This window comes from Trachypithecus francoisi, unplaced genomic scaffold, assembly GCF_009764315.1.
Source record: "Trachypithecus francoisi isolate TF-2019V2 unplaced genomic scaffold, Tfra_2.0 Lachesis_group8, whole genome shotgun sequence".
Lineage (NCBI taxonomy): Eukaryota > Metazoa > Chordata > Mammalia > Primates > Cercopithecidae > Trachypithecus > Trachypithecus francoisi.
In genome coordinates, this window is record NW_022681473.1 from 85,001,679 (window position 1) to 85,062,626 (window position 60,948).

Here is a 60,948-nt window from a genome sequence, read left to right on the forward strand (position 1 = left end):
GACCACACGGAGCCCAGGGCACCAGACAGCCAGCAGCTGGGCACCTAGAGGGAGGCCCAGTTGACTAGGAGAGCTGTGTTAGGCCTGAGGCATCTCCCTGTTCACTGAACTCAAAGCCCCAGTTTGCCTGTGGCTGTGGGTGCCCTTATGTGCTCTCCATGCCTACGTCCTTCAGCGGCCCTAGGGGCTGCTTCCCATAGCGAGGCCACCATGACCTGCAGCTCCCAGAAGCCCGGCTGGATCCCATTGCTGACCCTCATTCTGTCCACCCCAGATCTTCATCCCCAAACTGGCAGACATGGTCGTGGTCATGGTCGTTGTGCTCTGGAACTGGGGGCTCAGGAGCCAACCATTCTGGCTCAGGCCAGGAGGCCCCTCTCGGTGGGCACAGTGCACTCAGCTCCGGGCCCTGAGCCTCATCCACTGTATACAGATGAAGTTTTGATGGACAAAGTTGCACCTTTGAACTCTGGGCTTCAGCATCTTGCCAAGGCTTCTGGGTGCTGCTGTGCCCCGATCTTCAACCCTTGGGTCCCCACTGAATCCTGATGAACCCATGCACCCTGGCCCCTGTGCCTGCTATCCCTAAGTAGCACTACTCAGAGCACTACTCTCTGACATTGTTCCCCTGACTCTTCCCAGTGTCATTGTGCCTTTGAATAAGTTCTGCAGGGATGCTCCAGATTGCACAGGCCCTGTGAAGCTGGATGAGATTGAAGCAATGGACCACTCATGCCTCTAGGGTCCTGGCCCCTAGTGAGGTTGCCAGAATGTCCTAAGCCCCTGACTCATCTCCTGGCGCTAAAGCTAGACAGAGCTGCACCTCAGAATTTGGAGATATTTGCCTTCAACGCAAGATCTCAATCCTCTGAACCCATGACTGTTGAACATGTTGCCAAATGTGGCTGCCCCTCTAACCCCAACTACAGGAGCCACAGAAGGCTCCCAGCCAAGCAAAGTTCGGGTCTGGACCTGTATATTAGTCTCTTTGACTCAAGAACTAACACATTTTCAAGGTTACCAAATGCTGCCTCCTGTTTGTTAAATTTGATACTCCTAGTGTGTATCTGACATGTAAAAAGGGAAAATCCTGAAAACATCTTAAAATCACAATTTTAAGGAGCTATATCTAAAAGTAACTGATTCAGAAAAACTGAAAACTAAAAGAATGGGCAAAACTATACCAAGGAAAATGCAAGTGAAAGAAAACAGAGGTGGTAGATCTTAATATCAAACAAATGTAGACCAAAGGGACATAGAAGGACTCTTCATAATGCTAAAGGCTAAATTTCACAATGAAAATACAGCCTTTATAAGTAGCCATGCAACTTTTTCTTCCATTACATTTTTAATTATTTTTGTTTTGGTATAGTATACATGTATAAATTACAGTTTTCACCATTTTAAGTGTATAGTTTAGCTGCTTTAAGGACATTCCCATTGTTGTACAACTATCACCACCTTCTATCTCCAGAATGTTTTCATCATCACAAACTAGGACTCTATCCATTGAACAGTAATGCCTCATTATAGCCTGCCCCAGCTGCTGGTATCCCTTCTTTTATTTCTTGAATAATTTCACTATTTTAAGTACCTCATATAAGTGCAATGATACAAAATTTGTCCTTTCATATCTAACTTATTTTACTTAGCATGATGTCCTCAAGATTCATCCATGTTGTAGCATGTGTCAGACAGAGTTCCTTCCTTTTCAAGGCTGAATAATATTCCACTGTATTTATATACCACATTTTGTTTATCGATTTTTCCACTGATGAACACTTATGTGGTTTCCACCTTTTGGCTATGTTCATGGTGCTGTTTTGAACACTGACGTAAACATGTCTTCATGAGTCCCTGGTAAAACCGTTGCATCACCTTTTAGAGTAGGTTACACATTCTTCACTGAACATCATTAATATCCCTTTGCATCTGCCTTGATTGGAGATCTGATTAAATACCTTCTGTAAATCAGTTTTTATTGTCATCTTAAATTCAAAAATTGTTATTAAATTTAATTAAAATTTTAGATTAAAGCTTAATTGTGTCACTTCTCCTGAATTTTAGGAAACTACTGACAGCTGCATGCCTTGTACTTCTCTGCCAAATATATGCACACCAGCATCTATCACTATTTCAGGGAATTCATGGATCTCTCAGTTCTATCCTAAGTCCCAGGTTTAGAAGTCTAAAGTTTCTCTCAATATCCCCTTATCACGGATGTCTCCTTGGCTTTGAAACAGCATTTTCAGTCTTCACATAATCTGCAGAGCTGGGGGAGATTTGTGCTCCACATCTTTTTATTCCTGCTGGCGGTAACTCACTATGGGCACAACATGGCTCTGCGGGAAGCTGGGCATGGTGACCAGGTGGCTATATGGAGCCAGGAAGCTCTTGCCAAGCTCACAGCCAGCACTGTATGTGCACTGAGGCTCACAGGATCCCTTTACCTGGCATACGATGGGCAACACAAAGCTTGTGTGCTTCTCTCAGAGTGAGCGTGGGTGGGTAATGAGTGCTGCTTCTAGTGGGCTTCCTTCTTCCTGGCCTTCTGGTCTCAGAGGCTACCAAGTCCTGCCCGTATTCACATAGGGTGAGCGCTTGCCCAGACAATCCAGAGGCAGGTGTCCCAGGCCCCTGTGCTGGGCTCAGGCAGTGCTTGGTCAAAGGGTTACCCAGGGAGCTTTCTGTGCTGGGCTTGTGTTTCTAGGGGGAAAACAGGAGGGGTGGACATGGGCTGTAGGGTTCAAAGTGGATTTTACCACAGTTGGAAAAGAAAGTTCTGGTAAAGTACTATTTCTTTTCTCTTTTATGGAATAGGGCTCTCCTTTTTATGGTGCAGGTTTAGGCCAGAAATTTGAGATCCAGGCTAGCACTCATGTGAGTTTCATTAAGTATAAATTATAGTTTCTAGAAGACAAGTTTGAGTAGTACTTTTAAAACAGAAGAATTTAAGTAACTTTACTGTATCCAAGACAAAAAAAAAGGAAAAATATAGGGATATAGAAAACAAACAACATTAACAATAAGGTAGAATTATGTACCCAGTAATAGAAAATAACCCCTTATTTTCAAGTACCAATGGATAATTCACAAAATTTGACAATATATTAGGGTGAAAAGAAAACATGAATAACTTATAATTTCAAAAGAATGAGAAAGTATCTTCTTTTTTTGAGATAGGGTCTCGTTCTGTCACCCAGGCTGGAGTGCAGTGGTACGATCTCAGCTCACCGCAACCTCCGCCTACCGGTTCAAGCAGTTATCCTGCTTCAGCCTCCCAAGTGAGTAGCTGGGATTACAGGTGTGTGCCACCATGGCCAGCTAATTTTTTGCAGTTTTAGTAGAGACGGGGCTGGCCAGGCTGGTCTCGAACTCCTGACCTCAGGTGATCTGCCCATCTCGGCCTCCCAAAGTGCTGGAACTACAGGTGTGTACCACTATGCCCAGCTAATTTTTGTATTTTTAGAAGAGATGGAGTTTCGCCATGTTGCCCAGGCTGGTCTCGAACTCCTGACCTCAGGTGATCTGCCTGTCTTGAATCCCCAAAGTGCTGGGATTACGGGCATGAGCCACCGCACCTGGCCAAACATTATTTTTTTTAAAAAAAAAGAGGCCGGGCGCGGTGGCTCAAGCCTGTAATCTCAGCACTTTGGGAGGCTGAGACGGGCGGATCACGAGGTCAGGAGATCAAGACCATCCTGGCTAACCCGGTGAAACCCCGTCTCTACTAAAAAATACAAAAAACTAGCCAGGCGAGGTGGCGAGCACCTGTAGTCCCAGCTACTCGGGAGGCTGAGGCAAGAGAATGGCGTAAACCTGGGAGGCGGAGCTTGCAGTGAGCTGAGATCCGGCTACTGCACTCCAGGCTGGGCGACAGAGCGAGACTCTGTCTCAAAAAAAAAAAAACAAAAACTTTCATTTTAGGGTCAAGGGTATATGTGCTGCTTTTTTATATAGATAAATTTGTGTTATAGGGGTTTGTTGTACAGATTATTTAAACACCTAGGTACTAAGCTTAGTACTATCTATCTATCTATCTACTCCTCTCCCTCTTCCCACCCTCCACCCTCAAGTACACCCCAGTGTCTGTTGTTCCCTTCTTTGTGTCTATGAGTTCACAGAATTTAGCTCCCACTTATAAGTGAGAACATGCAGTATGATTACCATGAAATAAAACTAGAAATTGATTCTAAAACTCTGAAAATAAAAAGATGCACTTTCCCTGAAAGTTCAAAATTCTCTGTTGAGCAAGTTTAGGTAAGAGGGAAACATAAGCCAAAACAGCCAAACTCCACTAGCTCTTCAAAGCTATAGGTCTGTTTGACATTGCTAATTCATTGACTCAGCCCAATAAACAAGTCCCCAGTAAGGGAACAAGACAGTTTCAGTCAGGAACGTGTGCTGTGCAGAAACTAAAGCAGGGCTGGATGACAGAGCAGAATAGGCAGGGGCTGATGGAATTGCAGGTCCTGGAAAGCTTCACAAAGCAAGAGACCTTTTTGGGATCAAACACAAAATTGGAAGGTCCAGAGTAGATTTTCCCACCATCAGGGAACAGCAAGTGCAATAGATCTACCCTTGAACTTAGTGATTTTGTTTTTCCAGGAATACAAAGAAGCTCATTTGTGCCTGGTGCATAGACAGGGGCATAGACACAAAGAGGGAGAGAGGCAGGGGGCAAAGCATGTAGGGCCCTGGCTCTCATGTGAAGTACATTATTTGATGTGTGTTCAACTCGAAATGAGAAGGCACTGGAAGTTTTAAACAGCAGTTGACAAAATGTGATTTATACATTTAAATAATCAGCTTAGTTGCTCTGTGGAGAGTGTGTGGGCAGAAGAAGCGGTTAGACCATCTAAATAATACAAGTGAGAGTGACAGTTGCTTAGATTTATGTTAGCATTGAAAATGCACAGCAGTGGCCAGGCGTGGTGGCTCATGCCTTTAATCCCAGCACTTTGGGAGGCCAAAGTGGGCAGATCACTTGAGGTCAGGAGTTTGAGACCAGCCTGATCAACATGGTGAAACCCCATCTGCACTAAAAATACAAAAATTAGCTGGGCGTTGTGGTGCACGCTTGTAGTCCCAGCTACTTGGGAGGCTGAGGCAGAAGAATTGCTTGAACCTAGGGCGCAGAGGTTGCAGTGAGCTGAGATCATGCCACTGCACTCCAACCTGGGTGACAGAGCAAGACTCTGTCTCAGAAAAAACAAACAAACAAAATGCACAGAAATGGACAAACTCACATATATTTTGTAAATTAAAATTACAGCAAGCCACTTCTCCTCTTAATACTAGCCTTCCTTAATTGCCCCCACAGAATTTTAGTAAGGCTCTCAATTTTGAAGCATCTGTAAATTTCAAGGCCAAAGTAATAAAAAATTGGTGCTTGTCTAAAGTTTTTAATAAAGAACAGAAAAACCCACATCTTCCTGTCTCTCTCATTCAGTTAGGTGGCTTTGTCATTCCTACTGTAACAAGAGATGGAAGTTTATTCTTAGGAAAATTGAAGCTGAGAGTCTGAACTCAGGGACTCCAGGCACAAATGAGGATGACAGTGAGCAGCCTGGCTGAAAAGGGGAATAATACTCAGCTAATACTGAGATGGTGGAAACACAAGATGAGGGCACACTGCATTCCCTGGAAGGGAGTAGCCCTAGAGAGCTGCCCGACCCACAGTACATCTTGCATGACCAAGGAATAAACTTTTATGCGATAGGTAAAAGCCTCATTGGCTCTGTACTGCAGCAGGCAGACAGCCTACAGCTGCAGAGAGCTGCCTCACTTAAGGCCATGCCTCTTCCCAGTTTGGCCCACATCCAGTGACTGCTCAGGGCTGCAGCATAAAGCTTGGCCAACTCTGCTGAATTCAGGACACCCCAGAAGGGCCATTTGAGCTCCAGAGCTGCCTGCAGGATCTGCTGAGACTATCTTTGGCCCTGAGCCACAGATAAACTTTTCCCTGAGCTCAAAACTGCTTCCTTCCTCTTTCTTTCTCAGATATGGATCTTAAGGGCACTCTTTAAGAAAGATCTTTCTGCTGAAGTCTTAGAGTGTGCTCTGTAGTGAACCTGACTGCAACTGTAGTTTGTTTGTGTTTCAAATAGCATAATTTCCATGAGAGAATAAAGATCAATGCCCCCTGCTGAAATTATAGTTCTTCTTTGCATGGTTATTCAGTGATGTGAAGAGACAGAAATGGCCACATGAGAATCTCAACTTCCAATTTATAGAATTATTGCTGTGACCCTCCCCCGCTGCCAATGAAAATATGTCCCTTTGAACACCCGAAGTCACAAGGACAAAAAGCAAACATTTTGCCTTTGGCAGGCATGATGGATCATTCCCAGTTTTTCACCCAGATTTACTGGAACCATGCTCTCTGGCTGTGAGAGGAACAGTCCTATGTCCAGAGCAATGGGCTCTCACATGCATTGCAACTGGAAATGTGACATGGTACAGCTGCTTTGAAAACTGTGTGTCAGTCTTCCATAAACCTAAGCAGACATCTATGCCCAGAAGGTCTTCCCCTAATTATCTACCCAATTCATAAGAATCAAGAACTATGAAAAATGCATAGGTCTTTGAACAGGTAAATAGAAAAACTGTAGCGTATTAAAATATTATTCAGCAGTAAAAAGTAACGAACTCTGGCACATGCAACAGGATAGATGGATCTTACAAACATATGATTTGGGAAAAAGAAAAACCAGTTCAAATGGAAAACATACTGTGCAATTGCATTTATATTCATTTAAAAAATAAACCAAGCTAAGTTGTGGTCATAGAATTTAGAACATGATTACCTACGGTGGGAATTAACTGGAAAGTTCCAGGCTGTGGGAATGACCTACATCTTGTTTTGGGTGATGATTACATGGGTTTATATAATTGTTAAAACTCACCGATGTGGAGACCTAAGATCTATAGGTTTTATTGCATGTGTTTTAAACTGGAGAAAACTGAATAGGAGATAACATAGGGGAGTTGGAAAAGTGGGAACCATCTTAAGAAACTCTGGAAAGCTAAATTCTAGGTTGGCAGGGAAAAAAAGCTGGAGAGCAACACAATCCCCAGTGCAGAACCAAAAGGAATGAAGATTTTGTGACACCAGGTACTCCTGGAGTTGGGAATAAAAATGAGGCTAAACAGAGGTTGGGTTGGAAATCTGTTGGAGAAGTGTCAGTTTCTTGGGTCAGGTCCATCAAGTTAGCATCTGGATGCCTGCTTCCACCCACCCCAGTGGAAAGTGAGACTTTCTCACTCTTATATTGAGGCGAATAATTGGCAATTAAAATTAGGTGATAATGTTGGGTTGTGGCTAAGGAAATGGAGAGAAATAAAGAAGTTCTGAAAAATCTCAGATGATTGACAGCTTAGCTCACATTCTAATTGGAACGTTAGAATTGAACATCTGCTTGTTATCCTTCAGCGACATCTCAGTCTCTTTCCAGGCAGATAGATGCCCTGGGACACCTAAAATTAAAAATATATATATTGAGTTGTGAAGACAAGAAACATAGGCACATAGAGAATTTTTAGAAAATATTGCTCCTATTGCACTCCTGTTTCTACTCAGCTACTTTGTCAGTATTTTGCATTATTTTGCCAAACAAAAGCAAGCAATGGTACAGCTAAAGTAGTTTATAAATTAGCCTTTAGAAAATTCAGGAAGTTGCTTGTGGTTGTGGAGGGCTTCTTTAAGCAATTGTAGTTAGAATTCTATGTTACTTTATTTTGACACACTCAATTTGGACTGCTCTTCTTGACAGATGGTGCCCATATTCAGCTGTTTGCCCATGTTCAATATTAACCTTTTGCCATGCTGTATTCTACTTTGGAAAATCAAGAAACATTGATAATGAAAACTATCTAAAGGCAAGTGTAGAGCCATCTTTGCCCTCTCCCGTGACCTCCATTGCTAGGCTTCACTTCATTTCTGAGAAATAATAATCATGTGTTCTCTGCACATGCTTCACGTTTACACACATAATTTTACACAGCCAAGATAATATGTCAGGTGCGGCTTTACCAACTTCTCCTCCTGCCCGCCCCCCATTTAAAAACTTAATGTTACAAGTTCTGAATACATTGCTATATATATAGATCCTAGTGACTCCAGCTGAGTCAACCGATCTGTGTAATTTTTCATTTTATTTCCCTGCTGATGGATAAGTAGATTATTTCCACATCTTTCTTACCTTAGGTGTCAGGCCCTGAGCCTCAGCCCCTGCCCACAGATGGAGCATTGATGGACAGGCCTGCACTACTGAGCCCAGGATCCAGCATCCTGCCAAGGATTCCAGGAGCTGCTGAACCCTGCCCCTGAGCCCATGGCCAGCTTTTATATCTCACTGTTTTGCTCGGTGATGGCTTCTTGATATTGCTCAAATTTACATCTCACAACTTTGGGCAAATTTGCAGAGCATTACAGTTATAGAGCCTCCTGGTGCTGAGATAGCTCCTCTGGTGAGGATTCTGGGTGCTGCTGAGTCCAAGGTCGTTACCAAATTCACCATATATTCTTTATCCTCCCAGACCTTTCAATACCTTGACACTTCTACTTCTGTGTCACCAGCTGAGATTTCATCCATTGGACATGAGTGTCTCTGAGAACGAGGTCTTCTTGGGTTTACTGGGAACTCATCTATCCCAGCGTCCCAATTGCTGGAACAACTATGGAGGCTGCTGCACTTCTGAAGAGTTCACAATGTGGTTCCCCTTCAATCTTCTTCCCTTACCTACCCCTGCCCCAACTCTCCCTTTCTAGCAAAACTAGCCTCTTATGACCAATTAGGTCAATAGAGTTAGAAAAAAGGTATTATCTTTCTGAGTCATTGAGGTATTCAAAATGTGATGTCACCAGTATTTGTTCACAAATGAATTAAAAGTCACCAAAATGTAAGATCTGACTTTCTGCTAAGACTGTAGTTTCAAACAACTTGGAAAGGAGGTTATTCTCCATGCATTTTTCTTCATAATTAGTTGAAAACTTTTAAGGCAAAATGTATTTTATGGGCTGGTTACACTGTGTGGTGATGCCAAGCTCAGGGCATGGTTTTGGGGTTCTGGCTGTCTGGCCAGGTGGGAGCACTGGGTTGCAGTCATGCTTTGAGGCTGGCCTTAGGCCCAGCCTGGTTCTCAGCTAAATAGCAGGACCCAAATTGCTGGGAAAGATGAGCAGCCCTAGGCTTAAGGGGCCATCTGACTATCTTCTCTCTACTGCCTTTTCAAAGCTGTTTGTATACTTCACACTGGTAATTCACTCAACCCAATATTGTCCCTAAATAAATGAACAAGGTTTCAGTCAGGAATGTGTGCTGTATAGAAACTAAAGAAGGATTGGACAACAGAGCAGAATGAGCTGGGGCTGGTTGAGTGGCCGATCTCAGAAGGATTCACTGAGCAGGAGACTTTGGGGACCCAATTATAAAATGGGGAGGTCTGGAGAAGAATTCCCTGCTTGCAGGGACCAGCAAGTACAACAGACCAAACATAGAACTTGGTGAGTTTGTGTTTCCAGGAATACAAAAGAAGCTTATTTGTGTCTGGGACATAGAGAGGAAGGGAGAGAGGCAGGGGGCAGAGCATGGAGGGCCTTGTGTCTCATGTCAGGTGCATTATGTGGTGTTCCTTCAACTTGAGATGAGAAGGCATTAAAACAGCAGTGGAAAAGATGTGAATGACACATTTAAGTAATCAGCTTAGTTGTTCTGTGGAGAATGTGTGAGTAGGAGAAGCAATTAGACTATTTATAATACAAGTGAGAGTGACAGTTGCTTATACTTAATTGTTAGTATTGCAAATGCACAGAAATGGAAAAATTCAGAGTATATTTTTAACATTGAAAATGACAGTTTTGATGAAGAAGGAAACATTCAGAGAAGCAAACCACTGCCCACCTTAGTAGCACCCCTCCTTAACTTCCCCACTCCCATCCAGAATTTCAAGAAGGCTGTACATTTTGAAGCATGAGTAATCAAAACTTAGTGCTTGTCTAAAGTTCTCAATAAAGAGCAGAAAAACTCTTACTATCCTGTCTCTCCCATTCATTCAGGCAACTTTGTCTTTCTTAACATAACAAGAAGTTTATTCTTTGGAAAATTCAAGCTGAGAGACTGAATGCAGGGTCTCCAGGCACAGAGAAGAATCGAGCGAGATGCCTGGCTGGAAAGGGTTAAGTTAATGGAGACATGGTAGAACCAAAGATGAAAGCACACTGCATTAACTGGAAGAGAGTAGCCCTAGAGAACTGCTGGGCCCTCAGTACATCTTGCATGAGCAAGGAAGAAACTTTTATGTGATAAGTAAAAGCCTCATTGGCCCTGGAGTTCAGTAAGCAGACAGCCTTCAGTTGCAGAGAGCTGCCTCACCCAAGGCCATGCCTCTTCCCCAATTTGGTCCACATCCCATGATTGCTCGCTACTGGAGCATAAAGCTTGGCCATTTCTGCTCAACTTAGGACATGGCTGAAGGGCCATTTCAGCTCCAGATCTCCCTGCAGGATCCGCTGAAAGTACCTTCGGGCTAATCCACAGCTCCAATTTTCCCTATGCTCAAACATGCTTCCTTCCTCTCCTTTTCTCAGATATGGAACCCAAGCACACTTGTTAAGAAAGATCTTGATACTGAAGTCTCAGAGTCTGTTCCATAACAAGCCTGACCTGCAACTTTACTTCAGGTTTCATTGTGTTTTGAAAACATAATTTCCTTGAGACAATAAACACTGGTTTCCCCTGCTGAAATTATAGTTTTTCTTTGGTTATTTAGAGATGTGAGGAGATAGAAATGGCCACATGAGAATTTCAGCTTTTATTTTATGGAATTATTGTTGTGACCCCTGGTGAAAACATGTCCGTTTGAATACTGGAAGTCACAAGGGCAAGAAGCAAACATGTTGACATTGGCACGATGGACCATTCTGTTTTACTCCTGGACTTCTTAGGACCATGTACTCTGGTTCTGGTGAACTGTACCATGTTCAGAGCAAATTACTTTCACATACATTGCTTGTGGGAATGTAACATTATACAGCTCCTTTGAAAAACTTTGTCAATGTTCTGTAAACTTGAGCTCTCATCTATCCACAGCTATTTTTCTTCCTAGGTATTTACCCATTCAATAAAAAATCAGGAACTGTGAATAATCCACATGTCTGAACGGATGAGTGGAAAAACTATAGCTTATTAAAATAATATTCAGTTATAAAAAGGAATGAACTGGAAACGGAATGATTCATTTTATATTCACTCCAAAAAAAAAAAGGCCAAACTAAGCTGTGATCATAGAACTTAGATCGTGGTTGCCTCTAGTACGAGTGAGAATTGACTGGAAAGTTCCAGGCATGAGAGAATCTCAGGGCATATGGGAATGTTCTGCATCTCATTTAGAGTGATGATTACATGGGTGTATGTAATTGTTTAAACTGGAGGAATTGGCAGAGCAAGATAGTATAATAATAGAAGGTTCTACATCAGATTTAGTCTGCCTTATTACCAAATAGATATTAACAGGACATTTCAACCAACAGCTGTAAAATGCACATTCTTTTCCTCAGCATATGGATCATTCTCGAGACCAGACCATATATTAGGTCAGAAAATTCATCCTAAAACATACAAAAAATTCAAATAATACCAACCATCTTCTCTGGCCACAGTGGAACAAACTAGAAATCAATAACCAGAGGAATTTTGGAAATTATACAAACACATGGAAATGAACCAATATGCTCCTTAATGTCCAGTGGGTTAGTGAAGAAATTAAGAAGGAAACTGAAGAATTTCCTGAAACAAATCATAATGGAAACACCATATACTAAAACCTATAGGATACAGTAAAAGCAGTACTAAGATGGAAGTTTAGAGCTATAAATGCCCACATAAAAAAGAGAAAAAACTTCAAATAAACAACCTAATGATGCATTTTAAAGAAGTAAAAAGGCAAGAACAAATATAATCCAAAATTAGTAGAAGAATAGAAATAATAAAGATCAGAGAAGAAATTAATGAAATTGAAATGAGTAAAACAATGCAAAAGATCAATGAAACAAAAAGTTGTGGTATCAAAAGTTAAATGAAATGGACAAACCTTTAGTCAGACTAAGAAAAAAAAAAGACAGAAGATCCAAATTAAGAAAATCAGAAAAGGGAGACATTGCAACAGATACTGCAGAAATTCAAAGTATCATTAGTAATTACATGAGCAACTATGTGGCAATAAATTGGAAAAGCTAGAAGGAATGCATAGGTCACTAGACACACACAGACTATCAAGATTGAACCAGGAGGAAATCCAAAATCTGAGTAGACCAATAACAAATAATGAGATTGAAGCTGTAATAAAAGATCTCCCAGTAAAGTAAGGGTGAGGACTCGATGGCTTCACTGCTGAATTCCACCAAACATTTGAAGAAGTCATACTAATCCTACTAAAGCTATTCTGAAAAGCAGAGGAAGAGGAATTACTTCCAAACTCATTCTATGAGGACAGTATTAACTTGATACCAAAACCAGACAAAGACACATCAAAAAAGAAAACTGCAGCCCAATATCTCTGATGAATATTCATGCAAAAATCCTTAACAAAGTAGTAGGAAACAGAATTCAAGAATCCATTAGAAAGATCATTAATCATGACCAAGTAGGATTTATCCCTGGGATGCAAGGATGGTTCAACATATGTAAATCAATCAACGTGATACATCATATCAATAGAATGAAGAATAAAAACCTTTTTATCGTCTCAACTGATGATGAAAAAGCATTTAATAAAATTCAACATCCTTTCATGATAAAAACTATTCAAAACCTGGGTATAGAAAGAGCATACCTCAACATAGTGAAGGCCATAGATGACAGACCCTAAGCTAGTGTCATACTGAATGGAAAAAACTGAAAGGCTTTCCTGTAAGATCTGAAACGTGACAAGGATGCCCACTTTCACTACTCTTATGCAGCATAGTAGTGGAAGTCCTAGCTAGAGGAATCACCCAAGAGAAATAAAGGGCATCCAAACTGGAAAGAAGTCAAATTATCCTGGTTTGCAGATAACATAATCTTACACTTGGATAAAACTAAAGACTCCACCAAAAGACTATTGGAACTGATAAACAAATTAAGTAATGTTGCAGGATACAATACTCACATACAAAAATAAGTAGTAGCATTTTTATATGCCAACAGTGAACAATCTAAAAAAGAAATCACAAAAGTAATCCCACTCACAATAGCCACAAATAAAATTAAATACCTAGGAATTAACCAAAGAAGTGAAAGATCTCCATAATAAAAACCAGAAAATACCGGTGAAAGAAATTGAAGAGGACACACACATGCAAAACTGCAAAGATATTCCAAGTTCATGGATTGGAAGAAATCATTTTTGTTCAAATGTCTATATTATCCAATGAAATCTATAGATTCGATATAATTCCTATCAAAATACCAGTGACATTCTTCACAGAAATAGAAAAAAATAATACTTAAATTTATGTGGAATCACAAGAGACCCAGGATAGCTAAAGCTGTCTTAAGCAAAACAGCAATACTGGAGGAATCACGTTACCTGATTTCAAATTATACAACAGAGCTATTGTAACCAAAAGAGCAGGTACTAACATAAAAACAGATATATAGACCAATGGAACAGACTAGAGAACCCCAAAACAAATCCACACACCTACAGTGAACTCATTTTCAACAGAGGTGCCAAGAACACCTCTGTCTTTGGGAAAAGACAGTCTCTTCAATAAATGGTGCTGGGAAAACTGGATATCCATATGCAGAAGAATAAAACTCTACTATTCTCTCACCCCATATGAAAAAATAAAAATGGGTTAAAGACATAAATCTAAGACCTCAAACTATGAAAGCACTACAGGAAAACACTGAGGGAAACTCTCTAGGATATTGGTCTAGGCAAACATTTCTCGAGCAACACCCCACAACCACAGGCAACCAAAGTAAAAAAACAGACAGAATCACATCATATTAAAAAGCTTCTGTACAGCAAAGGGAATAATCAACAAAGTGAAGAGACAACCTACAAAATGGGAGAAAAGAGTTGCAAACTACCCTTCTGACAAGAGATTAATAACCAAAATACTTAAGGAGCTCAAATAATAATATAGAAATAAATCTCATAATCTGATCAAAATGGGCAAAAGATTTGAACAGACATTTCTCAGAGGAAGACATACAAATGGCAAACAGGCATATGAAGATGCTCAAGATCATCAGAGACAGTCAAATCAAACCTAAATGAGATATTATCTCAGCCCAATTAACATGGCTTATATTCAAAAGTCAGGTAACAAATGCTGGTGAAGATGTGGAGAAAGGGTGATCCGCCTGGCTTGGCCTCCCAAAGTGCTGGGATTACAGGCATGAGCCGCCACACCCAGCCAACATTGAGTTTTTAAATAGGCATCAAGGGGAGGAGGATAATTTGATAAAACCACACCTGACATATTATCTTGGCTGTGTAGAATTCTCAATCTAAACTTGCAGAATATACACTGAATCCATGATTCAGAGATTTCCAGAATTCTTTTATTTCTCTGCACTTCCACATCTGCAATCCAATCTCATCACTGAATTTTAGGAATTGCCAATTCTTACCTGGAAGATAAGAGTGAGCAAGTCTCACTGGGGTGGGTGAAAGCAGGCATCCCGATGCAAACTTGAAGGAGCTGACCCAAGGAACTAACACTTCTCCAACAGGTTTTCAACAAAACCTCTGAAGATTGATAGCTTGGCTCATATTCTAATTCAGAATGTGAGAACTGAATTTCTGCTTGCTATTCTTCAGCAACATGACAATCTCTTCCCAGGCAGATAGATACCCTCCTGAGATACCTAAAATTAAAAAAAAAAAAAAAAGAAATCTTGGGTAGTGAAAGACAAGAAACATAAGCACACAAATAATTTGCATAAAACAGTGCTCCCACTGCACTCCTTTTTCTACTCAGCTACTTTCATCAATATTTTGCATATTCTTGCTAAATCAGGACAAGCAATGGTCTGGCTAAGCTTCTTTCTAAATTAGTCTTTGGAATGTTCAGGGAGTTGCGTGTGGTGGTGGGAGGCTTCTTCAATTGTAATTTGAATTCTATGTTACTTCACTTGACACAGTCAATTTGGACCACTCTTCTATGTAAAAAGTGCCGATATCCAGCTGTTTTCCCACATCCAGTGAAAGCTTTTGGCACACTGTACTCTCTTTTGGAAAGTCAAGGAGCATTGATAATGACAATTCTCCAAAGTCAAATGTAGAGCTATCTTTGTGGTCTCCCATGACCTCTGTTGCTAGGCTTCTCTTCAATTCAAGAAATAACAATCATGGTTTTGGTGCATATTCTTCAAGTTTAGATTGAGAATTCTACACAGCCAAGATAATATGTCAGGTGTGGTTTTATCAAATTATCCTCCTCCCTTTGATGCCTATTTAAAAACTCAATGTTGGCCAGGTGTGGTGGCTCATGCCTGTAATCCCAGCACTTTGGGAGGCCAAGGCGGGCGGATCACCTGAGGCCAGAAGTTCAATATCAGCCTGGCCAACATGGTGAAACTTCCAGTCTCTACTAAAAATATAAAAATTAGCCAGGTGTGGTGGTGGATGCCTGTAATCCCAGCTACTTGGGAGGCTGAAGCAGGAGAATCAGTTTAACCCAAAAAGTGGAGGTTGCAGTAAGCCGAGATGGTGCCATTGCACTCCAGCCTGGGTGACAGAGCAAGACTCTGTCTCAATAAATGAATGAATAAATAAATAAATAAATAAACTAAATGTTATGAGATCTACACACATTGTTATGTATATAGATCCTAGCGGCTACAACAGTCAATAGATCTGTGTAATTTTTCATTTCATTCATTCCCCTGCTGATGGACAAGTAGATTATTTCCACATCTTTGTTACCTCAAACAACACTTTATTAAACAGCTGTGTAGATAGAACTAGAGTTCTTTGGTTATATCTATATTCATTTTCATTTTTTCTAGGAACAGTTAGATTGCCCTACAATTTCTATCTTCATTAACTGTATGACAGTTCTGGTTTCCCCATATTTGGTGCATGTTTATACTGAGACATTTTCACTTTGCCTAAATTTATAAAAAATGTCTTATTGTATTTTCTCTGTTACTAATGATCTTGCATGTCTCCTCATATTTATTAGCCACTTGGATATTCTTTTTTTGAGTTCCCTGTTCTAAGGTTTGGCCCACTTCTTTTGGGTTGACTAATTTTTGTATTGATCTGTACAAGTTTCCAGGATACTTATTCTTTATCTCTTTAAGTATGATTAAACTATTCTATGTTGTATCTTGTCTCTTTATTGTTTATGTCATTATTACATTGAAATCAGTTAAATATATCAGACATTTCCATCATTGTTTGTGCTTTGGTTCTTCTTTAAGACATTTTTTTCCTACCTTAAACTCATAAAGGCATTCTTTAATACATTCTCAAATAGTCTTAAAGTTCTCTTTTGTACACTCAGTCTTTAATTCATTGTTTACTTACACACATAAGTGGTGTGAGGTAGCGCTCTATTTTTACTTTTTTCTTCCAAGACTTTCACTATCAAAATCCCTTATTGAATAGTTACTTCCTTTTCATGGGATTGGTATGCCACGTTCACTATGTACAGATTCCCACATATACAGTTGAGCCTCGAACGACATAAGTTTGAACTACATGGATCCACTTATATATGGATTTTGTCCCAAAACTATATTGCTAAATTTTTTAAAGACTTAGAACCATTTGAAAAAACTCCCAGATGAATTTTTTTGGCTTAGAAATATAGAAAAATTAAGAAAAATTGGCCGGGCGCGGTGGCTCAAACCTGTAATCCCAGCACTTTGGGAGGCCGAGATGGGCGGATCACGAGGTCAGGAGATCGAGACCATCCTGGCTAACACGGTGAAACCCCATCTCTACTAAAAATACAAAAAAAACGAGCCGGGCGAGGTGGCGGGCGCCTGTAGTCCCAGCTACTCAGGAGGCTGAGGCAGGAGAATGGCGTAAACCCGGGAGGCGGAGCTTGCAGTGAGCTGAGACCTGGCCACTGCACTCCAGTCCGGGCGACAGAGCGAGACTCCGCCTCAAAAAAAAAAAAAAAAGAAAAATGAGGATATGTTATGAATGCATATGATAAATGTAGATACTCGTGTATTTTATCATTTACTACCATAAAATATACACAGCTCTGTTGTAAAAACTTAATCAGCACTTACACACACAGAGACCATACATGGTGCCATTCACAGTTAAGATAAATATTAAAAAAAGATTCGGTATTAAATCATAAGTACATAAATTAATGTTAGTACACATTGCACTATCTTAAGAATTTTGTAGCCACCTCATGCTGCTACTGCAGTGAGTTCAACTGTTGCCAGTGTCCACTTAAAACTCTCTTACACATAAGCAAGTTTTCTCTTCAGTATGTTGTGTATTGCAGTAAATAGTGATCTCTCCAGGTTCTTGAGTATTTTTCATCGTGTTTAGTGCAATATCATAAAGCTTAAATAACACCTTAGGACCCATAGGAAATGCCACTACTGGTGCTAGAAGTGTCCCCAAGAAGCAGAGAAATTGTCATGGCAGGATGAGAAAAACCTGAGTTGCTTGATGCATGTTGTAGATGGAGATCAATAGCATGCTTGCCTGCTATTTCAGACAGACTATTTATCTAGTGAATGCAGGAAGTAAACTTAAGGTATCCACAAGTACAGGACAGTACTGTAAATGCATTTTCTCTTTTTTATGATTTTCTAAAAACATTCTGTTTCCTCTGGCTTACTTTATTATAAGAATATGGTTATATGATACATGTAACATGTAAAATCTATGTTAATCAACTAGTTATGTTATTGGTAAGTCTCCCAGTCAACAGTGGGCTATTAGTTAAGTTTTGTGTGGATTCAAAAGTTATATGAGGAGCTTCAGCTGCAAAAGGGTTCAGCACCCCAAACACCTTTTTGTTCAAGGGTCAACTGTACCGGTATCTGTGTCTGGTCTCTGTATTCTGTACTTAGATGTATTGTTCATTTCAGCTCAAACATCATGGTTTGACAGGGGAGAAGTCATTTGTCTTTTTTTTTTTTTTTTTAAGAAATCACTTTGGAGATTCTTGTTTGAATATCTGACTCCAACACTCGCTGACTATCACCTTGATCACATGACTTAATGTCCTCATGACTCAGTTTTGTCATCTGAAAAGTAGAGTGAAGATTTCTCTTACTGGATATCGTGAAGATTAAATGAGTTATTCTAAACAGAGTAAATTGAGTAGTGTTTGTCATTTGATAGTCACCATGTATGTCAGCTATCTTGAATAATAGAATAATATTCTTACTGTTAGAAATAAAGACGGATTTCTGTTCATCAAAAAATATGAAGAAAGAAGGAAGCAAGAGACCAAGGATTGTGAGGAGATATTGTATTATTCATATGCAATAAACAGCTAATATGCAACATATATAAGGAGCTAGTATACAGACAGCAAACCCAGTAGAGAAATGGGTGAAAGACATAATAGGCACCTCATGAATGAGACAATTTGAATGGCCAAGAAACAAATGAAAAAATTGTCCACTCTCATTAGTAATCAGGGAAATGATTTTTTTTTTTTTAAGTTTTAAGTGACAAGGTCTCACTGTGTCACCCAGGCTGTTTTGTGGGGACAAAATCATAGGAAACGCAAATCTTTTTTTTTTTTTTTTTTTTTTTTTTGAGACGGAGTCTTGCTCTGCCGCCCAGGCTGGAGTGCAGTGGCCGGATCTCAGCTCACTGCAAGCTCCGCCTCCCGGGTTCACGCCATTCTCCTGCCTCAGCCTCCCGAGTAGCTGGACTACAGGCGCCCGCCTCGTCGCCCGGCTAGTTTTTTGTATTTTTTAGTAGAGACGGGGTTCACCGTGTTAGCCAGGATGGTCTCGATCTCCTGACCTCGTGATCCTCCCGTCTCGGCCTCCCAAAGTGCTGGGATTACAGGCTTGAGCCACCGCGCCCGGCCAGGAAACGCAAATCTTAATGAAACACCACAACTCCCTCACCTAACTGGCTAAAACTAAAAAGTCTGATATCACCAAAGATTTGCAAAAATGAAGAGCATTGAGCACTCTCATTACAGCTGTCCTGTGTGTAAGTTGGTAAAAACTGTTGAAAAGCAATCAGGCATGATAAAGTTTGAATTTACATACAGTTGTCCCTTGATATCCTGGCGGTAGAAGGTGTTTGTTTCTTAGAAACCCCTGAGGATTCTGAGGATTTTCAAATCCTGCATATAAAATGACTTGGTATGTGCATTTAACCTGTATATATCTTACCATATACTTTACATCATCTCTAGATTACATACTATACAATGTAAATAGTTGTTTGCTGTATTGTTTTTTGCTATTTTTGTTGTGTTTTTTTTCCTTTTCTTCTGAGTATTTTTGATCTACAGTTGGTTGAATTCACGGATGCTGAACCTAGAGGTTACAGAAGGCTGCCTGTATTCTATGACAAGGGATCCATTCATAGATAAGAGGACACATGAGTTCCAGTATACATGTCCAAGCATGTTCTGAGCAACACTGTAAGAGGCCAAAAGTTGAAACAACCCAAATGTCCATCAACAGCACAAACATTTATACCACTGATACCTTACAGCAGGCAACAGGACTAAGTACAGCTACATGGAACAACAGAGACGAGGGAAATTTAAAAAACCCATTAAGTTGCATAAAGCACAATTCTATTTATATAAGGTTATATAACATTTTCAAAATGAGCAACATTTTAGTAAATTTACTTAGAACTCTTCTGCAGAAGGGTTTTATCTCTTCTTTTCAATTTGTTAAATTTACTCATTTGTTTATAACAGCATGAACTCACAAGTATTTATTTTATACTTTGGATTATAATTCAATTGTACTTTAGTCATTTTGTTGTTCAAGATTTGGCCAATGGGAGCTGTTTTCATCGGTTTCTGTGCTCTTCTAATACAACCCCATCGGTGCTCTGATATAACCCTATCAATGCTTTTGTTTGTTTTGTACTTACCATATCTTTAATTTCCAGCACTCCAAGATGCTCTAGGCTCTTTGTGTATATTTCCTGTACAGGTCTAGAAACTTTATTTATCAGTATTGCCACTCCTTTACTTTCTTTAACAGTATCAGATTGCAGTTTTATTGAACATCTTAGTCTAGATTTCCTTTTGTTTGTTTACAATTCCACAATTCCATCATTGTATTAACATTTTATTACATTTTTTGTTTTTTGCTTTTTTTTTTTTTTTTTTACTAATTGCTGGATTTCAACACAAAAACAATAGATTTTTAGAAAGTGTGGATATTAATTTTCAAATAAATATGGTCAGATTCAGTTTTTAAATTTTTGACCTTCAATTTTATTTCAATGAGGTCAAGATTATGCTCAATTTATTAACTTACGGAATTTTAATTGATATTTATTTGTAGGCCTGCACTGGGAAATTTTTGCAATTGTGTTCCACATATTGAAAAGCGTTTTCCATTTAATTATTGGTTATTGCAGGTTATAATGATCACAGTTGTTAAGTTTATTTTGAAAATGATTCGCCTTAGTCCGCTTCCACGACCAGTGCGAAGCCCAAGACGCCAAGACCGCCAGGGATGGGGAGGTGCTGGACCGACGGGAGCTGCGGGTGCAGGTGGTGAGCTATGGCCTCTGGGACCTGCCCCGCAGCCGCCAGGGAGCGCCACGCAGCAGGTCCGGGGCGGCGTCTACGGACTGCAGAGCTGCAGCCCCAGGCGGCTACACTGCAGCCGATCCTGGGGTCCCAGCTGCTCCAGGTCCGGCAGCTGGTCTCAGTACAGGGGATCTCCCTACAGCCGCCCTCCCTACAGACGATCTCGCTATAGCCGATCTCCCTACTGGTAATCTCGCTACAGCTGATCTCGCTATATCCGATCTTCTTACAGCCCATTTCCCTACAGCTGGTCTCCATGCAACAGTTCTCCCTACAGTCAGCTTCACTCGAAGTCTGGGTCCCCTACTTGCTCTCGCTCTCCATCGACCTCAAAATCGAGATCTCGCGAAAATCCAAGTTCTCCAATGTCTCCAGATCTCACTCACGGTCCATGTCCCCGCCCACGTCCAAGGCTCCTCCCCCAGTATCCAAGAGAGAATCCAAGTACCGGTCGCGATCCAAGAGTCCTCCCAAGTCTCCTGAAGGGGAAGGACGAGTGTGCTCCTAGGAGAATGATCATCAGCTAACACGTGATGGAGGACTTGGAGAAAGGACCATATACTCAGTCCATGGAAGCAGAGTCCCTGGAAGTAGCGACTGCCTATGGAAAAGGTTCACACTTGTCTACCTTTTTATCAGTTTGAAGCTTTGCATCAGGTGGCAAAATTCATTTTGTGTGCTATTTTGTTGTTATTCAGATTTTCTTGTAATTTAATGAGGTGAAAGACTTTAGATTGGATTTGGATATTTGAGAGAAAATTTTATATGTGTTTTTGTTGTTGATTTTGAGATGAAGTCTCGCTCTGTTGCCCAGGCTGGACTGCAATGGCGCCATCTCCACTTCCTGCAACTTCCGCCTCCTGAGTTCAAGCTATTCTCCTGCCTTAGCCCCCAAAGTAGCTGGGATTACTGGCGTCCGCCACCACGCCGGGCTAAGTTTTGTATTTTTAGTACAGACAGGGTTTTGCCATGTTGGCCAGGCTGGTCTGGAACTCCTGGGCTCAAGTGATCTGCTCGCCGCGGCCTTCCAAAGTGCTGCGATTACAGGCGTGAACCCCTGCGCCGGCCTGTGTTTGATTCAATAGTGCTGCCATTTTTCATTTGAAATGAACAGGTTGGTAACCTAATTTGTGGCCACCTGACTCTTAAGAAATGTGTGCAGCCACTAAAAACAGCCCAACGCTGTCAAGACATTGCCTCGACATTGCCTTCATTCCTTCAAGTTAGAAGCTTACAAAAGGCGGTATAAATGTATATGTGTAATGTTATTACCTTTAAATCTAATTGGCAATATGATCCAAATATGTGTAAAGATTTTTCAGGTGAAAAGACTGGGTTTTTGGCAAACACAATTCTAATTTCTTCTGTTTTTGTGCACTAGGCCGGGCTGCATAGCAGCTGAGTGATGCCGGTTAGCTGTTAAGGTGGGCTGTTGCAACGCAGAGCGCTGAGCTGTTTCCTCTTTTCTTCTGATTGCTCCTAGGGAAAGACGCCCAGTCCTGAAGAACAAATGGCTGTCCAGTTAAATGCCTGACAACCTTGCAGGTAAACAATGGAGCATGCGGTGAGCACATCTAGCTGATGATAATCACACATTTTCCCCCTCCCTATTCTAATAAATGGCAAATCTAATCAATATGTAAGAACTTAAAATGTGGAGAATGTTATGGAAGAAATGGTTTTAACTTTGTAAAAACTTACGGTGCATCTTTTTGAGTATGATTTTTTTTTTATTGTAACCATGTTTTTATCATTGAATTAAAATGTTTTCTTGGTGTTACCTTTTCCCAAAATAAAATTAGAAATCTTTTTTGAAAAGTAGATTTTATTTTGCTGTTGGACTACTTTCTGATATTTATACTTTTGAGAAAATTATTATACCAAGTTTTTCATAAGATTCAATTACAGTTTTTAAAAAACCCCTCCAAGGTTTTTAGCTGCGTGCTTTATTATTTTATCACAATGTAGTTTATTTGCACTTTCTCTCTTTTGTGTTTCCATCTGTGATTTTTAACTTCTAAAGCCCTTTTCAAAGAATCAGATTTTTTATTTTTGTTATTACCCCTCTGGGTGTTTTATTTTGTAATTGTTTCTGCTTATATCTGTATTTTCTTTCCTTTTTAATTTATACAGTTTATTGATTTGAGTGCTAAATTCATTCATTTTTTCAACTTGCTGATTTTCTCTTTCAGTTCAGTTAGATACTCCTCTTTCTCTTATGTTATGATTTGACCTTAAATCCTGATATTAATGCACCATAGCAATTTGCCATAATCAGTCCATCTTAGATGGTGAAACTAATGGTCTTTGTGCAGTTGAAGCTGTGGTTGAAGCCTGCATGGCATAATGAAGCTACTAAGGTGGCTTAAAGCTACCTCAGTATTTTGTTTAATCACACATTTATTTTCCAATATTTTGAAGTATTTTGGACTCTACCACACCTGAAGTTTGAAGATTTGGGAAGAAAATACTGGAAGACCCTCAGGTCCCTATTTGATAAAAACAGTGAACAATGGAATCCTAGACACATGGGAAGAATTTAGGACTTTCTGGAGCACGATTGTGAGGTTGTCATCAAAGAAACTGTCAACACATCCTACTTGTACTTTGGCATGTGGCAGACCACCTCCCTTAGCTCACAGAAGACGTGGACCTTTATAACATCAACTACCATCACTTCAGGGAGACCCTATCTTGGTACACAGTGCCCCAAGACCAGGGCCAGCACCTGGAATGCCTAGCCAGGGAGCTTTTCCCAGGTAGTTCCCAGGGAACTGAGGCCTTCCTGTGGCACAAGGTGGCCCTCAACTCATACAGTTCTCAAGAAGAATGGAGTTTCTTTCAGTAGCATGACTCAGGACGCTGGAGAGTTCATTTTGACATTTGCCTATGGCTACCACACAGCCTTCAACCACGGCTTCAATTGCACAGAGACCATCAATTTCACCACCCAGGATGGATAGATTATGGCAATATGGCCTCTCAGTGTAGCTGTGGGAAGGACAGGGTGACCTTTTCCCTAGACACCTTCATGTACGTCATGCATCCTGATCACTATGAGCTATGGAAAAGTTAGCAAGATGGAGCCATTGTGGATCAAAGGGAGCCCAGGGTGCTGGCCAGCCAGGAGCTCATTACCTGGTAGGAGGACACTGCACCTGGCCTGAGGCTCCTCTTTCTCACCCTGGACCTGACCTCTTCTAGGCCTGTGGTCATGTGTGGTGGAACCCACTACTGAGCCCATATGTACCAGTTGCAGTTCCTCTGATGCCCCTTGGCAGCCCAGGAAACTGATGCCCATACAAGGATCACTGCCCCCAGAGGCTCCCAAGAACACACCATGGCCCACCATCTATCTTGGGTCTGTTTGTGCTGGTTCTCTGCCTGTCAACTGGCAGACGTGGTCATGGTGGTCCTTTTCAGGAACTAGGAGCTCAGGAGGGGATCTTTCAGTCTCCCACCAAGTAGCATAGCACATAGAGCTCTCGATCCCTGGGGTTAGCCCCTAGTTGGAATGGAGCTTTGATACACAAGCCTGTATCTCAGGACTGCATCTCAGTAGTCCATCAAGGCTTCCAGGTGCTGCAGTGCCCTCATCTTCAACCTTTGGAGGGACCTGGGATTGGATGCTTTGATTGTCTGGCCTGGCCTGTGTTTGATATACCCAGATGGCATAACACTAAATCACCCTGATTGTGTTCTACTGATTCTTCCCAATGTCATTGTGCCGCTCAGCATATTCTCCTGAGATGCTGCTGGGGACTGCATAGCCTCTTGAACCTGGCTGAGGTTGTAACAACGGACCACTCTTATACTTCCAGCGTCTTGGCCCCAACTGAGGTTGTCAGAATATACTAGGACCCTGACTCATCTCCTGGGGCTAAAGCCAGGCAGAGCTGCACCTTTGAATTTGGAGCTATGTGCCTCTGACACATGATCTTAATCCTTTGAACCCACGGCTACTGAATGTATTGCCAAATGTGGCTGTCCCTCTGACCATAACCTAACCCTAGAAGCCAAAGAAGGCCCCACCTAAGCACAATTTGAGCCTAGGCCTGTCTCAGTCCCTTTTACCTTGAATACATATCCAAGGCTGCCAGAGGCTGTCTCCTGTTTATTAAATGTGTTGTTCCTAGTGTGCATCTGCCAAGCAAAGAAAGGAAAGTCCTGAAAACATACTTTTAAAATCACAATAATAGAAGAGATATACCTAAAACTAAGTGATTTGAAAGACTGAAAAGTAAAAGAATCAGCAAAACGATATCAAGGAAAATACAAAAAAAAGAGAGAGAGAGAGAGAAGAGGGGTGGTACATGTTAATATTAAAAACAAACAAACAAACAAAAAAAACCAAAGAAATGCAGACCAAAGGGACATAGAAAAACTTTTTATACAGCCAAAGGCTAAATTTCACAATGAAAATACAGCCTTTATAAATAGCCATGCAATTTTTTCTTTATTGTAATTGTTACTTATTCTTGTTTTGGTATAGTGTGTACATACTATACTAGTATATATATAGTATATACATACTATACTTGTATATATATTATATATTATAGTATACATAGTATACTAGTATAGTGTGTGTGTATATATACTATATAGCATATGTATATAACCATTTTCACCATTTTAAGTATAGTTTAGCTTCTTTAAGTACAAAATTGTGGTACAATCATCACCACTTTCTATCTCCAGAACTTCTTTTATCATCACAGACTAGGACTCTCACCATTAAACAATAACACCTCATTATAGCCTCCCCAGCTGCTGGTATCCCTTTTTTATTTTTCTAGTAGTTTCACTATTTTAGGAACTTCATGTAAGTGCAATGATACAATATTTGTCCTATTATTTCTAGCTTATATCACTTAGCATGGTGTCCTCAAGGTTCATCCAGTGTGTTCATCTGACACATTACAGCATGTGTCAGATCTGCTTCCTTTTCAAGGCTGAATAATATTCTACCATATGTATACACCACATTTTGTTTAATCCAATCATCCATGGATGGACACTTAGGTTGTTTCCTCCTTTTGACTATGTGCATGGTGCTGTTATGAAAACTCGTGTAAAAGTGTCTTTGTGAGTCCCTGGTAAAACTGTTTGAATCACCTTTTAGAGATTCCACATTCTTCATTGAATATCATTAACATGCCTTTGCGTCTGCCTTGACTGGAGACCTGTTTAAACATCTGCCATAAATTTGTTTTTAATGTCATCTTAATTTCAATAACTATAATTCAATTTAAATTAAATTGAAAGGTTAGATTAAAAATTAATTGTGTCACTTCTCATGAATTTGAGGAAACTACTGACAGCAACATACTTTGTACTCCTTTACCAAATATATGCACACCAACATCTATTATTATTCTGGAGAATTCGTAGATCTCAGTTCTATCCTAGGTCCCAGGTTTAGCAGTCTCAATTTTCTTTCAATATTCCCCTATCATGGATGCCTCTTTGGTTTTGAAACAGCATTTTCATTCTTCACATAGTCAGTAGAGCTGGGGGAGAGTTGTGCTCCAGATCTTTTTATTCCTGCTGTCGGTAACTCACTGTGGGTACCACATGGCTCTGTGGGAAGCTGGGCGTGGTGACCAGGTGGCTGTGTGGAGCCAGGAAGCTCTTGCCAAACTCACAGCCAGCACTGTACATGCAAAAGCTCATAGGACCCCCTTAACTGGCACAGGACGGGTAGTGCAAAGTGTGCGAACTTCTCTGAGTGAGCGTGGCTCGGCAGGGGGTGCTGCTTCTAGCGCGCTTCCTTCTTCCTGGCCTTCTGCTCTCAGAGGCTGCCAAAGTCCTGACTGCATCCACGTAGGGTGAGCGCTTGCCCAGAGAATCCAGAGACGGGTGTCCCAGGCCCCTGTGCTGGGCTCAGGCAGTGCTTAGGAGAGGGTTATTCAGGGAGCTTTCCTTGCTGGGCTTGTATTTCTAGGAGGAAATCGGGAGGGGCGGGCATGGGCTGCAGGGTCCAGAGAGGATTGTACCACAGATGTAGGGAAGAAAGTTCTGGCAAAGTCTCATTTCCCTCCACTTTTCTGCCTCAGAACAAGCTCCATGAGGACATGGTGCAGGCTAAGGGCCGGAAGGTTGAGATCCAGCCTAGAACCCATGTGAGTTTGATTAAGGAAAATTATAGTTTGTAAGGAACAATTTAGAGTAGTGTTTGAAAAACTGGAAAATTTAAGTCACTTTATTATGTTGAAGACAGAAAAAAATGGACACATATAAGGATATAGAAAACAAACAAGCTTAATAATAAGGTCAATGTATGCACCTGGTAACAGAGAATACTCACTTTTTTTCAAATGCCAATGAATGTTTCAGAAAATTTGACAGTATATTAGGGTGAAAGTAAAACATCGATAACTTATCAAAAGAAAAAGAAAAAATCAATACCATGCAATAAAACTAGAAATTGATTTTAAAAATCAGAAAATGTAGAGATGCTTTTTCCTGAAAGGCAAATGTTCTTTATTGGGCAAGCTTTAGATAAAGAGGAAAACACAAGCCAAAACTGACAAATTCCACTGGCTTTTCAAAGCTGTGGGTTATTTGACATTGTTAATTCATTGACTCGATCCAACAAACAAGTCCCCACTAAGTGAGCAAGACAGTTTCAATCAGCAATGTGTGCTGTGCAGAAACTAAAGCAAGATTGGATGACAGAGTAGAATGGGCAGTGGCTGCCTGAGCTGTGGGTCCAGGACGGATTCACAGAGCAGGAGACCTTTATGAGACCCAGTTGACATAATGGAAAGTCCAGAGCAGAATTTTCCACTTGCAGGGAACAGCAAGTGCAATAGATCTACCATGGGAATCAGTGATTTTCTTTTTCCAGGAATACAAAAGAAGCTCATTTGTGTCTGGGGCAGAGAGGGGAAGGGAGAGAGGCTGGGGGCAGAGCATGTCAGGTCTTGTGTCTCATGTTAAGTGCATTATTTGATGTTACTTCAAGTGAGAAGACATAGAAGCTTGAAACAGCAGTGCAGAAGATGTGATTAACACATTTAAATTATCAGATTAGTGGCTCTGTGGAGAGTGTGGAAGTAGGACAAGCAGTTTGACCATTTATAATATGAATGAGAGTGACAGTTGCTTAGACTTGTTAGTTTTGAAATTGCATAGCCAGCCTCATCAACATAGTGAAACTCAGTTTCTGCAAAGAAACAGTTAAAAAATTACTTGGGTTTGATGGCACACACGTGTCGTCCCAGCTACTCAGGAAGCTGAAGGTGGAGGATCACTTAAGCCTGGGAGGTCAAAATTGCAGTCAGCCATGATTGTACCACTGAAGTCTAGCCTAGGTGACAGAGCCAGACTCTGTCTTTAAAAACAACAAAAAGAAAATGCACAGAAGTGGACAGATCATATTTTGGAAATTGAAAATGATAGTTTTCATACAGAAAGAAACATTCTGAGAAGAAAGCCACCTTTCTTGTTAAGTACTCTGCTTAGTACCACCCCTCCTTTCTTCCCCTATCAGAATTTCAGTAGGGCTCTAAATTTTCAAGTAGGAGTAATAAAAAATTGGTGCTTCTCTGAAGTTTTCAATAAATGGTAGAAAAACCCATATCTTCCTGCTTCTCCCATTCATTGGGGAAACTTTGTCTTTCTTAATGTCATAAGAGAAGGAAGTTTATTCTTTGGAAAATTCAACCTGAGAGATAACTCAGAGACTCCAGGCACAGAGGAGGATGGAGTGAGATGCCTGGCTGAAATGAGGTTAAAGCTAACACTGACATGATGGAATCACAAGATGAGAGCATGCTGTATTCACAGGAAGGGAGTAGCCCTAGAGAGCTGCTGGACCCACAGCACATCTTGCATGATCAAGGAATAAACTTTTATGTGATAGGTAAAAGCTTCATTGTGTCTGGACTGTAGTCGGCAGACGGCCTTCAGCGGCAGAGAGCTACCTCACCCAAGGCCATGCCTCTTCCTGGTTTGCCTGACATCCCATGACTTCTCAGTGCTGGAGGATAAGGCTTGGCCATCTCTGCTCAACTCAGGACAACCCTGCAAAGCCTATTTGAGCTCCAGAGCTCCCTGCAGGATTGGCTGCCTATCTTTGGCCCTAACCCGCAGATCAACATTTTCCTGTGCTCACACTTGCTTCTCCCTCCTCCCTTTCTCAGATATGGATCCCAAAGACCCTCTTAAAGACCTTGGTGCTGAAGTCTTAGAGTCTGCTCTGTAGTAAACCTGACCTGCAACTGTATTTTAGCTTTCTTTGCATTTCAAAGGCATAATTTCCTTGAGAGAATAAAGATCAATCACCCCTGCCAAAATTATCACCGTTCTTTGCATGGTTGTTCACTGATGTGAGGAGACTGAAATAGCCACATGGGAATCTCAGCTTCCTATATATGGCATTATTGTTGTGACTCCATTGAAAACATATTTCTTTGAACACCAGAAGTCATGAGGACAAGAAGCAAACATCTTAGCTTTGGCATGATGGATCAGTCCCAGTTTAGGCCTGGATTTACTAGAACCATGCACTGTGGCTCTGAGAGGAACAGTCCCATGTCCAGAGCAATGGGCTCTCACATGCATTGCTAGTGGGAATGTGACATCATATAGCTCCTCTGAGAACTGTGTGTCAATCTTCTATTAACTTAAGCACTCATTGGTGCTTCAAAAGAATCAAGAAATGGAATCCATCTATCTCTGAACAGATGAGTAGAAAAACTGTTGCTTATTAAAATATTATTCAGCAATCGGCCGGGCATGGTGGCTCATGCCTGTAATCCCAGCACTTTGGGAGGCTGAGGCAGGTGGATCACGAGGTCAGGAGATGGAGACCATCTTGGCTAACATGGTGAAACCCCGTCTCTACTAAAAATACAAAAAAAATTAGCCGGGCATGGTGGCGGGTACCTGTAGTCCCAGCTACTTGGGAGGCTGAGGCAGGAGAATGGCGTGAACCTGGGAGGTGGAGCTTGCAGTGAGCCGAGATCGCGCCACTGCACTCCAGTCTGTGAGACACAGCAAGACTCCATCTCAAAAAAAAAAAAAATATATATATATATATATATGTATATATATATATTATTCAGTAATGAAAAGGAATGAATTGCTGGTACGTGCAACAGGATAGATGATCTCACAGACATTGGGTATGGGAAAAGAAGCAAAATCCAAGTGAATACATATTGTATGATTCCATACCTATTCATTCCCAAATCAGGCCATACTTCCCTGTAATCATCCAAGTTAGAAAGTGGTTGCCTCTGGTGGGGAATGGGGATTGACTGGAAAGCTCCTGTCCTGAGAGAATGCTATGGGGCTGTGCTAATGTTCTATGTCTTCTTTCATGTGATGATTACATGAGTGTATATAATTTTTAAAACTCACTGAAGTGGAGACCTATGATCTATGTGTTTTATTGCCTATATCTTAAACTGGAGAAAAGCAAATAGGAGACAAGACAAGGGCAGCTAGAAAAGTAAGAACCATCTTAATACATTCTGGAAAGCTTAGTCATGGGTTAGCAGGCTATGCAGTTAGTTGTTTACTGTATTTTTTGTTGTTTTTACTGATTATTATTTTTCACTATTTCTTTTCTTTTGTGAACACATTTAATCCTTGGTTGGTTGAACCCACTGATGCTGAACCCAGAGAATATGGAGGCCTGACTGCCTTCTGTGACCAAGATATCCATTCATAGATGGGAGGACATGTGAGCTCCAGTATCTGTGTTCAAGCGTTCTCAGAGCAACATTTTCTGTAAGAGGCCAAAAGTAGAAAGGAACCAAATACTCATTAACAATGGAAACATTTATACCATTGAATAAATTACAGCAAGGAAACAAGACAAAGTACAGCTATACAGAACAACATAGATAAGGGAAATGCCAAGCAAAAAATACATGAAAATACATAAAACACAATTCTGTTCATGTAAAGTCATAACATTTTAAAAATGGACAATGTTTTAATTAATTTAATCCATTTAGTTGTTTTTTTTTTTTTTTTTTTTTGAGACAGAGTCTCGCTCTGTCACCCAGGCTAGGGTGCAATGGCACAATCTCAGCTCACTGCAACCTCTTCAAGTGATTCTCCTGCCTCAGCCTCCTTAGTAGCTGGGATTACAGGCATGTGCCACCACGCCCAGCTAATTTTTGTATTTTTAGTAGAGATGTGGTTTCACCGTTTTGGCCAGGCTGGTCTTGAACTCCTGACCTCAAGTGATTCACCTATCTCGACCTCCTGAAGTGCTAGGATTACAGGCATGAGCCACTTCGCCCAGCCTAATTGTGCCTGGCTTCATTCAGTTAGAGTTCTTACGAAAAAGAATTTTGTCACTTCTCAGCTATTTGTTTATTTAATTTTTAATTTGTATCAGTATGAACTCATAGATATTTATTTCATGCTTGGATTATAATTCAATTTATATATTTTGTTGCTCAGCTTGAAGATTTGGCCACTGGAAGTTGTTTTCCTTATGCCCCTCAAAGTAACCCCATTTTTCACTGTGTGTATTTACCAAGTTTTTATTTTTCACTATTGCAAATGCTTTGGGCTCTGTCTGTATATTACTTGCCCAGGCCTACCAAGTGCTTTGTTTATCAATACTGCCACTTATTTATTTTTTCTTTAAAAGTATCAGATTTTAGTTTTATTAATCATTTCTATTTCAGTATACGTTTTCCCTTTTGCTTATTTATCTATCCATGATCATTTTTATATTTCATTTTCTTTTGCATACTTTTGTTTCATTTCATTTTTACTCACTGCTTGAGTTCAACCTGAAGATCAATAGGATTTTAGAAATGTGAATATAAATTTTCAAATAAATATGGTTGGATTCAGCTTTTGTATTGTTGACTTTCAATTTCATTTCATTTTGGTCAAGATTGTTTTCTGTATATGCATTCTATGGGATTTTAATTTGATATTTACTTTGTAGCCCTGTATTGGTAAATTTATCTATTATAAATGTTTCTTGTGTACTGAGAGAAGCATTTTCCATTTGCTTTTTAATTGTTGCAATTTCGTTCCTCAAAGTTCTTAAGCTTGTACATATTATTATAACATTATTAATTTTCTACTCTGCTCTATTGGTTCCTGCGAGAACAATGTTAAAAAACATTAAAAACTACCATCACAATTGCGTATTTTACTGTCTGACTTTACAACAACTCTCAGTCCGGGCTTTCCATGTGTCAGTGCTATGTGTAGGGTCATAAAGTTCATCACTGTACTATTCTGGTGAATTTTTTTATTCAATAACTGTCAAATGTGCCTTTTTAATTCTACAACTACACTGGATATTAATATAGCTGCTTTAGTTTTCTTTTGTTTGGTATTTGTCAGGGTTGCCTTTTTCCATTCCTTGATTTTTAACTACTTAGCTTCGTTTTCAGATTGGTTTAAAATGCAGAATGAAAGGGAGGAGCTTGGATGGGTGGGATGCCTAATCTGGATCCAGCCCAGTGATTACATTAGCTGGGTCCTGATTGGGTTAGGATGTTGCCCAGGTATAAAGCTAGGGTCTTTGGAACAAGGGGCTTTATTTGGAGTTTACCAACAGAAACCTTTTCTTTGGGTCCTGAAGTATTTTCAGATGGAATTGTGAGTTTTTGATGAAAGGTAGGTTGTTTTATTTCTCTGTCAGAGTACTTCTGGATATCTGTCCTACTGAGAACATTATCATCAATTAGTTCATAAGATTTTGTTAAAAATTGTAAAATATCTCCACCAGATTTTTAGCTATTCTGCTTGTTTCTTACCTCAATGTGTTTTTGTACTTTCTTTTCTCTTCATGCCTATGGCTTTTTACTTCTCATCATGTTTTTTGAAAACGCAGTTTTCATTCTTTGTCATCATTCCTGATGGGTGTTCTGTTTCCTTTTGCAATGGTTTCTTCTTGTGAATTAATTTTCATTGTTTCTATTGATGTTAATGCATCCAGTTTCTTGAGTGGACTGCTCTATTTATTCATTTTCAAACTTGATCATTTTTCATTTTAGTTTGATGCTGCTCTTTTTCTGTTTTATGATTTGACCTAATGTTTGTCTCACGTGTCCGTGTGAAGAGACCACCAAACAGGCTTTGTGTGTGCAACAAGGCTGTTTATTTCACCTGGGTGTAGGCGGGCTGAATCCGAAAAGAGAGTCAGCAAAGGGTGGTGGGATTATCATTAGTTCTTACAGGTTTCAGGATAGGTGGTGGAGTTAAGAGCAATGTTTTGGGGGCGGGAGGATCTCACAAAGTACATTCTCAAGGGTGGGGAGAATTACAAAGAACCTTCTTAAGGGTGGGGGAGATTACAAAGTACATTGATGAGTTAGGGTGGGGCAGAAACAAATCACAATGGTGGAATGTCATCAGTTAAGGCTATTTTCACTTCTGTTGCGGATCTTCAGTTGCTTCAGGCCATCTGGATATATACGTGCAAGTCACAGGGGATATGATGGCTTAGCTTGGGCTCAGAGGCCTGACATTCCTGTCTTCTTACATTAATGAGAAAAATAAAACAAAATAGTGGTAAAGTGTTAGGGCGGGGAAAATTTTGGGGGGTGGTATGGAGAGATAATGGGCAATGTTTCTCAGGGCTGCTTCAAGTGGGATTAGGGGTGGCGTGGGAACCTAGAGTGGGAGAGATTAAACTGAAGAAAGATTTTGGGGTAAGGGGTGATACTGTGGGGTTGTTAGAGCATTTGTTGTATACAACGATTGGTGATGGCCTGGATGCAGTTTTGTATGAATTGAGAAACTAAACAGAAGACACAAGGTCTGAATAAGAGAAAGAGAAAAACAGTTATTAAATGACTAAGAACTGGGAGGACCCAGGACATGCAATTAGAGAGTGCCCAAAGAGGTTCAGCATAGCCCTGCCAGCAAAAATTACTTACTTACTTTAAGAGGGAGTTAACAGTGGCCATTTGAGGATAGCACCAGGAGATATCAGCTGTGATGGCTTGGAGAAACAGTGTAAACCAGCAGTGTAAACAAGAGTAGGGCATTTATGAGTAGTTGAGAAAGGTGAATAGGAGTATGACTAGACACAAGATAGTAGGGATGACTAGTTTTTGGGGCTCAGTCCAAGTAGTGGGGGTGACTTCATAAAGCCCTATTGCAAAAAGTAGGGTAAGGACAAACAGACCTAACATAACGAAGGGATGTATTAGGCGCATAAGGGTTATTACTGTTCTTCAGAAATGTGAGTGCGTTTAAGGGAAGTAGGGGAAAGTACTTGCGACTTCCAGGAGGAAGAGGAGAGATTAGGCTGGCTGGCCAATGGACACAGCTTTATTCTGGAATGGTGAACCCAGTGGGGAGGATCCTGCAGGTGGACAGCAGTTGGGGTACTATAGATGACTAAGTAGGGTCCAGTCCATTGAGGTTGTAGAGTTTGAGGGATCAGATTCTTAACAAGAACTGATCGTCCAGCTAGGGTGTCTTCATATGGCTGGAAATCTGGAGTAGGCGAGAGAAGATTAACAGCCTAGTGAATTTCCTGTCTAGCCTGCTGGAGGACTGAAAGATAGTCGCGTAGAGGGCTGGTGTCTGGGATGAGGTTGGGGCCAAGCAAGAAAGTGCGTCCATATGAAAGTTCAAATGGACTGTACCCTGTAGCATCTCGAGGACAGGCTCTAATTCTGAGAAGGGCAAGAGGTAAAAGTACTGTCCAGTCCTTTTTAAGTTGGAGGCTGAGCTTGGTGAGGTGTGTCTTTAAAAAATCATTAATTAGTTCATTTTACCTTTCCTGAAGACCGAGGTCGGTAAGGGATGTGAAGCTTCCACTGAATACCAAGAGCCTGAGAAACTGCTTGGGTAATTTGACTAGTAAAGGCCGGTCCGTTATTGGACTATATAGAGGTGGGAAGGCCAAACCGAAGAATTATGTCTGACAGAAGGGAAGAAATGACCGCGGTGGCCTTCTCAGAACCTGTGGGAAAGGCCTCTACCTATCCAGTGAAAGTGTCTACCCAGACCAAGAGGTATTTTAGTTTCCTGACTCAGGGCATGTGAGTAAAGCCAATATGCCAGCCCCGGGTGGGGGCAAATCCCCGAGCTTGATGTGTAGGGAAGGAGGGGGCCTGAACACTCCCTGAGGAGTAGGAGAATAGCAGATGGAACACTGAGAAGTGATTTCCTTGAGGATAGATTTCCACGATGGAAAGGAGAGGTTCTAAGAGACAGACTAGTGGCTTGTAACCTTCATGGAAGAGGTTATGAAATGATGACAGAATGGAATGGGCCTATGAGGCTGGAAGGAGATATTTTCCTTGGTCTAAGAACCATTTGCTTTGTGTGGGAAGAGATTGATAGGTGGAAGTTTTAGTGGGGGAGTAGGTGGGAGTGGCCAGATGAGAAGCAGAAAAACTGCTGTGAGGGATAGAAGTTGTAATGCTAGCTGCTTTTTTAGCTACCTTATCAGCATAAACATTGTTCTGAGCGATGGGATGATGACGCCTTTTGATGGCCCTTGCGGTGAATGACTCCAGCTTCCTTTGGAAGTAAAGCAGCTTTGAGAAGAGTTTTTATTAAAGATGCATTAATGAGGAGGACCCTTGCATAGTGAGGAAACCTCTTTCAGCCCATATAACAACATGGTGGTGCAGGATACGGGAGGCATATTTAGGGTCAGTATAAATATTGACGTATAATTCCTTTGCAAGAGTGAGGGCTCGAGTTAAGGCAATGAGTTTGGCTTGCTGAGAGCTAGTGGAGGGGGACAGAATGGTAGCCTCAATGATAGATGTGGAAGATACTATAACATAGCCTGCCTTTGCTGGTGTGTGGCGATTAGGCCTGGTGGAACTTCCATCAATAAACCAAGTGTGATTAGGGTGAGGAACAGGAAAGAAGGAAATATGGGGAAATAGAGTGAATGCCAGGTGGATCAGAGAGATACAGTCATGGGGTTCAGGTGTGGTATCTGGAATAATATGGGAGGCCAGATTGAAGTCTGGGCCAGGAACAATGGTAACTGTGGGAGAGTCAACAAAGAGTGAGTATAGCTGAATTAGTCGGGGAGCAGAAAGTATATGTGTCAGGTGTGAGGAAGAAAATAGATTTTGGAAGTTATGAGAACTATAGAGAGTGAGTTGAGCATAGTTTTTTATTTTGAGGGCCTCTAAAAGTATTAGGACAGCAGCAGCCACCACATGCAGACATGAGGGCTAGGCTAAAACAGTAAGGTCAAGTTGTTTGGACAGAAAGGCTACAGGGCGTGGTCCTGGCTCTTGTGTAAGAACTCCGACCACACAGCCCTGCACTTTGGCTGTGTGTAATGAAAAGGGTTGGGATGAGTTAGGGAGAGCTAGTGTAGGGGCAGCTTCTAGGGCTGTTTTTAAGGAACAGAAAGGAGTGGCCAAAGGATTTAGGATCTGTGGGGTCAGCTAGGTTTGCTTTTGTGAGTTTATATAATGGTTTAGTCAGGATGGTAAAACTAGGTATCCAAAGGCAGAAGTACCTAACCATGCCTAGGAAGGAAAGGAGTTGTTGTTTTGTAGAAGGGATTGGGGTTTTGGGAGATTCGCCAGACACAATCAGCAGGAAGAGCACATGTGTTTTCATTAGAATTATGCCGAGATAGGTAGCAGTTGAGGAAGAAATTTGGGCTTGACTGAAATAATGAGGGCTGTCCGTGAAGCCTTGCAGCAGTGCAGCCTAGGTAATTTGCTGAGCCTGATGGGTGTCAGGGTCAATCCAAGTGAAAGTGAAGAGAGGGTGGGATGAAGGGTACAAAGGAATAGTAAAGAAAGCATGTTTGAGATCCAGAACAGAATAATGGGTTATGGAGAGAGGTATTTAGGATAGGAGAGTATATGGGTTTAGCACCACAGGGTGGATAGGCAAAACAATTTGGTTGATAAGGTGCAGATCCTGAACTAACCTGTAAGACTTGTCCGGTTTTTGGACAGTAAAATGGGGGAACTGTATGGAGAGTTTATAGGCTTTAAAAGACCATGCTGTAACAGGAGAGCGATAACAGGCTTTAATCCTTTTAAAGCGTGCTGCAGGATGGGATATGGGCATTGAGCGGGGTAAGGGTGATTAGGTTTTAATGAGATGGTAAGGGGTGCATGATCAGTCACCAAGGAGGGAGTAGAGGTATCCCATACTTGTGGGTTAAGGTGGAGAGATACAAGGGGAGGATGTGAAGGAGGCTTTGAACTTGGGGAAAAGGTGGCAATGAGGTGTGGCTGTAGCCCAGGAAGAGTCATGGAAGCAGATAATTTAGTTAAAATGTCTCGACCTAATAAGGGAGCTGGGCAGGTAGGGATAACCAAAAATGAGGGCATTAAAGAATGTTGTCCAAGTTGGCACTAGACTTGGGAAGTTTTAAGAGGTTTAGAAGCTTGGCCATCAATACTCACAACAGTTATGGAGGCAAAGGAAACAGGCCCTTGAAAAGAAGGTAATGTGGAGTAGGTAGCCTCCGTATTGATTAAGAAGGGGATGGACTTAACCCTCCACTGTAATAAGAGTTACCCAAAGTATCTGTCTAGGGGGTTTCCAAGACAATCAGGCAGCATCAGTCTTCAGCCGCTAAGCCGAGAAGATCTGGGAAGGAGTCAGTCAGAGAACCTTGGGCCAGAGTTCCAGGGGCTCTGGGAGTGGCTGCCAGGCGAGTCGGACAGTCCGATTTCCAGTGAGGTCCCGCACAGACGGCTTAGGAGGAATCCCGGGCTGTGGGCATTCATTGGCCCAGTGGCCAGATTTCCGGCACTTGTAGCAAGCTCCTGGGGTAGGAGGTTCTGGAGGAACCCCTGGCAGCTGAGGTTCAGGCATTTGGAGTTCTTGTGTGCTGGAGATGTGGCTGGGGTTTGACTCACAATGGAGGCAAGGAATTGCAACTGAGAAATACATTGCTACTTGGCATTGCTACTTGGCTGCCTCTACTCTATTATCATACACCTTGAAGGCAAGGTTAATTAAGTCCTGTTGTGGGGTTTGAGGGCTGGAATTTAATTTTTGGAGCTTTATTTAATGTCGGGAGCAGGTTGGGTAATAAAATGCATATTGAGAATAAGACAGCCTTTTGATCTTTTAGGGTCTAGGGCTGTAAAGCGTCTCAGGGTTGCTGCCAAATGAGCCATGAACTGGGCTGGGTTTTTATATTTGATGAAAAAGAGCCTAAACACTATCTGATTTGGGATAAAGAAAAAGGAGCATTAACCTTGACCATGCCTTTAGCTCTAGTCACCTTTTTAAGAGGAAATTGCTGGGCAGGTTGGGGAGGGCTAGTCACGGACAAAACTGTAAGCCAGACGGGGTGTGAGGAGGGCAGGTGCTAGAAGGATTGTAGGGTGGGGGAGCAGAGGCTGAGGAAGAATTGGGACCTGGCTTGGCCTGGCAAGGAGCAGCCTGGGGAGAAGGGGAGAGGTCAGATAAGTCCATAGAAAAGAAGGATTCAGAGGACTCAGAGCTTGGGGTGGAGACTGAAGGAACAGACAGGAGAGAAAGAAGAAAGATTTGGGACGAGTCTCATTGGGAACAGAGGCTAGGGAGGGACCAATGTGTAAAAGAATGCCTGGATGTCAGGCACCTCACACCATTTGCCCATTTTTTGACAAAAATTATCTAGGTCTCATAGGATGGAGAAATCAAAAGTGCTGTTTTCTGGCCATTTAGAACCATTGTCGAGTTTGTATTGGGGCCAAGCAGTGTTGCAGAAGAAAATAAGACACTTAGATTTTAGGTCAAGTGAGAGTTGAAGAGGTTTTAAGTTCTTGAGAACACAGGCTAAGGGAGAAGAAGGAATTGAGGGTGGAAGGTTGCTCATAGTGAAGGAGGCAAGTTTAAAGAGAAGGGTAGAGACATGGAGAAGTGGGGTGGGGAGCAGCCCCGGGCTGCAACGTGGGTGAGCAGCCAAAGCAGGCGTCCCCGCAGTTGACTTGCCACGAAGGGAATGTGGATGAATGACCAAGGCAGGCGTCCCCGCGGAGATCAGACACCAATGGAACGTGGGTGAATAATCAGAGAGGCATCCTCGCAATGATTACACACCAAGGGAAGGCTGTCTTCCCAAGTCTGTGACCAGTGCTGGAGTTTTGGGTCCACGGATAAAATGTGTCTCCTTTGTCTCTACCAGAAAATGAAAGGAATTGAAATTAAGAGAAGGGAGAGATTGAAGGGTGGTGCCAAGATTGAAAGGAGAAAGAGGTTGGGGGATAGTGAGAGAGGTTGGAGAACAGAGTAAAAAGAGGCCGCTTACCTGATTTAAAATCGGTGAGATGTTCCTTGGGCTGGTTGGTCTGAGGACCTGAGGTCATAGGTGGATCTCTTCACAGAGTGAGGGTGAGGACAGGTGACTGGTCTCCTGAAGGAGTCCCGCTCACCCGGGTCTTCGGCACCAAATGTCTCACGTGTCCATGTGAAGAGACCGCCAAACAGGCTTTGTGTGAGCAACAATGCTGTTTATTTCACCTGGGTGCAGGTGGGCTGAGTCCAAAAAGAGAGTCAGCAAAGGGTGGTGGGATTATCATTAGTTCTTACAGGTTTCAGGATAGGTGGTGGAGTTAAGAGCAATGTTTTGGGGGTGGGGGGATCTCATAAAGTACATTCTCAAGGGTGGGGAGAATTACAAAGAACCTTCTTAAGGGTGGGGGGGATTACAAAGTACATTGATCAGTTAGGGTGGGGTAGGAACAAATCACAATGGTGGAATGTCATCAGTTAAGGCTATTTTCACTTCTTTTGTGGATCTTCAGTTGCTTCAGGCCATCTGGATGTACACGTGCAGGTCACTGGGGATATGATGGCTTAGCTTGGGCTCAGAGGCCTGACAATGTTAACATATCCTGATGTTAGCATAGCATATGTTTTAGTTTAGCTTAATGCTAGCTGAATATTTTTTTGTCTGGTCATATACTTATTTTAAAAATATGAATATTCTGTATCTTTTGTTGTTGTTGTTTAGGTGTATTGTTTCGACTTCCTAGAAGAGACTCCCAGGTACAGTGGTGCACTAGCTGCTCCTAGTGCACCCAAGCCTGAGAATCAGGAGAAGCCTCACAGTGACACCCCCAACTGAGGAAACTCACAGAGCTGCAGGTAGAGCTGGGACATACTCTACTTCTTTGGACAAAAATATACTGACTAGAGTGGAGTCCCCCTGGGGAGTCAGAAAGCCTGTAAAAGATCTCACTTGTTTGAAAGTTCAAGTGTGAATTTCTCCCTCACAGATAAACCAAAGTATTTTGAAAAACAAAGGGGAGAAAAGAAATTACTCCCTAGAAATCTCAGGCATCTAGAGGACACCTAAGAACTTAGGAGTCAGCTACTTCTTGTGTGCAGCCATGAAGTGTGTGCACTCCAATCTCCAGAACACGAGTCATACCATTATGACTTTTTACCCCACCATGGAAGAATTTACAGATTTCAACAAATATGTTGCTTATATGGAGTCCCAAGGCGCACATCAAGCTGGCCTTGCCAAGGTAATTCCACCCAAGGAATGGAAAGCCAGACAGATGTATGATGATATCGGAGACATCTTAATAGCCACTCCTCTCCAGCAGGTGACCTCTGGACAGGCAGGGGTGTTTACTCAATACCATAAAAAGAAGAAAGCCATGAGAGTGGGGGAGTATCACCACTTGGCAAACAGTAAAAAATATCAGACTCCACCACACCGGAATTTTAGAGATTTGGAGCGACAATACTGGAAGAGCCACCCTGGTAATTCAGCAATTTATGGTGCTGATATTAGTGGCTCCTTATTTGAAGAAAACACTAAACAGTGGAACCTACGACACCTGGGAACAATTCTGGACCTGCTGGAGCAGGAATGTGGGGTTGTCATCGAGGGTGTCAACACACCCTACCTGTACTTTGGCATGTGGAAGACCACGTTCGCTTGGCACACGGAGGACATGGATCTTTATAGCATCAACTACCTGCACCTTGGGGAGCCCAAAACATGGTATGCAGTGCCCCCAGAACATGGTCAGCGGCTGGAACGTCTGGCGAGGGAGCTCTTCCCAGGCATTTTCCGGGGCTGTGAGGGCTTCCTGCGGCACAAGGTGGCCCTCATCTCGCCTACAGTTCTCAAAAAGAATGGGATCCCCTTCAATCGCATGACTCAGGAGGCTGGGGAGTTCATGGTGACCTTTCCCTATGGCTACCATGCTGGCTTCAACCATGGCTTCAACTGCGCAGAGGCCATCAATTTTGCCACTCCACGATGGATTGATTATGGCAAAGTGGCTTCACAGTGTAGCTGTGGGGAGGCGAGGGTCACCTTTTCCATGGACGTCTTTGTGCGCATTGTGCAACCCAAGAGTTATGAGCTCTGGAAACACAGGCAAGACTTGGCCACTGTGGATCACACAGAGCCCAGGGTTGCAGAAAGCCAAGAGCTGAGCAACTGGAGAAATGATATAGTACTTAGAAGAGCTGCTCTGGGCCTGAGGCTTCTCCCAAACCTCACAGCCCAGTGTCCCACACAGCCTGTGTCCCCAGGGCACTGTTACAACCAAAAAGGTTGTGGCACTGATGCTGTGCCTGGATCTGCATTCCAAAGCTCTGCATATCATACTCAGACCCAGTCACTTACCCTGGGGATATCAGCCCAGGTTCTTTTCCCTTCCACTGGAAGCTGGGGTTCTTGTGGTCGTGGTCATGGTCGTGGTCGTGGTCGTGGTCGTGGTCGTGGTCGAGGTCGAGGTCGAGGTCGTGGTCGTGGTCGTTGTCCTCGAGAACTGGGGACTGAGGAGACAACTGTTCAGCCTGTATCCAAGAGGGGCCTTTTAATGGGTACAAGGAATAGAGCTCAAGGCTGCAGGCCTCAGCTCCAGCTTGACAATGATTTGATGACAAATCCGTCCTTTTGAGTGGTGGCCTTCCACATCTTGCCAAGGGTTCTGGCTGCTGCTGTGTCCCTGATCTTCAAATCCTGAAGCCCCCACTGGATCCTGATGAAACCATGCACCCTAGCCCATGCCTGCTATCCCTCAGCAGCACTACTAGCAATCTCCCTGATGTTGTCTGAATGACTCCTCCCAATGTCATTGTGCCTTTAATTACGTTTTCCAGGGACACTGGTAGGGACTGGAAATCCCTGATGAACATGGGCAAGGTTGTAGCAATGGACCACTCTTATGGCTCTAGGGTTCTGACCCCAACTAAGTTTTCCAGAATCTCCTGGGCTCCTGACTCATCTGCTGGGGCTGAAGACAGGCAGAGATACATCACTGAGTTTGGGGATATTTTCCTCTAATGCATGATCAATCCTCTGGACCATGGTTATGGAATATGGTGACACACAGAAAATGTCAGTGTCTCTCTTATCCCAACCCCAGGATCAAAGAAGATTCTTGCCAAGGACAATTGTAGCCTGGGCCTCTGCTCAGTGAAGATTCTTCACCTGCAATAACTGACACATTTCCAAGGCCCCCAGATACTGTCTCCAACTGTGACAACCAGGGCTTCCAGAGGCCACTGAACTCGCCTCCCAACAGGTTGCCATAGGATGTTGTGGAACCTCTCAGGGACTCTCTGTTTACTTCACATTGTGCCTGTGGCCTCCACCATGGCCTAGATGCCATGGACAGCACTTGTTTCTGATGTCCCCCTTAGGATGCCTCCCTTACAGTGCTATGAGTCCAGATCCCATGGTAATTTGAGCTCACAGTGGATGATGCTGAGAATCTGACTGAACCTCTCATTTTTACTTCTCATCTGGTCCTCTATGTCTCTGACCCCGGATTCCACTGGACATTGCCACAGCCCCAGTGGGGTTCAGGGCTTCTCACAATCCTTCAATTGCAACATGCCCTTTATCCCAGGCCACCATCCACTGCTCATGTACAAACTAGACCTTTTGACCAACTGAGTTACTTAGCCAGTTATGGCTTCAGAGATATTTTGCAACCATACTGATGTTAATTATTTGCTGTCTCTAATGTGTATCTCCAAAGAAAATAAAATTCTTAGTACATGTTTTTTAAATTAGAATATAAAATATATATATCCAAAAGAAAGTGATTTAGAAAAGAGATTGAGATAAAAGAATAGGGAAACTATACCAAACAAAGAACAAAGTAGCTTTACAGATCTTAATATCAGGCAAACCTGAATTGAGACCAAAGGTACATAGCATGGGTCTTCACAATGCAAAATACTAAATTTCACAATGAAATTACAGTGGTCATGAATATTCAAGTAAGTTCCACAAAGTATAAATTATAGTAGGTAAAAGACAAGTTTAAAGAAACAGATTAAAAATAGGAACATTTAAGTCACCAGTGTGGTTTGGATATGTGTTCCTCCCCAAATCTCATGTGGAATTTTAATCTCTAATATTGGAGGTGAGGCCTGGTGGGAGATGACTGGATCATGGGGGTGGTTTGTCATGAATGATTTAGCAGTATCCCCGTAGTGCTATTCTTGTGATACAGTTCTAGGAGTATCTGGTTGCTTAAAAGTGTGTACCACCTTCCCCCTCTCCCTTCCTCCTGCTCCAGCTATATATGATGTGCCTGTTTCCCCTTTCCCCATGATTGTAAATTTCCTGAGGCCTTCCCAGAAGCTGAAGCTCCTATGCTCCCTGCACAGCCTGCAGAACCATGAGCTAATTAAAACTCGTTTTTATAATATAAATTACCCAATTTCAGGGAATTTTTTTTTTAATGTAGTTTCGCTCTTGCCCGGGCTGGAGTGCAGTGGCACAATCTCAGCTCACTGCAACCTCTGCCTTCTGGGTTCAAGCAATTCTACTGCCTCAGCCTCCCTAGCAGCTGAGATTACTGGCGCCTGCCACCACACCCAGCTAATTTTGTATTTTTAGTGCAGATGGTGTTTAATCATGTTGGCCAGGCTGATCTCAAACTCCTGACCTCAGGTGATCCACCTGCCTTGTCTTCCCAAAGTGCTGGGATTACAGGCGTGAGGGACCACACCTAACCTTCAGGTATTTCTTTACAGCATTGTGTGAATGAAACAGTCTCTCATCCAAGGTAGAAAAAATGGAGAAATATAAGGATACAGAAAACTTAAACTACATTAACAGTAAGGTAGTATTGACCTACTAGATGATAGAAAATACTTCCTCTCTTCAAGTACCAAAAAAGCCAAATTTTCACAAAACAATAAATATCTATTACATGCATAAACTCTGCAGTTAGAAAGCCTGATTTTGTTCCCAAGTTTCTCTTATCAGCTTGTGTGACCTTGAAAATTACTTAACCTTATGACTCAGTTTCCTCAACATAAAATGAAGATAGCACCTACCTCATGTGTTTAGTTGACAGTTCTATGCATTAATATGTGCAATTTGTTAATATCAATGCTTGGGACACAATAGCATTATTGGAGTGTTTCTAGATTTAAAACTTAATAAAATACAAATAAATATATGAGATTCATTTACAATAGTGCTGAGGAAAATCTGCAGCCTTAAGTATTTTCTCCATCATATTCAAAGAATGAAATTAACTGGATTAAACTTCTAATGTACAAGTTAGGAAAAGATAAACTGAAAGTAGCTGGAAGGAATTCATACATGTATACACAGAAATTAATGAGTTAAAATAACTGTAAATATATACTAAACACAAAGCACCAATGATATGGATTTTTTGTTAGAAAAATTAACTTACTAAACAAAAAATGTAAGGCATAAATTTCTGTGTCTGAAACATAGAAAGAGCAGAAGATCTGCCCATTCAAAAATGAGGATTAGACAAATTCGCAGAGGAATTGTGTGACATCTTCATTTCTAGTATACCTAGGCCTTTAAAATGAGAAAAAAATTTCATATTTTAAAATAAGTACATCATTGGCAGAAAATCCTGATGAATTGCAGAATGAGAGAAAATGGACAAAACTTATTGATGAACATCAGTGTAAAAATTTTAACTTAAGCATTAGCTAAGATAATCTAAGTATATTAAAAGAGTAACATATGATGACTACATGGGATTTATTGCAGGAAGGTAACAATGGTTTAAAGCAAGGAAATCTGGAAATATAACATCTTATAAATATATCCAGAAATTATATGATTATGTTTATAGATGCTGATAGTCATTTGATAAAATTCAACAGTCAGTCTTGGTTTACACTCACCCACAAGGAAGCAATGAATCAATCCTTCCGTAAAATAAAATACAAAATTGTTTATCTAGTAGTGAGATATTTTAGACCTAAGCCACCATTTTCCTTAATGTGAGGTATTTGAGGCACTTCAGTCAATAATGTATGGAATTTGCACTATTAACCACTGAAAATATTTTTAGAACTATAATTGATGGAAGGGAAGAGACAAAACTTAATTTGTTGTGCTTGCAGTTGATAAGGCTGAATGTGGGGAAAACTCAAGGAGAAGGCTAAACTTCTAAATGGTTTCTTTATGGTCACCATGCTGGCTTCAGCCATGGCTTTAACTTCCAGGAGGCCATGAATTTTGCCACCATGGAATAGATCAATTCAAGCAAAGTGGAGTCTCAGTGCAGTGATGGGAAAGCCACTGTGGGCATCCTGTAACCCAAGTGCTATGACCTGTGGAAACACAGTCATTTGGGGCAGTTGCAGACCCCATGGAGTCCAGGGCACACGCCAGCCTGGAGATGCCCACCTGGTGAAAGATCCAAGTGCTGGAGAGGACTAGCCTGGCCCCAGTCACCACCCATGTCAACAGGGTCATGACCCACTCAACCTATGGCCTCGGGCTGTGGTTCCCATTGCCTTACCCTTGTGCCTGGTGTTCCCATGGCCTTTCCATCCTGCAATGATGCTTCCCAGCCCATGAACTTAGCCTGGACCCACTGCCCACCCCAGCTCTGCCAACCCTGGTCTGAACTCCTCAACTGACAGATATGGCCATAGTCCTTGCCCTCTGTAACAGAGGACACAGGAGCCAATACTCCAGGCTCCAGCCAGGAGGTGCCTCTTGATGGTCACAGGGCACACAGCTTTAGGCCCTCAGCCTCAGGCCCTGAGTCTAAGTCCTTGCCCACAGATGGAGCATTGATGAATAGGCCTGTACCACTAAGCCCAGGATCCAGCATCCTGCCAAAGATTCTGGGTGCTGCTGGGCCCCTGCCTCTGAGCCCATGGTCAGTCTTTATACTTCACTGCTCTGCTATGTGAGGGCTTCTTGATATTGCTCACATTTACATCTCAGAATTTTGGGCAGATTTTCAGACCACTACCATTATAGAGCCTCTCAGTGCTGAGATAGCCCCTCTGGTGAGGCACCTGGGTGCTGCTGAGTATATTAAGTATATTCTTTATCCTGCAAGACCTTTTAATGTCTTGACACTTCTACTTCTGTGTCACCAGCTGAGATTTCATCCATTGGACATGAGTGTCTCTAGAACGAGGTCTTCCTGGGTTTACTGGGAACTCATCTATCCCAGCGTCCCAATTGCTGGAACAACTATGGAGGCTGCTGCACTTCTGAAGAGTTCACAATGTGGTTCCCCTTCAATCTTCTTCCCTTACCTATCCCACCCCAACTCTCCCTTTCTAGCAAAATGGGACCTCTTATGACCAATTAGGTCAATAGAGTTAGAAAAAAAATATCTTTCTGAGTCATTGAGGTATTCAAAATGTGATGTCACCAGTATTTGTTCACAAATGAATTAAAAGTCACCAAAATGTAAGATCTGACTTTCTTCTAATATTGTAGTTTCAAACAACTTGCAAAGGAGGTTATTCTCCATGCATTTTTCTTCATAATTAGTTGAAAACTTTTAAGGCAAAATGTATTTTATGGGCTGGTTACACTGTGTGGTGATGCCAAGCTCAGGGCATGGTTTTGGGGTTCTGGCTGTCTGGCCAGGTGGGAGCACTGGGTTGCAGTCATGCTTTGAGGCTGGCCTTAGGCCCAGCCTGGTTCTCAGCTAAATAGCAGGACCCAAATTGCTGGGAAAGATGAGCAGCCCTAGGCTTAAAGGGCCATCTGACTATCTTCTCTCCTGGGCTTCACTGCCTTTTCAAAGCTATTCGTATATTTCACACTGGTAACTCATTCACTTAACCCAATATTGTCCCTAAATAAGTGAACAAGGTTTCAGTCAGGAATGTGTGCTGTATAGAAACTAAAGAAGGATTGGACAACAGAGCAGAATGAGCTGGGGCTGGTTGAGTGGCCGATCTCAGAAGGATTCACTGAGCAGGAGACTTTGGGGACCCAATTATAAAATGGGGAGGTCTGGAGAAGAATTCCCTGCTTGCAGGGACCAGCAAGTACAACAGACCTAACATAGAACTTGTGAGTTTGTGTTTCCAGGAATACAAAAGAAGCTTATTTGTGTCTGGGACATAGAGAGGAAGGGAGAGAGGCAGGGGGCAGAGCATGGAGGGCCTTGTGTCTCATGTCAGGTGCATTATGTGGTGTTCCTTCACCACATTAATGCCTTCTCATTTAATGCCTTGAAATGAGAAGGCATTAAAACAGCAGTGGAAAAGATGTGAACGACACATTTAAGTAATCAGCTTAGTTGTTCTGTGGAGAATGTGTGAGTAGGAGAAGCAATTAGACTATTTATAATACAAGTGAGAGTGACAGTTGCTTACACTTAATTGTTAGTATTGCAAATGCAGAGAAATGGAAAAATTCAGAATATATTTTTAACATTGAAAATGACAGTTTTGATGAAGAAGGAAACATTCAGAGAAGCAAACCACTCCCCACCTTAGTAGCACCCCTCCTTAACTTCCCCACTCCCATCCAGAATTTCAAGAAGGCTGTACATTTTGAAGCATGAGTAATCAAAACTTGGTGCTTGTCTAAAGTTCTCAATAAAGAGCAGAAAAACTCTTACTATCCTGTCTCTCCCATTCATTCAGGCAACTTTGTCTTTCTTAACATAACAAGAAGTTTACTCTTTGGAAAATTCAAGCCGAGGGACAACACAGGGTGTCCAGGCGTACAGGAGGATGGACTGAGATGCCTGGCTGAAAAGGTTTAAGCTAATAGTGACACGGTGGAACCAAAGACGAAAGCACACTGCATTCACTGGAAGGGAGTAGCCCAGAGAACTGCTGATCCCTCAGTACATCCTGCATGACCAAGGAATGAAATTTTATGTGATAGATGAAAGCCTCATTGACCCTGGAGTGCAGTAAGCAGAGAGCCTTCAGTTGCAGAGAGCTGCCTCACCCAAAGCATGCCTCTTCCCAGTTTGGCCCACATTTCATGACTGCTCAGTGCTGGAGCATAAAGTTTGGCCATCTTTGCTCAACTTAGCACATCGCTGAAGGGCCATTTGTGCTCCAGATTTGCCAAGACTATATTTGGCCTTAATCCTCAGCTCCAATTTTCCCTGTGCTCAAACATGCTTCCTTCCTCTCCTTTTCTCAGATATGAATCCCCAGCACACTTGTTAAGAAAGATCTTGGTGCCAAAGTCTGTTCCATAACAGACCTGACCTACAACTTTACTTCAGGTTTCATTGTGTTTCAAAAGCCTAATTTTCTTGAGAGAATAGTGATCGCCCCTACTGAAATCATAGTTCTTTGCATGGTTATTTAGTGATGTGAGGAGATAGAAATGGCCACATAAGAATTTCAGCTTTTAATTTACGGAATTATTGTTGTGACCCCCGGTGCAAACATGTCCCTTTGAACACCAGAAGTCACAAGGGCAAGAAGAAACATCTTGCCATTGGCATGATGGATCAATACCAGTTTTACTCCTGGATTAACTGTAACCATCTACTCTGCTCTGAGCAAAACAGTATCATGTTTGGAGCAACTGACTCTCACATACATTGCTTGTGGGAATATAACATTGTACAGCCCCATTGAAAAACTATTTGTCAAGTGTTCTGTAAACTTAACCACTCATCTATCCATAGCCATTCTCTTCCTAGGTATTTACCCAATCATTAAAAATCAGGAACTGTGAATAATCCACGTGTCTGAACAGATGAGTGGAAAAGCTACAGCATATTAAATAGTTACAAAAAGCAATGATTCATTTTATATTCATTCAAAAAAATGGCCAAAATAAGTTGTGCTCATAGAACTTAGATCGTGGTTGTCTCTGGTGAGAGTGGGAATTAACTGGGAAGTTCTAGGCATGTGAAAATGTTGTGGGGCTATGGGAATGTTCTGCGTCTCATTTAGAGTGATGATTACATGGGTGTATATAATTGTTTAAACTGGAGGAATTGTCAGAGCAAGATAGTATAATAGAAAGCTCTAAATCAGATTTAGTCTGCTTTATATCAAATGGATCTAATAGATATTGACAGGACACTTCATCCACCAGTTGTAAAAAGTTGTAAAATACACATTCTTTTCCTCAGCACATGGATCATTCTCAAGAATAGACCATATGGTAGGTAACAAAATACATCTTTAAAAGTTCAAAAATTCAAATAATTCCAAGCATCTTCTCTGGACACAGTGGAACAAAACTAGAAATCAAAACAAGAGGAATTTTGGAAATTATGCAAACACATAGAAATTAACCAATATGCACCTGAATCTCCAGTAGGTCAATGAAGAAATTAAGAAGGAAATTGAAGAATTTCCTGAAACAAATCATAATGGAAATGCAATATATTAAAACCTATAGGATACAGTAAAAAGCAGTACTAACATGGAAGTTTATAGCTATAAGTCCCTACATCAAAAAAGAGGAAAAACTTCAAATAAACCACCTAATGATGCCTCTTAAAGGAGTAGAAAGGTAAGAACAAAAATAATCCAAAATTAGTAGAAGAAAAGAAATAATAAAAATCACAGCAGAAATTAATGAAATCAAAATGAGGAAAACAATGCAAAAGATCACTGAAACAAAGAGTTGTTGTTTTGAAAAGTTAAATCAAATTGACAAACCTTTAGCCGATTAAGAAAAAGAGACAGAAGATCTAAATCAATAAAATCAGAAATGAAAAAGGAGGCATTGCAATAGATACTGCAGAAATTCAAAGTATCATTAGTGGCTACTATGAGCAACTATATAGCAATAAGTTGAAAAACCTAGAAGAAATGCACAAGTTGCTAGACACATACAACCTACCAAGATAGAAGGAGGAAGAAATCCAAAACCTGAATAGACCAATAACAAATAATGAGATCCAAGCTGTAATAAAAAGTCTCCAAGTAAATTAAAGCTGAGGATCTGATGGCTTCACTGCTGAATTCCACCAAACATTTAAATAACTCATACCAGTCCTAGTCAAGCTATTCTGAAAAGCAGAGGAAGAGGAATTACTTACAAACTCATTTTTTTTTTTTTTTAGTATTTTTGACCTACAGTTGGTTGAATTCACTGATGCTGAACCCAGAGGTTACAGAAGGCTGCCTGTATTCTATGATGAGGGATCCATTCACACATAAGAGGAAACATGAGCTCCAGTATACATGGCCAAGTGTGTTCTGAGCAACACTGTAAGAGGCCAAAGTGGAAACAATCCAAATGCCCATCAACAGCAGAAACATTTATACTATTGGACACCTTACAGCAGGCAACAGGACCAAGTACAGCTACAAGGAACAACATAGATGAGGGAAATAAACAAAAAAACCCATTAAACTGCATAAAGCACAATTCTATTTACATAAGGTTATATAACATTTTCAAAATGAGCAACATTTTAGTAAATTTATTTAGAATTCTTCTGCAGAAGGGTTTTGTCTCTTCTCTCCAATTTGTTAAATTTACTCATTTATTCATAACAGCATGAACTCACAGGTATTTATTTTATTCTTTGGATTATAATTCAATAATACTTTATTCTGTTGCTCAACTTGTTTAAAATTTGGCCGTTGGGAGCTGTTTTCATTGGTTCTTGTGCTCTTCTAATATAACCCCATAAATGTTCTAACATAACCTCATCAATACTTTTGTTTGTTTTGTGTTTACCACATTCTTATTTTCCAACACTCCAAGATGCTATAGGCTCTTTCTATATTTCCTGCACAGGTCTAGAAACTTTGTTTCTTCATAAGTATTGCCACATCTTTATTTTTTCTTTAACATTATCAGGTTGCAGTTTTATTAATCATCTTTAGTCTAGATTGCCTTCTGTTTATTTATAATTCTATCATTGTTTTAATATTTTATGTTCTGCTTGTTTTTATTTACTAATTGCTGAATTTCAACATAATATTTATAGATTTTTAGAAAATATGGATATTAATTCTCAAATATAGTCAGATTCAGTTTTTAAATTGTTGACTTTTAATTTTATTTCAACGAAGTCAAGCTTATGCTCAATTTATTAACTTATGGAATTGTAATTGATATTTATTTGTAGCTGCACTGGGAAATTTTTGTAAATGTGTTCTACCTATTGAAAAACATTTTCCATTTGATTTTTGGTAGTTGCATGTTATAATGATCACAGTTGTTAAATTTGTTTTGCAAATTCTATGGCTTTTTTTTTTCTTTTTTTGACGGAGTCTCGCTGTCGACCAGGCTGGAGTGCAGTGGCGCCATGTCTACTCACTGCAACCTCCACCCTCAGGGTTCAAGCAATTCTCCTGTTCCAGCCTCCCCAGTAGCTGGGATTACAGGCGTCCTCAACCATGCCCGGCTAATTTTTTATATTTTTAGTACAGACGGGGTTTCACCATATTGGCCAGGCTGGTCTTGAACTCCCCACCCCAGGTGATCCACCCATCTTGGCCTCCCAAAGTGCTGGGATTACAGGCGTAAGCCACCGCGCCCAGCCAAATTATACAGCATTCCTAACTTTGTTCTCTGCACTATTGATTTCGGTCAAAATGCTCTTACATTAAAAAAAAAAACCAAATCATGATCTCCTATCATGATTGCAGACTTTTCAGTTTTACCATCTAAGTCTGAGTCTTGGCTCTCTACGTGTCAGTGCCATGTGGTTAGGTGCATAAAGTTCATGACTGCAATATTGAAATATTTTCCTATGAAATTTCATTAACCATGATCCTATCAATACACTGGATATTAATATTGCTCTCCTAGATTTCTTTTGTTTAATATTTGTCTGGATTGCCTGTTCCCATAAATTGACTTTTAATCACTTAGCATTGTTCTAAGATTGATTAAAATGTAGAATAAAAGGGAAGGTTATGGGAGAGTGGGACGTCTAATCTAAGCCTAGCCCAGTGATTACATTAGCTGGGCGCTGATTAGGTTAGGATGTTGCCCAGGGATAAAGCCAGGATCTTTGGGACCTGGCTTCATTTGGAGTTCAGCTACCAAGAGGAAACTTTCCTCTGGGTCCTGGAGTATTTGGCCTGAAATTGGGAATTTGGGAGTTGCTGCTCCAGGGCGCTCCCTGCGGAGCTCGGCCGCCCGCCTCTCCGCCCGGCCTTTCCCGGCGTCCCCACGCGGGGCGCAGCGGCGAGAAAGGAACGCAGGTCACACCGTCAGCGCCCAGAGCAGCGCCAGTTTCCGGGCCCGGCCTGCTCTGGGAGCCATGAGCTGCGGCCGCCCCCCGCCCGACGTGGACGGCATGATCACCCTCAAGGTGGACAACCTGACCTACCGGACCACTCCCGACAGCCTGAAGCGAGTGTTCGAGAAGTACGGGCGCGTGGGCGACGTGTATATCCCGCGGGAGCACCACACCAAGGCGCCCCGGGGCTTCGCCTTCGTCCGCTTTCACGACCGGCGCGACGCGCAAGACGCCGAGGACGCCATGGACGGGGCGGAGCTGGATGGACGCGAGCTGCGGGTGCAGATGGCGCGCTATGGCCGCCGGGACCTGCCCCGCAGCCGCCAGGAAGAGCCGCGCGGCAGGTCCGGAGGCGGCCGCTATGGACGGCGGAGCCGCAGCCCCAGGCGGCGACACCGCAGCAGATCCCGGGGTCCCAGCTGCTCTAGGTCCCGCAGCAGATCTCACTATGGGGGGTCTCGCTATAGCCGGTCTCCCTATAGCCGATCTACCTTCAGGAGATCTCGCTACAGACGATCTCATTGCAGAGGATCTCGCTACAGTCAGTCTTACAGCCGGCATCACTACAGCCGATCTCCCTACAGGGAATCTCGCTACAGGGAATCTCGCTACAGGAGGTCTCCCTACATCCGGTCTTCCCGCAACAGGTCTCTCTACAACCGCTCTCACTCGAAGTCTGGGTCTCGCTCTCGCTCTCCATCAACCTCCAAATCCAGCTGTGCGCGAAGATCCAAGTCCTTCTCCATCTCCAGATCTTGCTCAAGGTCCAGGTCTAGATCTACGTCCAGGAGTACTCCCTCCATATCCAAGAGGGAATCCAAGTCCAGGTCGTGATCCAAGAGTCCTCCTCCCAGGTCTCCTGAAGGGGAAAAAGGACAAGTGTCCTCCTAGGAAAATGATCATCAGCTAACGGGTGATGGACGACTTGGGGAAAAGGACTCCATACTCAGTCCATGGCAGCAGAGTCCCTGGAAGAAGCGACTGCCTAATGAAAGGATTGTGTGACATTTGTCTACCTTTTTACCAGTTTGAAGCGTTGCATCAGATGACAAGATTCATTTCATGTGCCATTGTGTTGTTATTCAAATTTTCTTGTAATTTAGTGAGGTGAACTACTTTAGATTGGATTTGGATATTTGAGGGGAAATTTTATATTTGTCTGTTGTTTTTTTTTTTATTTTTTATTTTTGAGATGGAGTCTAGCTCTGCTGCCCACGCTGAAGTGCAGTGGCGCCATCTGCATCTTCCACCTCCCGGGTTCAAGCCATTCTCAGGCCTCAGCCTCTGCAGTAGCTGGGATTATAGGCGCCAGCCACCACAGAGGGCTAATTTTTGTATTTTTAGTGGAGACGGGGTTTCGCCATGTTGGCCAGCCTGCCCTGGAACTCCTGGGCTCAAGTGATCTGCTCACTTTGGCCTCCTAAAGTTCTGCGATTACAGGTGTGAGCCCCTTCGCCCAGCGTATATTTGATTCTATAGTGCTGATATTTTTGGTTGGAAATGAACAGGTTGGTAACCTAATTTGTGGCCCCCTGTCTCTTAAGAAATGTGTACAGCCATTACACACAGCCCAACGCTGTCACGACATTGCCTCAAAATTGCCTTCATTCCTTAAAGTTAAAAGCTTACAAAAGGCGATATAAATGTGTATGTGTAATGTTATTACCTTTAAATCTAACTGGTAATATGACCCAAATTTGTATAAATATTTTTCAGGTGAAAAAACTGGGTTTTGAGCAAACACAATTCTAATCTCTTCTGTGTTTTTGTGTACCAGGCTTGGCTGCCTAGCAGTTGAGTGATGCTGGTTAGCTGTTAAGGTGGAAGGTGGCCTGCTGCAGTGCAGAGTGCTGAGCTGCTTCCTGTTTTCTTCTGTTTCCTCCTGAAAAAAAGAAGCCCTGTCCTGAAGAACAAATGACTGTTCAGTTTATTAAAATGCCTGTCAACTGCCCTTCTAGTCACCCAGGCCTGGAAGAGAAATAATAGAGCATGCAGTGAGCACATCTAGCTGATGATAATCACACCTCTTCCCCCTCTCTATTCTGTTAAATGGCAAATCTGATCATATCAACACACATGAACTTAAAATATGGGGAATGTTATGGAAGAAATGGCTTGTAACTTTGTAGGTACTTATAACATGGTGTATATTTTTGATTATGAATATTTCTTACTATTACCATGTTTCCATTATTGAATTAAAATGTTTTCTTGGTATTACCTTTTCTCAAAATAAAACTAGAAATATTTTATAGAAAGTTGGTTGTTTCATTTTGCTGTTGGACTACTTTCTGCTATTTGTACCTTTGGGAAAATTATTTTACCAAGTTTCTCATAGGATTCAATTATAATTTAAAAAAATTCTACAAGGTTTAGCTGTGTGCTTTATTATTTTATCACAATGTAGTTTCTTTGTACACTCTTTCCTCTTTCTACCTGTGATTTTTAACTTCCAAAGTCTTTTCAAAGAATCAGATTTTGACTTTTGTTATTACCTCTACTGGGTGTAATATTTTCTTTTGTAATTGTTTCTGCTTATACCTTTATTTTCTTTCCTTTTTTATTTTGATTCATCCTGTTTACTGAGTTGAGTGCTAAATTCAATCATTTTTGAACTTGCTGATTTTTTTTTCTTTCAGTTCAATTCAATACTCCTCTTTATATATGTTGTGATTTGACCTTAAATCCTGATATTAACACACCATACCAATCTGCCGTAATCAGTCCATCCTGGGTGGTAGAACTGATGGCCTCTGTACAGTTAAAGTTGTGGTTGAAGCCTGCGTGTCATCACTAAGTTACTAAGGTAGCTTAAAGCTCAGTATTTTGTTTGTCACACACATTTGTCTTCAAATATTCTGAAATATACTGGACTCAACCACACCAGAAGTTTCAAGATTTGGAAAGAAAATACTGGAAGAACCTCAGCCTCCTATTTGATGAAAACAGTAAACAATGTAATCCTGGACACGTAGGAAAAATTTAGGCGTTTCTGGAGCAGGAATGTGAGGCTGTCATTGAAGAGAGTGTCAACACACCCTAACTGTACTTTGGCATGTGGACGACCACCTTTCCATAGGTTATGGACCTTTACAACATCAACTACCATCACTTCAGGGAGCTCCTGTCTTGGTACACAGTGCCCCAAAACCATAGTCAGCACCTGGAATGCTCAGCCGGGGAGCTTTTCCAGGTAGTTCTCAGGGTTATGAGGCCTTCATGTGGCATAAGATGGCTCTCATCTTGCCCATAGTGCTCATGCAGAATGGGGTTCCCTTCAATAGCATGACTCAGGAGGCTGGAGAGTTCATGGTGACATTTCCCTATGACTACCACACAGGCTTCAACTCTCACAGAGACCATCAATTTCACCACCTAGGATGGGTAGATTATGGCAATGTGGCATCTCAGTGTAGCTGTGGGGAAGGCAGGGTGGCCTTTTCCATGGACGCCTTCACGCACATCATGAAACCTGATCATTATGACCTGTGGAAAAGCTAGCAAGATGGGGCCATTGTGGATCAAAGGGAGCCCAAGGTGCTGGCCAGCCAGGAGCTCATTACCTGGCAGGAGGACATTGCACCTGGCCTGAAGCTCCTCTGGACCTGGCCTCTTCTAGGCCTGTGGTCCTGGATGGTGAGACCTACCACTGAGCCCATATGTACCAGTTGCAGTTTCCCTGGTGCCCCATGGCAGCCCAAGAAACTGATGCCCATCCAAGGGTCATTGACCCCAGAGGCTTCCAAGAACACACCATGGCCCACCATCTGTCTTGGGTCTGTTTGCCCTCGTTCTCTGTCTGTCAACTGGCAGAGGTGGTCATGGTGGTCCTTTTCAGGAACTAGGAGCTCAGGAGGGGATCCTCTAGTCTCCCACCAAGTGGCACAGCACATAGAGCTCTTGATCCCGGGGTCTTTGCCCCTACTTAGGATGGAACTTTGATAGACAAGCCTGTATCTCTCAGGCCTGCATCTCAGCAGCCCATCAAGGCTACCATGTGCTGCAGTGCCCCCATCTTCAACCTTTGGAGACAACTTGGATCTGATGCTTCGATGTGTGCTGGCCCGTATCTGATATCCCCAGACAGCATGACACTGAACCACCCTGTGTTCCACTGATTCCTCCCCACATCATAATGATGCTGAGAAGATTCTCCAGAGATGCTGCTGGAGAGTGCAAGGCCCCTTGAACCTGGCTGAGGTTGTAGCAATGGACCACTCTTATACCTCTGGGGTCTTGGCCCCGACCGATGTTGTCAGAATATGCTGGGCCCTGACTCCTGTCCTGGGGTTAAAGCCAGACAGTGCTGCACCTCTGAATTTGGAGCTATGTGCCTCTGATACATTATCTTAATCCTTTGAACTCATGGCTACTGAATATATTGCCAAATGTAGCTGTCCCTCCGACCATAACCTAACCCGAGTAGCCAAAGAAGGCTCCACTCAAGCACAATTCGAGCCTGGGACTGTCTCAGTCTCTTTTACCTTGAAGAACTAATATATACCCAAGGCTACCAGAGGCTGTCTCCTGTTTATTAAATTAATTTTTCCTAGTGTGTATCTACCAAGTAAAGAAAGGAATATCAGCCGGGTGTGGTGGCTCATGCCTATAATCCCAGCACTTCGGGAGGCCGAGATGGGCGGATCATGAGGTCAGGAGTTCAAGACCATCCTTACTAACACGGTGAAACCCCATCTCTACTAAAAATACAAAAAATTAGCCGGGTGCGATGGCGGGCGCCTGTAGTCCCAGCTACACTGGAGGCTGAGGCAGGAGAATGGTGTGAACCCAGGAGGCGGAGCTTGCAGTGAGCAGAGACTGGGCCACTGCACTCCAGCCTGGGTGAAAGAGCAAGACTCCATCTCAAAAAAAAGAAAGAAAAAAGAAAAAAAGAAAGGAATATCCTGAAAACGTATTTTAAAATCACTACTATAAAAGAGATAAACCTAAAACTAAGTGATTCAGAATGATTGAAAATAAAAGAATGGGCAAAACTAGATCAAGGAAAATGCAAGCAAAAGAAAAGAGGGGTGGTAGATCTTAATATAAAACGAAGAAATTTTAGTTACTTCATACAAGTGCAATGATATAATATCTGTCTTTTTATTTCTAGTTATTTCACTTAGCGTGATGTCCTCAAGGTTCATCCATGTTGCAGCATGTGTCAGAATTTCCTTCCTTTTCAAGGTTGAATAATATTGCATCATATGTATACACCACATTTTGCTTATTCCAATCACCCATGGATGGACCATTGGGTTGTTTCCTCCTTTTGGCTATGTGCATGGTGCTGTTAAGAACACTGGTATAAAAGTATCTGTGTGAGTCCCTGGTAAAACCATTTTAATCATCTTTTAGAAGTTCCATATTCTTCCTTGGGCATCATTAATATGCCTTTGCATCTGACTTGACTGGAGATCTGATATATATCTGTAGTAAATTAGTTTTTAATATCATCTTAGTTTGAAAAATTGTAATTAAATTAAATTTAAACTAAATTAAAATGTTAGATTAAAAATTAATTGTGTCACTTCTCATGAATTTGGGGAAACTTCTGACAGCAACATACTTTGTTCTCCTCTACCAAATATTTGCACACCAACATTTATTACTATGTGGGAGAATTCATGGATCTCTCAGTTCTATCCTAGGTCCCAGGTTTAGGAGTCTAGAGTTCCTTTCAATATCCCCTTATCATGGATGTCTCCGTGGCTCTGAAACCGCATTTTCATTCTTCAAATAGTCAGTTGGAGCCTGGAGAAAGGTGTGTTCTACAATCTTCTCATCCCTGCTGGTGGTAACTCACTATGGGTACTATGTGGCTCTGTGGGAAGCTGGGCATGGTGACCAGGTGACTGTGTGGAGTCAGGAAGCTCTTGCAAAGCTCACAGCCAGCACGCACTATACATGCACTGAAGCTCGCGGGATCCCTTTACCTGGCACAGGACAGGCAGTGCAAAGCTTGTGTGCTTCTCTCAGAGTGAGCGTGGGTGGGTAGTGGGCGCTGCTTCTAGTGGGTTTCCTTCTTCCTGGCCTTCTGCTTTCAGAGGCTGCCAAAGTCCTGACTGCATCCACGTAGGGTGAGCGCTTGCCCAGAGAATCCAGAGGTGGGTGTCCCAGGCCCCTGTGCCGGGCTCAGGCAGTGCTTGGGAGAGGGTTATCCAGGGAGCTTTCTGTGCTGGGCTTGTGTTTCTAGGGGGAAAACAGGAGGGGTGGGCATGGGCTGCAGGGTCCAGAGAGGATTGTGTCACAGAGGTGGGGAAGAAAGTTCTGGTAAAATCTCATTTCCCTCCTCTTTTCCTCCTCAGGGCAAGCTCCATGAGGACATGGTGCAGGCTTAGGGCCAGAAGGTTGAGATCCAGCCTAGAGCCCATATGAGTTTGATTAAGGAAAAATCATAGTTGGTAAGAAACAAGTTGGAGTAGTGTTTGAAAAAACAGAGAATTTAAGTCACTTTATTGTGTTGAAGACAGAAAAAAAAATGGACACATATACAGATATAGAAAACAAACAAACTTAACAAGGTACAGTGTATGCACCTGGTAATAGAGAATACTCACCTTTTTCAAGTACTAATGGATGATGCACAAAATTGGACAATATGTTACAGTGAAAACAAAACATCGATAACTTATCAAAAGAAAAAGAAAATATCAATACCATGCAACAAAACTAGAAATTGGTTTTAAAAATAGAAAATGTAGAGATGCTTTTTTCTGAAAGGTGAACATTCTTTATCGGGCAAGTTTTATATAAGACAGAAACACAAGCCAAAACAGCCAAATTCCATGGGCTTTTCAAAGCTGTGGTTTATTTGACATTGTTAATTCATTGGCTCAGTCCAATAAACAAGTCCCCACTAAGTGAGCAAGACAGTTTTTATCAGCAATGTGTGCTGTGCAGAAACTAAAGCAGGATTAGATAACAGAAGAATGCGCAGGGGCTGCCTGAGCTGCGGGTCCCGGATGGATTCACAGAGCAGGAGATCTTTTTCAGACCTAAGTGACCAAACGGAAAGTCCAAAGCAGAATTTTCCACTTGCAGAGAACAGCAAGTGCAATAGACCTACCATGGAAATTAGTGATTTTCTTTTTCCAGGAATACAAAAGAAGCTTATTTGTGTCTTGGGCAGAGAGGGGAAGGGAGAGAGTCTGGGGACAGAACATATAGAGCCTCATGTTTCAAGTTAAATGCATTATTTGGTGTTCCTTCAACTTGAGAAGGCATCAGAAGCTTAAAACAGCAATTGACAAGATGTGATTGACACATTTAAATAATCAGTTTAGTGGCTCTATGGAGAGTCTACAACTAGGAGAAGTAGTTTGACCATTTATAATACAAGCGAGAGTGACAGTTGCTTAGGTTTAATTGTTAGTTTTGAAATTTGCATGGCCAGCCTCATCAACATAGTGAAACTCAGTTTCTGCAGAAGAAAGTTTAAAAAAATTACCTGGGTGTGGTGGCACACGTATTCCCAGCTGTTCAGGAGGCTGAGAGAGGAGGATCACCTGAGCCTGGGAAGTCCAAGTTGCAGTCAGCCATGATTGCAGCACTGCAGTCTAGCCTGGGTGACAGAACCAGACTCTGTCTTTAAAACCAACACAAAAAAGCAGTGCACAAAACTGGACGGAACATATTTTGGAAATTGAAAATTATAGTTTTCATATAGAAAGAAACATTCTGAGAAGAAAGCCACCTTGCTCGTTAAGTACTATTCTTAATAGGACCCTTCCTTTCTTCCCCTATCACCATTTCAGTAGAAAATTTTGAAGTAGGAATAATCAGAAATTGGTTCTTCTCTAAAGTTTTCAATAAACAGCAGAAAAACCCATATCCTCCTGCCTCTTCCATTCATTCAGGCAACTTTGCCTTTCCTAATATAACAAGAGAAGGAAGTTTATTCTTTGGAAAATTCAACCTGAGAGATAAGCTCAGAGACTCCAGGCACAGAGGAGGATGCAGTGAGATGCCTGGCTGAAATGAGGTTAAAGCTCACACTGACATGATGGAATCACAAGATGAGAGCATGCTGTATTCACAGGAAGAGAGTAGCCCTAGAGAGCTGCTGGACCCACAGCACATCTTGCATGACCAAGGAATAAACTTTTATGTGATAGGTAAAAGCTTCATTGTGTCTGGACTGCAGTCGGCAGACGGCCTTCAGCAGCAGAGAGCTACTTCACCCAAGGCCATGCCTCTTCCTGATTTGGCTGACATCCCATGACTTCTCAGTGCTGGAGGATAAAGCCTGGCCATCTCTGCTCAACCCAGGACAACCCTGCAAAGTCATTTGAGCTCCAGGGCTCTCTGCAGGATTGGCTGCCTATCTTTGGCCCTAACCCACAGATCAACATTTTCCTGTGCTCACACCTGCTTCCCATTCCTCCCTTTCTCAGGTATGGATCCCAAGGACCCTCTTTAAGAAAGACTTTGGTGCTGAAGTCTTAGAGTCTGCTCTGTAGTAAACCTGACCTGCAACTGTACTTTAGGTTTCTTTGTGTGTTTAAAAGGCATATTTCCTTGAGAGAATAAAGATCAGTTACCACCCTGCTGAAATTATATTCCTTCTTTGCATGGTTGTTCAGTGATGTGAGGAGACTGAAGTGGCCACACGGGAATCTCAGCTTCCTATATATGGCCTTAGTGTTGTGACTCCATTGAAAATATGTTCCTTTGAACACCAGAGGTCATGAGGACAAAAAGGAAACATCTTACATTTGGCATGATGAATGAGTCCCTGTTCTATGCCTGGATTTACTGGAACCATGCACTCCATTTCTGAGAGGAACAGTCCCACGTCCAGAGCAATGGGCTCTTACATGCATTGCCAGTGGCAATATGACATCATACAGCCCCTTTGAAAAACTGTGTCAGTCGGCTGGGCGTGGTGGCTCAAGCCTGTAA

General features: G+C 42.0%; 2 protein-coding genes and 1 long non-coding RNA gene across 4 annotated transcripts; all 3 read left to right on the forward strand.

The window, feature by feature from the left end:
* Positions 1 to 39,988: 39,988 nt before the first annotated feature.
* On the forward strand, positions 39,989 to 41,786 carry KDM4E (lysine demethylase 4E). Its single transcript, XM_033204420.1, has one exon. It carries the CDS (start codon positions 40,003 to 40,005, stop codon positions 41,536 to 41,538), a length of 1,536 nt encoding a protein of 511 aa, XP_033060311.1. The 5' UTR covers positions 39,989 to 40,002; the 3' UTR covers positions 41,539 to 41,786.
* Positions 41,787 to 51,740: 9,954 nt separating this feature from the next.
* LOC117079991 (serine/arginine-rich splicing factor 8-like) lies at positions 51,741 to 53,340 on the forward strand. 2 transcript variants are annotated; one of them, XM_033204422.1, is made up of 2 exons: positions 51,741 to 52,514; positions 52,545 to 53,340. In XM_033204422.1, exons 1-2 carry the CDS (start codon positions 52,066 to 52,068, stop codon positions 52,876 to 52,878), a joined length of 783 nt encoding a protein of 260 aa, XP_033060313.1. In that variant the 5' UTR covers positions 51,741 to 52,065; the 3' UTR covers positions 52,879 to 53,340. The 2 variants fall into 2 exon arrangements, with proteins under 2 accessions (XP_033060313.1, XP_033060312.1); XM_033204421.1 differs by having other exon boundaries at positions 51,741 to 53,340.
* A 28-nt stretch (positions 53,341 to 53,368) lies between these two features.
* Positions 53,369 to 54,302, forward strand: LOC117079993. The gene is made up of 2 exons (XR_004435675.1): positions 53,369 to 53,552; positions 53,822 to 54,302. It is a non-coding gene; the product is annotated as an uncharacterized LOC117079993 (long non-coding RNA).
* Positions 54,303 to 60,948: the final 6,646 nt, after the last annotated feature.

What these genes read in the sequence shown, in the direction of transcription:
- LOC117079991 (XM_033204421.1), top strand. Translation starts at nt 52,066, where the DNA reads ATGAGCTGCGGCCGCCCCCCGCCCGACGTGGACGGCATGATCACCCTC.
- KDM4E (XM_033204420.1), top strand. Translation starts at nt 40,003, where the DNA reads ATGAAGTGTGTGCACTCCAATCTCCAGAACACGAGTCATACCATTATG.